Source organism: Trichoplusia ni, assembly GCF_003590095.1.
Source record: "Trichoplusia ni isolate ovarian cell line Hi5 chromosome 1 unlocalized genomic scaffold, tn1 tig00004053_group0, whole genome shotgun sequence".
Lineage (NCBI taxonomy): Eukaryota > Metazoa > Arthropoda > Insecta > Lepidoptera > Noctuidae > Trichoplusia > Trichoplusia ni.
Genome location: NW_020799574.1, coordinates 1 through 52539, shown reverse-complemented (window position 1 = coordinate 52539; position 52539 = coordinate 1). Strand labels below are relative to the sequence as shown.

Here is a 52539-nt window from a genome sequence, read left to right as displayed (position 1 = left end):
TTTAACGTTTTCATTTCAGTACTAATGACACTATAGTATACAAGTAAATATTATTTTGATACAAATTTAACATGCTCCCATATCAAAATAATTGAACACGGATATTGAAAAAATACAAAAAATAAACATAAATGAAACAAATTTACATGGAAGTTATACCTAACTGTCCAAACAAAATTATTATGCTTTTGACAACTCAAACTTTTTGTAAATATATCTGCAGGCATAGAATTGGTATTTAAGTACTCTATTTTAATACAATTATTTTCAACTGCTGTTCTGACAAAATGAAATCTAATATCTATATGTTTGCTTCTTTTATGGAATACAGATTGTTTAGTTAACAATTGCGCACCCTGGTTGTCATTATATAACAATACAGGCAAATCATTTCTACATTTCAACTCAAATAACAAGTTCTTAAGTATATGGCTTCCTTACTTGCTTCACATATGGCCATATACTCAGCTTCTGTGCTTGACAGCGCTATTGTTGACTGCTTTTTGCATTCAAATGAAACTACACTACCAGACATTTTAAACATGAAACCTGTATAGGATTTGCGGTCAACACAATCTGATGCCCAATCTGCATTGCATAACCTATCAGATCTAAATCATCTTTTACATATTTCAAACCAAAATGTTTAGTTTTTTGCAAATACTTTAAAATACGCTTTTACATGCTTCCAATGAGTTTCACTATGATTGTTATTAAACTGGCTAAGGTAACAAACAGCAAAAAATATATCAGGTCGGGTTAACATGGACAAATAGAGCAAACTTCCTATTAACTGCTGGTAGGGGTATTGTTTAGAACAATTATTATCACCCTTTCCAAGCTTCAAATTTACTTCCATCGGTGTACTGGCTGGATTACAATTTCTCATATTAAACTTATTCAACAAATGATCAACAAATTGTTCCTGGTCTACAAAAATTTCATTGTTTTCCCTTCTAACCCTCATACCTAAACATTGTCTTATCTTTCCCAAGTCTTTCAACTTAAATTTACTTTGTAATTGTTTTTTAAGAGATTCAGTTTCCTTTTGACTATCAGAAAAAACAAAGAAGTCATCTACAAACAAAGCCACATATATCCTAGCATTATTATTAAGTTTCATGAATAAACAGGGTTCATATTCTGATTTTTTATAATCTAAATCATGTAGACAATCTTCTACGCGTTTATACCATGCCCTAGCAGACTGTTTTAGCCCATAGATAGCACGTTTCAACTTTAACACTTTGTTTTCTTTATTACTACATTCAAGGTTCTGAGGTAAGCTCATGTATACATTTTCTTTTAAATATCCATTTAAAAATGCTGTGGTTACATCGAAATGAGTAATATCTAAGTTATATTTGACACTTAATGCAAACAACAATCTTAATGTTGAATGACGGACAACTGGGGAAAATGTTTCTGTATAGTCTATTCCTGCCTTTTGGGAGAATCCTTTGGCGACTAAACGAGCACGATATCTCACATTATTATCGCAATCTACTTTTTTCTTAAACACCCACTTACATTCAACCACTGTAGCTTGCTCTGGCCTGTTCACCACATCCCAAGCTTCATTATCTTCGAATGATTTTAGTTCCTCCTGCATAGCTTTACACCATTCCTCTGATTCTGGTCCATTTACAGCCTCTTCATATGTTATCAGCTGGTCTGCACATAAATTTAATCCTGTTTCAACACACATACTACTATAACCATATCTGTCAGGTTTTTTCCTTTTTCTAACAGCTTTATCTGGTTTATCACACTCAATTAAATCCTTTAACTCCTTTGTTGGTATACTGTCAAAAAATTCATCTGAACTACTGTGTGAGTGAGATTCTTCTATGTAAGTACTGTCATTATTGTTACTTTTCACTGTACCAGTTGACACTTCAGAGTCTGAGCCATCAGGATCTTTATTCTGACCAAAACTGTCTGATGAGGACACATTGCTTTCAATTATTGTTGCTTGCACTATTTCTGAATTATCCTGCTCCATGACAGTGACATCCCTGCATGTTATCACCTTTTTGGTACTGGGATTGTACAGCCTGTACCCCTTTATATTATCAGCATACCCAACTAAGTAATGCTTTTCTGCCTTTTTTATCCCATTTCAGCCTTTTTTGTTTAGGGATGTGAGCCATAACTGTGCTTCCAAACAACCTTAGATGACTGACATTTGGCTTGCAGCCAGTCCAAAGTTCATAGGGAGTTTTTTGATTCAACCCAGAAGCAACTGTTCTATTTTTTAAGTACACAGCTGTGTGAACTGCTTCTGCCCAAAACTTCTTCTCAAACTTGGCATCATAAAGTAAGCATCTGGCTCTCTCCACAATAGTGCGGTTAAATCTTTCACACATCCCATTTTGTTCTGGGGTATATGGGTTGGTGCGCTGATGTATTATGCCATGTTGTTTTAAATAGTTCTTCATTTCATTTGAGCAAAATTCTGTGCCATTGTCTGTCCTTAGAACTTTTATACTGCAATTCATCTGATTTTCAACCATAATCTTGAATTCTTTAAAACAGGAGTGGACTCCACTTTTATTCTGCAAAAAATAGACAAATGACATTCTACTATAATCATCCACAAATAGCAAGAAATATCTGGATGAGCCGAGTGATTTGGTTTCCATCGGCCCACACACATCTGCATGAATCAAATCGAGGACATGCATACTTCTATTACTGCTATGTGGAAATGGCAGTCTGGTTTGTTTGGCTTCGCAGCATACTGTGCAATTGAACTTGCTGATCTCAGCTTTTTTGTCAAATTCTAAGCCATCAACAGCACCCTCTCTCATGTCATTCATGTCTTTGCTATTTATATGTCCAAGTCTTCTGGGCCCATAACCTAATAAAACTACAGAGTGCTCGGCACAGATTAAAAATATATTTAACGTTTCATTTCAGTACTAATGACACTATAGTATACAAGTAATATTATTTTGATACAAATTTAACAAAACCAACAGTATTTTGTAAGTCGGCCTCGCTTTTGAATGGTATTTTTATACTTTGAACTTAGAAAACATTATAAGCTTTATAACAAAGTGCTGCGTCTAAAAATGTCGTTTGTTTGTTTCCAGGTAAGACAAGACACGGCGGTGACATACCACGCAATGTTGCCGGGACAGGTACACTCGACGGTATTGGGTACTGCCAGTGCATGTTTATTGTCACTATAAACAATACTTACAAGTCCTAAACTTCATCGTTGGTTTTCGTGGACTGAACGTGAAAGCTAAGAAATATATGAAAACGCGTTTTTTATACAAGTTTAACTGGGTCAGTAGGATGTATAGAGGGTGAAAAACTGCAGCAAAAAGAAATGTTTAACTTGTAGACATGGATTTTATTTACGGATAGTAAATGCATATTCTTTATAGGCATAGCCTTTAACACTTAACTGTCTTACAACAATTAATCTAGAGTCGTTGTCAAAATAATGTATTTTCATGAAAATATGTTGTTCTTTAGCTATTTTCGTTATCAACACATAAAACTAAAACATAATTTTCTTTGTTTGCTATTGACGAATAAAGGCAAGTCAATCATCCCGCCTTTTCCGAAATTAAAGCTGGTGTTAGGTTATCACTTCTTTAGAATTCAAAACATCAATTCAAGATTGAACTTTAAAGTATACTTATAAAACTTTTTTTTTTGTCTATCGCGTAATTATCCGATATCTGATGAATGTGAGGTGAGGCGCAAGCGCTCAGAGCTCACAGCCTCGCCGTGAGAACTCTCCTTGTATTAGCCATAACATGAGCTCGGGACGAATCGTGACCATTACCGACAGTCTTTATGTAATGCTATGTGCTCGGCACTTTGTTGGGCGACCGCGGACACATGTTGCTTTGTTTTTGTCTGCTAGCACCCATTACGGCTGGTAATGGTCACTACAAGAGCCGTCACTCAAACGGCCAAACGAGCAATGCAAAATTTGGGAAAGTTTTCAATTATAATTGCTGACAGCTGTGACGAGACATACTGTAATATTGACGCGCGAACTTACTTGTACAGAGGAACTAAACACAAGTTATCATTAATAAAACAAGTGCAGAGAAAGGCAACGCTGATGTAAGTTTACAACCAAGATTGCATCTTACACGTGCTTGTATTATTTAACTTTCTACTTTTAGTTGTCCATCGCTTGTTCTCTGAATGCTTCAGCAGTTGCATAAGCACTGCCAGCTAGCGATGGATCGTGACAATGACGGCTTTAGAAAGCTCCGTGTAGTAATGATTCGTTGTCAAGTGCGGCAGTGTGCGCGTTATTGATGGTGTTGTCTTCATCATCCCCACACAATACGAGGAGAGAGCGACTCGGGCCTGGCAGCCACTCTGCTATTTGTAATTACTTTTAGTTTTCTGCGTAAGGACCTCATTTTAATACAATTTAGCGATTGGTTTTTGTTATCTCGGAAGTGAGCTTACACTTAGAATAGCTTTAAACATACATAAATCTGTTCGTCGGCCAACACAACTTGGTCTATTACGGCATGTGGCGGTAGGAATATGTGTACACTCTACATGTGCTAGGTGGATTCCGACATATGACATCATCGTCCATTATCAGGGGATCCATTTACAGTAGATTACAATGTTGCCTTATTTTTGTGAAAGTCGTCTACAGTAGCAAATATTAATTATGACAAGCAATGCATGCATACCCTTTAGATTTTTAACATAGATTTTAAATTGCTAATAAAAATTACCGAAAATTGTGGTTGACTGAAGTATTCCTAAAAATGTAATCAACGGTTCTAGTTAGGCCAACAATGAATATTATGCATATTGTGTGGCAGTAGAACAAGCTGTAATCAAAACTCCGATAAGAGATATTGCGTCGATTTACGTAATCGCTGATATTGATATGAATATTTTACGATTCAATCGTACTTTAATTAATGGTTTATTTCAACTTGAAGTTTTTGTGAACAGAGCTTCGCGTGCCGTCGCGTTGTGCCCACTTAGAAAATATTATAGATTGTATAGTTGTATAAACAGTTGTTAAGTTTTAGTAATAATAAAAGAATTATCTGTAGCCTGTGATGAGTTTTTGTAGTACAATAGTTAACGAGAGAGCAGTAATAGTCGACCATTAGTGTTCCCGGTAGTGGTGACCACGGTGATGACGAACCACTGTAATAACGACCAACAGCCGCTTGATTGCATATTGAAGCAATGCCATTTCCTCGCCAGGAAATAACCGAACGCGCCGCAGAGCCATTGAGGCAGTTTGAGCTGCGTGAGAAACGAGCTTGTCTTTTTTATTGCTTTAAGTTGGCTTTAGAACATTACACTATGAGTAATTGGGAGTGCGTGCGGTCCTGGTTACTGAGAATATTGGAAACTTCCGCGTCGGCCAGTAACAATTGTTATGGCGTTTGGGAACGATACTAAATGTTCAGTGCCCTACAAATAGTTGATTGTTTAAACAAGTCGTTGGAGACTTCCGGACTCCCCGCACCCCCCAAGGCAGTGGCTAAACATAGTGCTGCTCACAGTCCCAGTCACGAGCCCTGTGTTTACCTATTATACTCCATACAAAATAGAAGGAACTGAATGGTAGGTTTCCCTTTTACATGGAGACACGTATAATCGTCGCACATGATGATTACGTGTGTGGGAGCGAGGTCACATGTGGACATAAATGAGTGCCATCCTGCGGTGGCGGGGCCGCCCGCCGCGAGCTCCCGCCGCCCGGCGACTCTGACTGAAGTTGCTGCCGGTGGTCAAAGTTCTCAACACACTACAAAATTGTAGACAGCACCTCATATCACCGGCCCTTCAGCTCCCAAAGTGCTCTTACAGAGAGGAAGGAAAACAAACTCCACAGCACGCTACTACTCGTTTATGGAACTAACAGAACATGAGTATATTCGATTCAGCATAGCGAATCTTCTGCCGTTTACATACAATCTTTATGTCAATCATTAATTACTTATTCGAATATCGAACTTGATGGAAGTAATCATTATTATGAGTGGCATCAGTTGCCTTGTGTTATCTTATCAGCGAGCCGCCCTGTCCCGACCCGTCACTGTTGTTCTTGACACCTTTCTCGTAAATCAGCTGTGAGCTGGCACTCTGGCAGGCTGGCGCGTGCCGCTCTTATCTTAGCTGCGTTTGTTTTGTTGTGCACACAAATTCACTTGCGGAACTTCTTTTAACTTTGAGAATTCAGTTTAGGAGTGACCATTGTAATTATTAGGGACCGCTGTCAGTCAGTAACTCGTTTCTCACGATAATTCAATTATTTGGGTATTGATTAGAAGCTAATCATAGTGGGTAACTTATAACTAGGGCGCACATGTGCGGTAACAATGAAACGATAATAGCGTGGGTTCGCCGCCGCCTGCCTCGTTCCCGGAATTAGGAGCGTCGAGCTCCGCCATTACACTCATCAAGGCTCCACCAAAAGGCACCGATTCACTACGGCCTCGCTGTTGTCGTACGCTTTCGTTGAGGAAATTCGTGTACATTTACATAAAACTCTTTTTGTTTATCCTTTGACATACAGTAAACTAGCTTGTTTTGTACCGTCGCGATAGAAATAGTTTCCTGCCTGTTGTCGGCCTCAAGACGATTGCTGTCGCTTTTGTTACACTGTTGCGTCTGAGAGGATCGCTGGAACGCAATTTGATTGCCGCGACGATCAGTGGCTCGCGCTTGCGCGTGACAAATGACGCGCGCCGTCGAGTGTCGACACATCACTTAGGTCCGCCGGGGACCACTGCCTTGACTCACCTGTAGACCCTGGAACCCATTTATTTTCATGGTCTCTAGAGCTAAATATGTATACACTGCTTCTATAATATTTCTTATATTTTATAAAAAAGTAAGCAACAATTGTCCTTTTTCAATTTTCAGAAAACCTCCAATACCATAGATAGATATAGATAATTAGTTGCGTGTTTTTGCGCCGGAGGTCAATCCTATAGAGGTTGTTTAAGACCGGGCTTATCAACACAGCCATAGCGGACGCTGTGAACTAAGTTTAAAATCAATACATCTGTTTTACATTCTTTTTGCAAAAAATAGAATGATGAAATGGTGACGCGCGCTGCTCGCAAGTAAAGCTTCTGGAATACATTATGCAACGTACGTAGGGGGAATACTTTTTTTGTACATCAACTTTCTTCGCCATAAGCGTAAGTACATAGTATTTGCAATTGCATACGTTATTTAGACAATCTCTATTTTGTGGAGCTGAAGTCAAGACTTGATAGGTTCTACTTGCGAACGCTTCATTACGACGTATTCGTAAGATGGTATTAGTGGTGTATTACGAAAAAAACAATCTATCGGATCCTTTTAAACATTTTCATGATAATCACTGTGTAACGCTCTACTGCAAGAGTCGGTGGCAATCCGCCTGCTCGGGGATAAGTGGCGGCAGTCCTCCCGTCACCTACCTTTCGTACTATCTAAGAGGACCTTATAACAAGGAAAACCTCTCCGCAGTAAGTCCATATCGCGAACAGCATCGGCATGTAAGCAAGCGCGCACCTCAGCAAGTGCGGGTTATGTCACCGATGGCGCGGCGCGGTCGCAGGCATGTGCTGACACAGTTCGTCGCCGTGACGAAACCCACTAGCCGATGTATTGCAAGAGATTCGGCAATGTATTGCATCACTCAAATTTTTCGATCGGATTGGACACCCGATTCACTCGGACGCTCTTCTTAATGTAAACCAGGTATTATCATTAGCGAGTAGTGACTTGAAATTATTTACAGAATTTCCACTACTATAGTGAGTTATAGTTCGTGTGTTATAAGATGATATGGGTGGTCTCATATTCCTTGCTACGCAAATTTCTTACAAGTAAACAATAGAGGAAGCAAACGAAATAAATTATTTTCTGCTGTCAAAAAAATGAATTTTACATAATTAATAACGGAACAAATATTATTTATGTAATTAACTGTAATATATTTTAATGAATGTTCATTTTAATAAAGATGAAATTATGTCATAAAAATGTCAGATGCATGGAACAGAACTTTTGTCAATAGAGATGACACTGTTGCAACGACATCAAATCGAATCGGAGCGTCTATCTTATGTTCGTATTGCAAATTGCAATCGTCAAACGTCAGAACGAGTGCATCTGCCTTGTTAGGCCTTGTATGCGGTTTGGGTTTGGTTATAGTTTTTGTTGATTGTGAATTTTGTTAGTGTTTTGTTAAGTTTTTCGTTTTTGTGAAGCCCGTTGTTTGTTGTGATTGTTTTTTTGCGCATCTTACAATGTCCAAAAACCACAAAAAGACTATCATTATGTATTTACACAAATCTTTTCTTGGCAATTGAATTAAACAAATCTAAGATCGATAAATCCGATTTCGTTTTCTTTACGCACTTATTCGGTGTTTTTAAAGAATCGATTCATTTTCGATGGGCAACTTCACTACGATTGTCAACTATTACCTGTCACCCATATCATCTTAGAAGGCACGAACTATAGTGACTCTAAATTGTTGATCAATAACGGGATACAACGAGGTTTTCTGCATATCGTATCATTTGTACGGAAATGTAGCAGCACTAATAGCATCGCGTTGAGCAGATTGCAGGACGTACGACGTCCGCGTATAACTCTTCATAACGTTGACAGCTAGAACCTTCCGCGGCGCCAACTACATGGTCTCTCGGTGTTACTAATTGAATTAACCTATTGATTGCGCCACATGAAACTCACATATTTTAATTAACAACGCTAAAAGGATCCCAATTGAGTCATTCTTTGTACATGAAACTAGTGGTTTTCTGCAACGATTGCTACTCGACTTTCATTGTTATCATCAGTAATGAATACTAGCATTTCTAATAATGCTGTATCTATGCATGGTGGACTAAAAAACTGGTAGCTCATCACAGAGTACATTGAGGTTAATTGAGAATATTATCAGTATGTAACAGCTCGCCCCCTGCCTGCCTGGCCCGCCTGTTGCGTCTCCCACACAGTACCGCGCGATGCAGAGCCGCGCCGGAGCCCGGTGCGCGCAGTGCAGGCGCGAGGCGGCGCGCGGTAACTCGCCGTGCGCCGCATTCCGCGCTACAAATTAGCGCGCGCCGCCACAGATAACCTATCTCAATAGACCGCCCTACGTATGGTATTCCAGGCGCTGGCCCGGCGCCAACGCGCGCCTATATTTAACCACATACAACACTACGAATTCCAGCTAAACGGTTTTGACTATACGCGGCCATTTTTGAGCATCTCTTTCACATGCATACACGACCGTGGCTGCGAGAAGCGGCTGACATGAGACGAACGTAAAATGTAATTTAAGTCGAGTCTTGTGATTTATGACAGAGTTTTAGAATGCGTACGCATTTGTATGGGATCCGTCTCGTGCCCTAAATTAATTGCTCGATTCTAAACAATCGTAACATGTAAAAAATAAAAAATATGGCTGTTAGGAAACCATTGTCAAGTGGTATGGTTTTAAGGAGGCATGAGATTTAAGGCTGTATGTAAAGTCACATCTGCCTCGACAGCACGAAACATGAACAGGTTTGTGATTGTGCTAAGATTTTAATCTTAGACTACTTAAATCGCAACTTTATCGAAATAAATGTAGAAGATGCTTGTTACAATCTGTAAAGACTGTAGACTAGACGGACGAGATAGTGATCGGAGTGGTGACGAGCGCATGTGATACGCGCCGCTCGCAGGCCGGAGCACGTGTGTCTTGTGCCAGCAGCTGCTTGAGTAAGCGAGGTGACCACGACCAGGTGTTGTGAAAACCCTGATAGCTATACAATCTGCTATTGCTTCTAGTATTAACTGAAGTCATGCATAGATTCATATTAGAATCTTCATTTGTAAAATGGATGGATGTTGAGAAACTCACATCCCAGTCGAGCAAAATTGCATTCACACTCCGAGATGGCAGTAGTGTCCTCTAACACTCTTGCCGGAAGGAATTTGTCCTGGGCAAATGGCTCTTAAGATACGCATAACGAATGTCGCTCAAGGCGATGAGTGATGATTGACGGTAAAACTGTTCCTAGTACAGGCGTGCTCCCACGTCCCCCAGAAGAGCCGCCTCGCGCCGCGCCGTTAAATAATGAATCCTTGTGCTACATCTGTCGCGCTACCGTCAGGTAGAGGAACACGTATCTACCGATATGTAAATCTTGACTTTTCTTAAACTGTGTATTTTGTTTACAACAGAACGTAGTTGCAATAAAATGTCACAATGTTACCCCTCAAGGGAGCCGACTGAAATGGTTTGTTTGTAACACTACAAACTAGGCAAACGTTGCAAGAGCGTGTGTAAGCAGTGTGGTCCCCTGGGTGCGGTTCGTGCATTGTGTTGATATCGAGCGCTAGTGCGGTGCCGCATGCCGTGGGGAGGGACGCCGGACGCCTCGCGCCGCGTTACTGCCACCCGCCTACCACAATACTTCATTTCATTACGACTGGCCTAACTAATGCATCCCGTTTCATGTATGAATATTGACTTTTGAAATGTTTTATTTCTGAGAATTCTTATTTGGATTTTATAAAGAAAGCACTAGTGTTGCTGATGGTCACGAGTAGACAAACGATAGAACTGCTAGGTTTATTTATGGTTACGAATTGAGTTATTTGTTAAAGTTCCAAGGTATGGGTACGACCACAGACGTACGGTCGTCGCGACAGACAATAGCGCGCTCGGGACACCCTCCGCGAGCCGCACTCTGCCCGGATTATAACAGATAAGCGTGACATTGCATTACAATACGATCACTTGTTCACACGCTGCTCAAACTTCCTTAACATGAATTGCATTTGAGTGCGTGTAACCGCCGTAACTGGTCATCTTAACGATTCTGAACGTTGAAATTGCTGCACCAACTGCTCTGCCGAAATTCTGATTTCGGTGTAGCCCCCGACCACCGCCTGTTGTTCTATTTGTAATAACTAGAGATTCGCCAAATATTTGTATTGCAGTAGGTACAAATACCGAATTCAAAACAAAATGTATCCAAAGCGTATCCGGCATTTTTTTCACTATTTTAATTTGGTGAAATTATTCGGTTTTGGTATCGAATATATTATTAATCTATAATATATAATTAATATATAGAACCATATGTCACAACTTCTTTTGTTGTTGACAGTTTAACTTAAGGTAACATTGAAGATAAACAAATTCTATTAAAAAGTAATAAATGTTTTATTGACAACCAACCCAGTTTTTACAAAACTGCCATAACACCGAATAAAAATCATCATAACTGGTATTATAAAAATGCAGTTTAAGATGTCCAAAATAATTAAGACCTCATAGACACACTATAAGGATGATGACCTCTGACCCGCCTGTAACAATTTACCTAACTAGTTCAATATTCAGACTACCCTTTGTCCTAGGTGCCTTCTGACACTTTTAAAATAGTATTAATTATTAAATAAACATGAAAATTTTCAAATAATCCACGTTTAAATTTCCGTACACGTACACCGCAGTGTATTATTTCGTTATTACGTCCGCCGAAAGGTGAATGAACTGACTTGTATTGTAGAGTATCCATGCGATCGATATTTTAAATAGGGATACACTTGTTAAAAAGTATTTGTTTTTTTTTCGCATTTTTATTACATATTCTGTTTTAGATCCCACTGCTGGGCAAAAGCTTGCTCCTTTCCCTTCCAGACCTTGGTTTCTTTTGCGATTTGTGACCTCGCCTTGCGTATGTGACCGTCGACGAGGTCATTACACCACCTTCATATCATCTCGACTTGACTGACTTTTTGGTCTAGTGGTTAGTGACCCTGGCTACTATACCGGAGGACATGGGTTTGATTCCCACCCAGTACAAATGTGTTTGTTATGAGCATGATCACTTATTCCGAGTCCGAGAGTATTTTTTCTATGTTATGAATATATTTAGCAATATACAAGTATGTGTATCAGTTGTTTAGAAGTCTGGCGTTGTATAAAAAAAAATTCTCAGGGCGTCCAGGGAGGCCAATTTTTAATATATTTTTTTGTGACATCAGTTTCGGCCCGGCGTTCCTTGTCTTCGCTATTTTAATTTCTGTTATAAAACCTTAAATCCTATCTTTTTATACAGACCATATTATGACATATGAGGTATCATTCGATTACAAATACCAAAATAATTGTGGTAGTAACATGGGCTAAACAAAAGTTCAAATGGCGCCCAAAATAAACATAAGTGACCCCTAATAGGTTTATTTTTTCTCATCCCACCATGAAATGAAATGATTGCTAGTAAAAGAGCTACTTTAAAATAAATCACGTACCGTTTGTGTTTTTCTAATAGAAAACTTAAAGCTCCCAAGTTTGGAACTCTGTATTTTTATCTGTTAAGTAGGTACTTGGCTATGTAAACCGAATATCCTGTTCGGTAAACGTTAAACCTAACTAATATAATACTGTTCAGTATTCGGTTATTCGGTAAAACTATTATTTGGAGCATCTCTACTATATCTAGTTATAACTAAATCTTAAAATACGATATGAAATTGTAAGGAGTTCGGCATTAACAGCACAGTAATCAGTTGCTTGATTTTCTTCACTAGTATTCTATGGCACCTCTGCAACACCAGTCGTCGCCGGCGGAGTCAACCAATTGACCTCACACTATTAAATGTAATTTACTGCGGCGCGGTCAGGACGTGCCGCACCTCATACTCCCTGCAAGACAACTCTACTAAATCTTGCGGCTATCCGCCGCCAATCTGAACACCGATACGTCATAATAATGTAGATGTAAAAAATGTAGCCCTCACAAAAATATCCGTAAAAGTAGTTTTTTGTCGCTTTTCATTTGACAAGTAGATGGTGGCGAAATAGTTGGTCCACGATGCTTATGTTCCTATATTCCTCGGTTTATTTTTATTCTGTATGTTTTAATTGAAATCAGATTATTTTATTTAGTTTTGGAAAGAATATCATATGGTTAGGTGGAATTTCATAGATCTGCCCATATAACTAAAGTCGGATTTTTACTGAATAGTAGGTAACATGCGGATTATGTATTGTCGAGTTTATTAGATGTTGTGGTCCTCCGGTTATGAGTGTCGTTGCAACTAATATGATGGCCCTAATTTGAATGTGCGTGGGTCAAGTGCTTTATGACATGCCACCGCGGCACCGATGTTATTGTAAGCATGGAAGTATGGACATTTCGAGATATTGTTAATCAGAGAGAACAGAAAAGAGGAAGAAGTCACAGAATGTCCACTGCCCTCTAGGTTATTTTATAGAAGAATGATTGTGTACTTACTTATATTCCCTTAGACTGTGAAGGGAATGTGAGTAAGTGTTGTTTACGACATATTGTAATATGTATGCGGTGGTGTTGCAGGCAAAGTGGTGTGCGCGGCGTGCGGCGGCAAGTGCAGCGGCGAGGTGCTGCGCGTGTCGGACAAGTACTTCCACACGGCGTGCTTCACGTGCCGCACGTGTGCCGCCTCGCTCGCCAAGGGCGGCTTCTTCTGCAAGGACGGCCACTACTACTGCCCGCAGGACTACCAGCGCGCGTTCGGCACGCGCTGCGCCGCCTGCGATCAGTACGTGGAGGGCGAGGTCGTGTCCGCGCTCGGGAACACCTACCACCAGAAGTGCTTCACGTGCGCACGATGCAAGTCAGTACTCCACATAGCTCACTTCTAATATGCTCAATACACACCTAATTGGAGCTGTAAAAACGTGCGGCTGCGACCATCTGTACGTATTGCCATGTATGGAGACAAGTCTCGCCGCCGCCGTCACTCACAACTTCCCCTACTAGGATACATAAATCGATTTATTTTAGAAGCACACCTGGTCACGGCGAACTCCACAGTGAGACGCGTCTCTATGTAAACATGATGAGCGATGCAGCTGCGGAGGGCGGCGTATCAACTGTGGTATTAATAGGATCCAACACGTGTTGCAGGCGCGCGTTCCCGTCGGGCGAGAAGGTGACGTACACGGGCGCGGAGGTGGTGTGCTCGGCGTGCGTGGCGGCGCCGCAGCGGCAGACCGCGCGCGCCGCGCCGCAGCCGCGCGCAGAGCCGCCGCGCCGCCCCGACTCCGCGCCGCTCGACCAGAACGGTGCGTCTCCGTACACTGTGGCAGTCAAACCTTCCACAGGCTTCTTGATCTAGTCAAACTTTCAACAAAATTGAATTTCTTGCAAATGGACGTCAACACTTTTTCATTTCATCTTTTAAAATATTCCTCAACTTAGAAGCTTCAAGTGCGCTTATTCAAGGGGTTAAGTAAGTGAGCTCGTTCTCTGTGTTATAATTTCAGAATGTGCGGGCTGCGGACAGGAGTTGTCCGAGGGGCAGGCGCTGGTCGCGCTGGACAGGTGAGCTGCCGTGTCAACAGTCGGCCCGGGTGAGGTCGCAGGCTCGCAGGCTATGTAACTCTGCGCCATGTTCCGTGTGCAGGCAGTGGCACACGTGGTGCTTCGCGTGCGGCGAGTGCGGCGCCGTGCTGCAGGGCGAGTACATGGGGCGCGACGGCGTGCCGTACTGCGAGCGCGACTACCAGCGGCTGTACGGCGTGCGCTGCGCCTACTGCCAGCGGTACATCTCGGGCAAGGTGCTGCAGGCCGGCGACAACCACCACTTCCACCCCACGTGCGCGCGCTGCAGCAAGTGCGGCGACCCCTTCGGCGACGGCGAGGAGATGTTCCTGCAGGGCGCCGCCATCTGGCACCCGCGCTGCGGGCCCGCGCCGCTCGACCCCGCCGACCTGGACGCCGCCGACGCCGCCGCGCACGACCGCGCCTCCGCCGACCTGCAGGTACACTTGGAACCTCAACATATTCCATTAAATTATACTGAGAACGGACACTCATAATCATTGATTTGAGTAAGTACCTTTAGTCACCCTTGTTTATTGTATGTTGCTTTTAGTTATAGAGGCCGATTAGTTCGTTGTTGTTTTATTTACGATGCATCTTTTTATATTTTTTTGCGTTACACCTGAGTGTCCGAGAAGCGAGCGGCGCGCGTCGCTCGCCGCTCGCCGCTCGCACTGACACTCGCTTGATGTCGGCAGTTCTCGCTGCGCTCGCGCACGCCCAGCGTCAACGGCTCCTACTGCAGCCCCTACAGTAGCTTGACCAGGAAGGTCCGTCACAACACTTTATTTATTTTTGATTTTTTTTTTATATTTTTTAAAAATTTCGTTTGCTTTTGAATGCTGGTATGCCAACATTCCTTATTATCTTTTAATTATTCCTTGCCAAAGAAGGTTATTGCAAGTTATTATATCACGAACCACAGCATGCTAGTTTATAGTATTGTTACTATTATGTTGGTGTTGAGCCATGGCCACATATGTCGGGCTGAGCTAGCCGCAGCTGTAGTGTCGTGTGCGCAGTACGGGTACCGCTGCGTGTCGCCGGGGCTGGTGCTGCGCGAGTACCGCGCGGGCGCCGTGTCGCCGCACCGCATCACCACGTACTCGTACCTGACGAGCGAGCCCAACTACCTGCGCCGCCCGCTGCAGCCCTACGACCGCCCGCCCACGTCGCCGCACTTCCACCGGCCGCCGTGTGAGTAGCGCGCCCCGCGCCCCCGCCCCGCGCCCCCGCCCCGCGCCCCCTCGCCCGCTCTGACCCCGCTCTCCGACCCCCGCAGCGGCCGCCAGCACGCGCGCGTCGTCCCGCGCCGGCAGCAAGGCGTCGTCGCGGCCCGGCATGCGCGCGCTCGTGGACTCCATCCGCTCCGACACGCCGCGGCCCAAGTCGCCGCACATGAACAACGAGGAGCCCATCGAGCTGTCGCACTACCCCGCCGCCTACAAGCCGCCGCCCGGCACCAAGCCCAAGATCGAGCGCGACGACTTCCCTGCGCCGCCCTACCCCTACACGGACCCTGGTGAGTGGCTCCCCTCCCGCCGCGCCCTCCCCGCCCGGCGCCCGCCCCGCCTCACCCCGCCTCCCCTCACCTGTTGCAGAGCGGCGGCGGCGCTGGTCCGACACCTACAAAGGCGTGCCCGACAGCGACGACGAGGCCGACGGCAAGCAGAACGGGAACGTCAACGGGAACGGCGACATCGACCCCAAGCTGCGCCGCGAGGAGCGCGAACTCTCCAAGATAGAGACCGGCATCGCACAGGTACTCCCACTTTAATTCGTCTCGGAACTTCGGAATTAATAATAATAATAATAATAATATTTTATCTCGTAAACAAGGGATACAGTGATTTACAATCTAGTGTGACGTCACTTGCTAGTACGCTTTTAACTATCAACTGATGTTACACCTCCACCACCATACATTCACGATTTCACATTTTTGGACATCGTCATTCCAGGTGTTCCTGAAAGAAGTGAAGGAAAGGGAGAAGCTCCAGCAGTGGAAAAAACAGAACTTAGACCCCAGGAACGCGAGCAGGTGAGCTTCGTGCGGGTGGCCGCCAGGCGGGCTGCGGACTGGCCGCTGACCGCGCGTGGCTTGTGTTGCAGGACGCCGTCGGCCTCGCGCGAGCCGCTGCCGCGCCTGCGCTACTCGTCGCCGGTGGGCGCGTCGCCGTCGCGCTCGCTGGAGGCGCGCGCGCCCGACGCGCCCTACGCCGACCACGCCTCGCACTCGCACATCCCCACCTACAACGGTAAGCCCCGCCCCGCCCCCATGTCGCGTGTGCCACTAACACCATACACACACCAGCCCTAACCCGCCGCGGACGCCGGCCTCGCTGCGGACAGGTTTCTATGCTGCTTCGTAGACTATGGACTGGAGTGTTGTGCAGTAGCCGTGTGTCTGTGAAAGACGAGAGCGCGGCGCCGCTAGTCCGCGCTCAAACTTTCTGCCGTCGCTTTGTCTTTCATACCGTAGTTTTGTTTGATGTATACCAATGTTATATTTAATTCAAGAAGGACAAGACTTACTCTGAGGCACATTTGCCACCAGAAACATATCTAAATAAATTCAAGTATGTTATGCTGGTATATTTTGAATGTTGATACTGTTTGTATCATAAGCGCGCAAATGGCTGCCCCGCTCTAGCCCGCATCTCGAGACTCACGCCTTATAGCATTACACCACACTGTGGCCAACCATACAATCATAAAGTAGACTAATACTAAACATGTGTCTTTTTTGTCGATTATACATTACGCAAAAGTTATAATGTAGTCAAAGCGCACCGACTCGTCAGCTCATTTTGAATAGTTATTAAAACACATGATCATTCTTTACATTTACAATGGAAGGTGACTGAAGTCTCGCGGGCTACGGCGGAGTGTCGCTAACTGATTGTGTTCGCAAAGTCTTGTCGTAGTGCATGCAGTTCAAGCTTTATCTGTTAGTCTTCACCTAAACTTAAAATTGTTTCGTTCGCTGCTTCTTATCATTTGTGATTACTTTAATAACCTATAGCCACATACCATTATTCCCTCCCCACCCTACTAACGTTGCGGCTGTCTTCAATGATTATTTGCAATTATTTTGTCCAAGTATTATGTGTTATGTCATTGTATGATTGTGAACATCAGTAACTCATCTAGAAAACTAAAGTCTATCAAAATTTGGGATACTCATAATAACTACGGCATAAGGTGAACATGTAGCAGATGTCACTAACTGTGACCACTCTAGGAGTACACAAGTTCACAATCACACAAACACAGTTGTGGACAGGGACAAACCATGCCTACAACTGTGAAGAATTGTTGTATCCGTGTTTACGTATATGCAAAAAGGGTATTTGACAATCTAATAATATAAATCTGTATAGTCCGTCAAACAGATTTATAAGAAATATTGAATACTTATTTTTATTTTATTACATCAAAGCACTTAAATTCGATAGTGGGGGCTAAAAACATCACTTGCTTATAAAAAACTTACTAGTAAGTGACGTCACACGAGATTTTAAATTACTGTATTAGCCTAGCCGAGATAACAGAAAAAAATACGTATCTGATATTTTTTGTAAATCTTTCTGACTAAACAGTTTTTTTGTCAAGTAGCCCATTATTTTGTGTTGAATGTTTGCATGTGATCCGTGTTAAGCTACGCTTACACTACGACACAGTAGGGGGGATCGATACTACATGTTTAAACACTAATATGCATGAAAGGTGTATAATCAATTCATAGATGCCGCGTAGAAAAAGACGCGATTATTTGCGTTCGCACTAAATAATACGCAACTAGATCGAACATTTAAAATTTTATTCCTCATCTTAAACTTAGTAAAAAATTAAATTCAAATTTGCCTTAAATGTATAAAATTATCCAGTGGAGTCGAGATTCACGCTTTTATTACATTAAGAAAAAAAAACTTTCTCTCCTAAGACGCGCATTACATTACTGTCTCTTTCCCACCATAGTGTAGGTGGTAATAGTGTATGAAAGAAATGTCATGAATAGGATCAATTTTTATTGCATTTTTATTTAAGAACGGAAATAATTAGTAACAACAGCCATAATTTGATTTGATTTGTTAATTTTATCTTATCGATTATGTTGGTATAAATCAATATATAATTCGTTTAATATTAATAAATATCCCTTTAAACATAGAAATATATCAATTTTGCATTTGCACCTGCGTTATCCGTGCTTCTCCCAAAACGAGATAGTTTTCTCGCATGCGGTGACGTCACCATGATATAGGAGTCTGCTTAAACATGTAGTAGTGACCCACTGAGACACCGTGTAGTGTGTTGCACACGTGTACACACAGACACCAGTGTCGAGTGCTGTCGTAGTGTAACGCACGCCGCCCACGCCCGCACGCCGCTGATCGACAACACTACTTTTAAAACACTCGTTTTGTTTTCGTTTATGTTATTTTAAGAACAACGTAACAACCTACTTCAAATAAAATCTGCTCAGCCAATATGGGGACGTTTTATGGGTTCAAATGACAGTTATATCACATTAAAATAAAGGAAGGGTCAATAAGATTGGTTCCTTCAGTCTGAAGTAACAAAAATAATAACAATTTTGGAGTTTCGAACCTAGTTTTTTGAAGTCGGTTGGAAATATTAGGAGTCGAGAATGTTAAACTAGTTTTAGTAGCTGAGTGTAGTTTGGTAGTGTTGGTCGGCGGCGCGCGCGCGTGCAGGTAGTGAGGCTGGTGGTTGCGCAGTGCTGCTGGCGCCGCTCGCGCCCGCGCCGCGCTGCAGCACGCTGCCCGCCGCGCTGCGCCGCCCGCAGGTGCGTACACACACACACCCACACACACACACTCCCCCACACGCGCGCGCACGCGACATGCGCGGCCGGCGGTACATGAGCGCGTGTTGCAGTGGTGTCGTCGCTGCGCGCCGCGCCGCGCCCCGGCTACGGGCTGGCGCCGCGCTCGCACACCTTCTCCTCCTCCACCGCCGTGAGTACCCCGTCCCACGCACACCGTGAGGACGACGACTGACAAACTACATGACACATCCATCCTTTGCCGTAGACCTAAACTTCTTCAAGCTAATTACACACCTACTCTTAGATGTAGCAATGTTTTTACATGTACTAACTCGACACACATCCTATTTTTTTTAGTTTATTGTTCGATCAGGTAAGGTACCATCCTAAATATGATTTGTTTTGTCCCTCTGTATGCATGTGGTAATGTCTCGCCAGACCCCGCTGGGGCCCGACAGTGTGACCTAGCTGCCCCACTGCTATCTGTACACGATACGAAGTTGCTTGTTTATGAATTACCATTTTCACGAAGTGATATCATCAAGTTTCAATGTATCGTATTTACATTAAGTTGCATGACTGACAATGAGTTTTGTGAAGCATGCGCTGTGAAGACATCTGTCAAATCAAAAAATACCTTGATGTACGGTAAAACGGGGTGCATAGAGGTATTTTTGGGGTGAATAGGGACGAAAGTTTTGTTAAAATTTGGACGTTTAACAAAGAAAATATCAAAATTATATGAACATTCTCAAGCTGTTCATGAAATCATTATGTTTAAAGTATTTTTATGTCGCCAAATTTTTTTATTCCCCCTTGAAACTCTATTCACCCGGTCTCTATCTTTTACCTTATTTTTAATTTAATACAATACTAGCTTACAACAATCGAAGAACACTTCCCCTATAATTTAATTAGGCAGTAGTTTGCTATGATGTGATCAATCCTCATTGTACATGATATCTACACAATCATACCTACCTACAAATGATTTTATATGAACTCATCATAAATCGCATGCTGTTTGCTTATTAAAAAAAAAACATGTTTTTTGCATATGAAGGTATTTTTTTTTTTTATTATGTAATATTATATAAATAATTTAAAGACAGTATTGAATAATTTTTCAAGAAAACGTAGAGCTTTATGTTTGTCAATGTATGTTATATTGATTAGTGCACTGTGCATGAATGTGTCCCTGTTAACTGCCACTAATTGACCGAGACGTGTTGCGTGTGCGTTATAGGGCGACTTCACCTTCAGCGGCATGGGAGACAAGACGCATAGCACCGACTTCAGCAGCGGCAAGTCAGACAGTAAGTGCCTTGTCAAACTCACAATACAACTGAACTAATGTCTATTCTACATTAAAAGGGGCAGCTTTCACAATGTTAACCTAACCTAGCCTAACAAGCAGCCCCTTTACGTGTATAAGATGTAATTTCCACAAGTGTGTACATGACCCGTGTTGTGTGTTGTGCGCGCAGTGCGGACGGAGCTGTGCAGTAAGTAGCGCCGCTTGCAGCCCGCGCCCGCTCTCACGCGACCCATCCGTAGCAGTAGGCACGCCCCCACCGACACCCGCGCACTCGTCCCCCGGTCCCTCCATCCGCATGAGCGCTTCGCTTCCATTCAACAAGGCGCTTAGTTTGTTTCGTTGCCCGTTGCCCTACTAAAGCTATGTTTCAATTTGCAGTATCTGCCGGCTCCATAACCGACGTGGACAGGAGTGCTGTGGTGAGTGTGGCGTAGAACACGGCGACGCGGTGCGTGACGTGCGCGAGGTCTGAGTGTGAGCCTTGTTGCAGACGACGGACGGCGGCGTCGTGATCCGCGGCAGCAGCGCGGCCAGCGGCGCCGTGGGCGTGGGCGGGCGCCACACGTCGGCCAGCGGCGTGGGCGTGGGCGTGGGCGCGGGCGTGGGCGTGCGGCGCTCGCTGCCCAACATGGCCACGTCGCACCTGCTGCACGAGCCCGCCAAGCTGTACCCCTACCACCTGCTGCTCATCACCAACTACCGCCTGCCGCCCGACGTGGACCGCCTCAACCTGGAGGTGCGTGCGTGTTGCTGCGGGCTGCTGTGGGCTGCTGTGGGTGAGGCTGTGTGAGGCCGAGTGTAACGCGGCGTGTGTTGTTGCAGCGACACCTGTCGGACGCGGAGTTCGAGGCCATCCTGCAGATCGGGCGGCAGGACTTCTACCGCCTGCCGCAGTGGCGCCGCAACGAGCTCAAGCGTCGCGCGAGGCTCTTCTAGAACACCTTGTTGTTATTATTCTTACGATTTTTTTATTAGACGATCTGCCAGCGATCACTACGTCTTAATTCGTGTATAGTGATGATATTATAACGTTTCACATAATAATAATATATTTAATTAGCATAATGTGTAGAGCGCGGACCGCGGCCGCCGCGCCGCGCTCTTTAATGCCTTGTTTATAAATGAGATATATGCAGATACCTATATGTATTATATATATTGTGATTTCGGGTGGGCGCGTGGAATTCATTTTACTTTAGTGAGAACCAAATATATTACAATATGTAAGATAAATATTTTGATTTAGATTTTAAGTTGGGACATAGATGACTATATCGCTATGTAACGGTAGCTATAAGTGCAGCTTTTGAGGGCAGCGGACGAGTAGGTGATTTTTTTAATCGATTTAAAATCGGGACATAATCAGATTGTCATAATATGTAACGCGCCTGTGTTAGTGTGTTTGTGTGTCGTGTGTGTGTGTGTGTGGGGGAGTGTGAATGAGCGAGTTTGTGCACGGGCGAGGCTAACGCCGGCTGTGTGACGTCACGCCGTCGCTATTCCCGCTGGCAGCACCTTTATAATTATGTCATTGTTTTTAATTTTATTCTAGGCAGATATTATTTTTGGTTGCAATATAGATAAAATTATATTCAAATGATTGTATTGTTTTTCATTCGATATCTCAATGGCCACGGAATAACAATAATCGATAAGGTACACTTAAGAATAGTTAGCTTACATACATTTGATATGCCTAACTTGTTACCAAGCTGGCCGCCGGTCGGCCTACATGCACGCGCCTTCCGCGGCGCTCGCATATAATATCACCTATTATTCAATGCTTCTCGCGAATATTATATCAATCCAATACTATTGCTTGTATAGGGATATACACAATACTGTTCCAGTACACTTAAATTTATATAATTATTACATTATAGTTTTTTTTCAAAATTATTGTTATCATACACGTTTTGTTCTTGTACCATTCGCAAATAAAAGGTCATGATTAATAAATCATCTTTTATCAAATATTTAAAATAAGCTTTTTACTACTATGATTATCAATATACATCTTACGCGCGTGGTTAGTAGTGTGTCCACATGCCGAGCTCTTTGTAAAAGAAGCCCCACGAGCCACGCGTTGCAAGCGCCTGCAGGACCGGTCGCTGTTCCTGGTGCTCTTCGGCGATTCATTACTTGGAACACACATCTTCACAAAACTACTTTTATTGAGTAAAGTAAATCATAAGTAAAGCTAGCTTTCAATGTTATGTATGGAGAGAGAACGAGTTAAATTATTTATATTGAATTGTGTCTAGATGTATATATAGAGTTTATTTTGTAATAATGCTATATGTATGTATGTATGTTGGCGTGCGGTTACGGTTAGCTCGATATAGCAATCAGTACAGTGTTCGCAGCCCGCCGGCAGTCACCTCACGACCACGTCACTGTCACTACATACTTACATTATATACGTCATGAGGAATTTGAGAGCGAGTGAAAGGAATTTATCAGTGATTTTTATCGTGAAGACTATGCTTATAAAGTAATAAACCTGCATTTCCGATTACATTTGCTTTTATTTTGCACATCGTACCTATACTTATATCACACACACGTCCTACCATTTCTGGAATTATTTCAACGTAAAATGGTATTTTGCTTTCCCGATAACTCCTGGCCCAAAGCCTGTACTCTCTGGGTTCCATCAAACATAAAACGGCGACGAGGGCCTCCGAAAAAAAATGGTATGGTTTTCCTCAACAGCCATGTCGTCAATATCGTCTATTGCCGCGTTTTTGCTTCGACCCAGATCGTACTAACCTTACCCAGAACCCAGACCGAGATTGTTGTTGATTGTTATTTCTATTATTATTTTTATAGTCCGATTTCCCAGCCTGGACTATAATTCTAAAATACACTTTCGTGTGTCTCTTTCTCCCATAGCCACTTTAGTTCTGTTTGTACGAAGTTGTCTTGACACGTTACCGCTAAGCGCTCTGACTCTCTCTGAATCACATCAGAGCGCGTACCCTTGGAGTGAAGGCTTAATAGAATTAAATAGATTTCCCCTCTAAACACCGCCAACAGGGTATTGATGTCATACTTAATTCTCGTAACGTCAATAGATGCTTATAATAATACGGAAATACTTAATAATAGGTATTGTAATAAATACCACTCGACTCAATAACACTGGATTACAGTGAGACAGTAAGAATAAATACTTACTTTTGTGTTATTGCAGTCTTCGAAAATACCTACGAAGTAACTGATTTGTCATTGCATTATGATTTTCAGACTTTGTCATAATATATGCATATACAGGGTCGTCCCGATTTTTAAATCAAATTTTAACGTCCCGCGCGGGACAGGCTCTGTCCCGCTTTTCGGAGAGAACTTGACCGTACGTCTTTCGTAGGATTCACACAGACTATTGTAGTGTGGCTCACCGTCGCCCGGGGCGGATATTCACTACAAATACGAATCAAAAAAAGGTCGATAAATTTTTCGCGGAGGTATGTTACACTTGTTTGCTTATGTTGTTCGCGCGCGGAACATCGAACATCAAACATCAATTTTACTATGTCCCGCTTCTGACGGAAACATCCCGCTATTTTCACTCAAAAAGTACCAAGTCCCGACTTATCAAAAAAATCTAGCAATGCTGCTATGTAGTCACTCTAAAACATCTCTAAAATAAAATGCGGTATAATATTTACAGTATTCAGACGCTCAGACAGAGGAGAAAGAAATAATAGCTAAATAGCTAATATTATAATAGCTAAATATAGGTGTTACATCTTCCTATAAAATGACGACCATAAGAAAAATGTAAAATAAATGCTGCATTTATTAAATTAATCATCTATTAATACAGAAATATTACAAAAATAACAAATTAAATATGCTACAAAAGGTGACAAGTCATTTTTATCTGTCCTTAATTTTGAGCTGAAGAATTTTTAGGGGTTAATCATTTAAAATGATGACTAATAAATTATTGAAAAAGTAGTATTACACCTAACAGAGCACAATAAAAAAATTAAATCAGTTACTTTAGTCAACTAATTGGAACTTAGTTTACCATGGCTTACTAAACGCCCACCACTAAATTATAGATTATAAATACCGAACGACTTAAGATAGTGTTTATTACTCTGTGATACCGCAAAAGTCGCGCGTGCTTGAGAGTCGCATTTATGGAATCAATTTTGATTGTTCTAAATTTCGTATGACTTGTGACAAAAATAGTTGTGAAAATGATACTTCTAATTCGATAAAGCAAAATCAAAACCCCAGTTATTTTTCCCATTAAAAGTGTTTATTTTGTGCTGAGTGTCAGTATTCAGTGAGTATTATGAACTTTGAGGACTACGAAAACCTTCCGACCCAAAACTTCGTCACACACATGACTGCCGGAGCAATAGCTGGGGTCATGGAGCATTGTATAATGTATCCGCTGGACTCCGTAAAGGTAAGCATGTGCAGCAGCCGCAGGGCGAGCCCGCAGGCTGTGCCTCAGCTCCTACTCCTATTTGATCTAACCTAATCAGAGTGACAGTTCCGTCGGCTGGCCTGTTACGCCACCAATTTGCTAACTCCGATTATGTAAAAACATGACAATTACCTATTTGCAGATATCTGTGTTTCAAATTTTGTTTTGGACCAACTATTTTGACCTTTACACGTTTTATGATAACCCCAATTTTCTGTCTTGATTATATTGTTATTACTATTTGAGCAATTACATGGCTATTAGACCGTTTTTTACTGAAAACAATTGTTAAGTAATGGATGAATATTCAAAGTTTTACCAAAGTCTATTCTCTGAAAATGTCAAAAAGCTTAATTGTTATTGTGGTGTCCAGTTTCGTTAGTTCCTGAGAAGCTTGTCATGTCCATGTTCGAATTTGTATATATCAAGGTAAAAATAATTTAATAAGATTACAAGAATCAACAATAAATGTGTGTTTACATTGTTTGCACAGTGAACCAAAACATGACCTTGAGGCACATTAGTGGTAGCTTGTTATTTACCATGAGCTTGCAGCTGCTAGCCATGCTCTGTCATTACATCGCATGTAACTAGTGGCTTGCACTCACACCCATCCTCAGTCTGTAATGTCAGAAGGTCAGAAGTATGTCATGACAGTGCTGGGTGACTGTTTCATTCTTGAAGTTTGTGTCTATGTAATAAAGTAAATGACTGAAATTTATAAGAGTGGTATTCAGAAAAGAGCATGATTAATATTGAACTAAAAACAACTAAAGTCATAAAACATTGTATTGTGGAAGTAATCTGTTGAATTATTTTCAACAATTGCCAAGCTGCACGATGCTGCCTACTGAATGCTGTAAATACTCCACTTTTTTATATAACAAGTGTTCTTATTAGGATTTCATAAGAATTTAATATGAAACATACAATTCTCTATAATAGTACTTATATACAATATAATGTTCTGTAAATGAAAGTTTAAATCTCTTGTCACTTGTGTGTATGTTCAGGTGACGGTTTCTCAGTTGAGTGTCATCACATTTAAATTTATTGCCACCAGTATTGGTAGTTAGTTTTGAAATAAAAAAGCATGAAATTTATTATACAATATGTTTAATTACTGACAAAAGTATTTAATTGTGAGTATGAGCGGAACAATGATAATTTTGGAACATTACAAATAATGAGTCATGTTATACCATTAAGTATTTTACATTTGAAAAACAGGTCAAAAGTGCAAGCAAGTATTTGATTAGTGCAATAAAACAAAAGACATGCACATACGGAAACTGCACTAGATTTTATTTCTTCAAATAACAGGGGTTACATATAGATAATTGTATTTGCCTCAACATAGTGAATTTAGATATGTTAGTGTACTAGGGATTACTAAACTAGAGAACATTACAATCTAGAAGAGGCAAATGATATTCTGGAACAAATGGTAGTATTTGAGCCCCAGGAGTGGTGTGGTAGCCTCAGCTGGGGTTAAATGAGAAAGTAGTCGTCCTTGTTGGCGTTCTGCCAGCAGACCTGGGTGAGGTAGGCGGTGTCGCAGTGGTCGGCGCCGCGCTGCGTGCCGCACGCTCGCAGCGAGGGCGCGTTGCGCTCGCTGAGCGCGGGCGGCAGCAGCGCCAGCACGGCGTCCACGTCCACTTCGCCGTCGGCCAGCATGCCGGCCGTCTCCATGGTGCACTTGATGTAGCACTTAAGCTTGGCGTCGGGCGACAGCAGGGCGCCGCCGTTGACGGCCTCGACGAGCGCCACGTCCACGTCGGTCTCGGCTGCGCAGTTGTCCCGCACCATCTTGGCCAGCTCCGCCATGTCCTCGTCCATCTCGACGGCGCCCGCGGCCGGGCCCGCCGCCGCCGCCAGCAGCGCCAGCACCGCTAGTACACACCTCATGTCGCTCACTGATGCCACCTTCGTCTCCCGCATACTTTTTATATCGACCTGCTCAATGTCATCCTGCTCGATGATCACATGTCTCGTTTGATTCCTAAATTATATGCTCCTAGATAATATCCAGTGATTAGGGAAAAAAAAAATGTTTGTTTCTGTATTTGTGTACTGTACGTGAAACGTGTGTTACAAAGGAAACTGTAATTTTTCTCGTTTGTGTAGAATCATTTCAAATAACATGCTTGCTAAAGACAGAATTATAGACTACAACCGTTTAATTTTTTATAGTTTTTTTAAATTGCATAGTTGTCAGAAGGCACGTCAGGATAAGGCACGTCCACCCCCTGCGCAGTGCTCCGCCACGCTGTGGGTGCGTGTGCCCTGGACGCCGCTAACCCGCTCTCCTTGTTCCAGACTCGCATGCAGTCTTTACGGAGTGCACACAACAGCAGCATCACAGAAACGTTCCGGTACATGGTGCAGCGCGAGGGCCTGCTCAGGTAACACTCGACACATTTTCCTCCTCGCATTACCAACGGGATACGTAAGAAATCTTTTAAATAAAATTACTTTCTTTGCATCGTTTTCAAAAATCTGTATCAGTTCGTGCTCTACTCGCTGCCATACGTATCAGTTGTATGTATTTAAGTATTAATTTATTGTAATGTTGACGTCGTTCTTGTTTGAGTACTTGTTATTAGTTATCATTGTACAAAGTAAGTGTGCAGCAATATTGTGCCCGTCGCACTGATAACAGCGACGTTGTTTGAGAGTCGCTTCATTTGCGGGATGCCCGGGGTATTAATCTAACAAAACTCCAAAACATGGCAACTTGCTCTAAGAGGTTTTACTAACAATGGCGGGTTTTATGAAATGAATCGCATGACCGTCGGTGAAGTAAGCGATACGTTTTTTTGGACTAAGTTACAGTAACTTAGTCCTAAAAACCGTATCCTTCAGCTGAACTAGTTGTAGCTGCCGCGGCCTGGCTCGTAGTCTGATTTCGAAATTATTTTTAACAGCTCGTGGACGCTTTAGGCTTTTCGATTTATTGTGAAAATTACAACATTCACGTTTCGCGCTGTTATAAGCAAGAGCACCGAAAGCTCTTTTAAAGAAGTGAGTTCGTGAGATTAGAAACACTTTTGGAGTACAAAAGTAACGAAATATGCCATTACCTATCACATTAACATGTATCGACTGCGGTGAGTCCGTAACCGCAGCCGATAGAGGAATAAAATGAACTTGTAAAATAGCGAAAAGTCTCTTGTTATTTTGCATGTAAAAGCGAAGATTAAGAAGAATAGTAAAAAATAGATTTTCTAACTGTATTAGCGAATATTGATTCAGCGGCTTCAAATGCAATGTCCCTTCACTATGATCAAATATTTTCAGTCCGATCATTTCGAAGTCAAAGATCCCGCACAGTTTGATCCTGCGTGCGGATAAAATCACCATCATTTGTTCATCGTCTATTCTTTTGTGTTGGGATGGGTGTTGTGTTAGGTACATCTTTAAACAGGACTTAATACATACAAGTTACATTAAAATATAGATACTTGAACTAAATAAAAGCGACCTAAAACACTTGAACAACGTATTACATAGTTATATAGCATAGCCTGACCCACGGCCGTCTAACGCCTGGCGCCTACCCCCGGGAGCCAGGGACTCGCCGCGCCAGCCTGCGTCTTGCGTGACTTATTTCTGGCATAGATTTTACTGTAATCTGCTTTGCATAACCATTAATAGCTACCATGATACGATTTCCAAGTGGCACAAAACATAAACTTGTTTTTGAATATAAGTTACAATAGTACCTGAACACGTCAGACAGAACACCGGATAATCACAGGCAACTGATCGATGTGTTCGCCTGTTAAGCTTGACGCGCACGAAGCGGCCCTTTACCTCGGTGATGTATGCCTACCTCCTCCAAGTCTTGCCTTCCGCCTCACTCGCTACCCAGTGAGCGTGTTGCTATTGGTAACATGTTATTGACACTATCTGGCGACGGTTATCGAGGCGCGGGCCGGTCCGCACGCGACTGCACGTCTTATCTGCATCCACCGGCTCGGCGCGCGACTCCTTACATTTGGGTCAATGATGTTGATCTATAATCTATCACAGAGTTACAGGTCAGATTATCTTTCATTATAGTCGGGTTTTTGCTCGGGGGTGACTAACATGCGTTTAATGTGGCGCGGTTATTGCTCACGTAGAGAAGGTAGTACCAGATTCCTTGCCACGACATTTTTATTTGCGAAGAATTGCTGTATCTCGTTTTAGCTGTTGATATGTTTTAAAACGCAATTCAATGGAAGTGATAAGACAGCAGTCCCCGTGTTAAGGTAGCGACTTTCTGGGATCCCGATAAAGGATTTAAAAAATATAAATACATTAAGATAGCAATAATGGATAATATGGAAGTTGCCCTCGTGTGGTCGTCCCTCGGCCCCGCGGCCCGGGTGTAGGCCGTGACGCGGTTGCCGCTATCACCACGTTATCTGTTATCAGCGTACGTGGCCGTCCAAACCACGCTGAAGTTCGCTCGTACTTACGTCTGTACAACTGTAATCTACCGCTAGATAACAGTGCGCCTTGCTGCCAGACGATACATGTGTCAATGCAAAAGGTTTGGCTGTCGAAATCATGTATGTGCGGCATGACTGGTCATTTTGTAGTTAACAATTTAACACCATATATTACGTAACATAATAATATGTAAAAACAGTATGAACAAAAAACACGGATACAGGCAATCTCGAAGACGGACGACGGCCGCGCGCGGTGTTCGCGGAGTGGGGAGAGAGAAATGGCTAAGACTTCGGCCACTCGAAATATTAAAAATAGTGCCCTCTGTAAGGAATTCAATCCTTGTGTCGCGGGGGTTTTTACAAACATACAATTCACATGCACAAAGACACCCAGACTCAGAACAAGCATTCGTGGATCACACAAATGCTTGTACTACGCGGGAATCGAACCCGCGACACGACGCGCACAGTGGGTTAGGTGTGGTGACCTCAACCAATCGGTCTGTCTAATGTGACTATGACTGTTGAACCAGATGGACTTACAAGACAATAAAATGAATCTAGTATCTGACTTCAGAGAGATGTTATTGTTTAATCTTTATGCCTAAATGAAGTTAAGGAAAACCTTGAGAGCGTACCGGAACAAAGCAATGTTATCGTTGGACTTGTGGTGTAGCGAGTACTAATACTGCGTAACCCCGTATGGAGCAGTCTACCGATGAATACCTGAAGTCGTGTTCAGACGGCGAAGGCGCGCGGCGGAGGCTAATGCAAGTGTGTTGTGACGCGGCGGTGACGTCACTGGGGTCGACAGGCGAGGCGTCTCGCACTCACCTACATTCTGGAGATCAGCTGATGGTTTGCAACACCTCTCCTCGCGACGGTACCGCGCTGTAGCCGCGCTCTCCGCGCTCGCCGGGCTTCCTTATCTCGTTGTAAATGTTATCATTGCACTTCGTGACAATTTCTCGTTTCACACTTGTTTACTCTAAAAATATCAATATACATATGTATAGTTACGTTAAGTTTATTTAATAATATTTGGTTTTCTTCAAATTTTTAATAATTATACATCCGAAAGTATCCGCAAAACATTTACGCGCTAAGGTCTGGCCCTCGACGAACCCTGACGAGAAAATGTCCTTTTCATCTTTGAGAAATCGAGAATTATGAAACGCGAATACAAAAAAAGGAGCAAAATTGTACACAGCGAAGGTGTGTATTTGTGATGGCGTGCATAGAACAGATGGATGACGGTCAATGTGTGGTTGATCGACCGGGCACGCGGGTGTTCGCGCTGTTTGATTGACGCACAATCGGCGGCACTCGGGTACAGGATACACCCACTTTACCATCACACGTCCGAAAGACTACAAGTATAGCCACGATGGTGATGATGACCTGAGCAGCTACTATTTATGACGATAGACGCTGCTTGTTTGCTTGGAACAGTACAATATAGTGTATTAACAGTACTTGTTTAAGCGCAGTACGCTATCGATGTAATAATGCATTGCGCTCTGTTTGTAGAGCCGTGCGCATCACAAACACTGAAATGCAGCAACCCACGTGAGCAACCCGCTGTGGGACTAGAGGCAGGCACCGGGCAGAAGTGACGCAACCCAAGCACTGACTACACAATATCTCTAAATAATATACCAATATTTGACTTGTAACGGAAGCCACTAATTGTTGAGTATGAACGGATTCCGCAACATAGCAATTATAAATATAGCTCGAAAGTAGCAGACAGCAAGGCAGGCGATATCACCTCCTAGGCGTGTGTTGAACCGTTACTACTACGTAAAGCTAGGTGTAAGCGGCGACACAGGCTCCTACAGGAGCCGTGCCGAATGCTCGGTGGACTCACCTAGTGACGTCGCGGATCACGTGCTAGCCCGCCTCAAGTCACAGAATAGGTACGGTCAAATCCGATGCTTTTGAAGTCCGCAACAAACTTGATAGCAATAGTAATTATTCATGGTGACAAACAGAAAAGTTGTGTTGTTTTGTTAGGAGTTACGAGAAGTGATGTGTGTATTATTTAATGTGAAACGTGGGCGATGGATGTATTGATTCAGGGACGTATTAGGGCTAGGAAAGGTCGTGATGGCGTAGCGGCGGCCTTGGTGCTCAAGGCCGGCGGTGAGCTCCGCTCTCACTAGTTACGCAACAGTGGCGACGTCATGCGAGTCTACGCTGCACATATCCCAAAAACTAGCTCTATCAGCCGATATGAGCAGCTGGTGTTATAGGAAAAAGCAACATTATTGTTTCGAATGTATTCAAACAATCCTTAAAGGGTGACCCAGCGAGTGGTGCTTGTCACCACGAATTAATAAAAAGATGCGCGTTTTAAGTGACGTAGTTTTCCTGGCTAAGTTGATTGCAACACAATTTCGTGCTTGTGTTAAATGTTTACAACATCGCACTAAACAGTCAACTTACATCGTATAATTAACAGTTAACCCGACTCGGCACGCACTTATCGATAAAACAAAATCAGTTTCTGAAGCTGATATCTAAAATGATTATTATTAAAATATTTTCTGATAAAACACAAAAAGCAAGGCATGCAGAGTTTACGTTCACGTGACATATACCGGTAACAACTAGAAGTCATTCAAATTATTTCAAATGCACGAAATGACTGATATAGACGAGTCCGGTCATGTTTTAAATACCGCTTCAGTTTTCAGCGCATGAAAATAACAACTTTCTTCAGATGTGGGCCACTAAAGTGGGAAAATTGAGGAGATCTAATTAGTTACTAATCAGAAATTATTTATACAGATGAAGGAACACTGAAAACAAAACGGTGGAACAATAATTAAATGTCAGACTAAGAGGTTCAGGTAGTGAACACGGAGGTTCCACAAAGGAGATATCGATGTGAATCTACATTCGAATACATTTGTGAGTGTCCCTAACTGTAAAGTGAAATATCTTTCATTCAAAGATGTTCATAAGTGTGTTAAGAGGAAAATCTACAATTGAGGCTTTATGTACTATGTGACTTTTTTATTATTTAACGTCTAATAATATCTATATTCCTTTACTTAACTGTTGCGGACCGCAGCGAGATGGGCCTCTATCGGTCGGGTCGATGTATCTATCGGTTACTTACATACTACATAAATTATAGAGATACCAAGCAAGACAACAAATAACTGCGACGACTCGACTCATAAGGGCTGTTAAAATGACGGTACACAAAAATGGTAATTTTTTTACGATATCGTACGACACTACCAATTACGATAAACATGAAATATTTACATTAATTATGTAAGTAGACGTCACTGATTACGCTATTTTAGTCAACGTGTCTTTGTAAATAAACAAGCATAAATACGTTTAATGTGAATGTATTTTTTTAAATATGCTTACAAAAACGTGGCGGTCTTTGAGGCCGAGCCGCGGAGGAGGTCCTCAAAAGGACCGACATGAGTTGACTCTTTTACGAATACCGATAACGCCTGGATTTCTTTTCGATTATATGATAATTTTTTTGTTGGGTACAGAATAGTTGCTCTTTGGTCGCCGATCCCACCATACTTGTGAAAAGGCTATGTCGAAAAAATCTCCGCCAAAATTGTAAATCAATTTACGGTGTCCCCTTAAATATTAATTCTATTTAATCAATTTAGTATTTTTTATAGCACGCGAGAGATTCGTTATAAGATAAAGCCCGGTGACAAACGGACGGATAGTGCAGAGGCATAGTTCCGTAGTGCCCTAAAAGTAGTATAATATACATTTAAATATAGTTAAAATGTGTTGAATGCATATGGAGAGTGCGAGTGTTGTGTGTCGCAGGCCGGTGCGCGGCATGTCGGCGGTGGTGCTGGGCGCGGGCCCGGCGCACGCCTGCTACTTCGCCACGTACGAGCACTGCAAGCACACGCTGTCGCACCTCACGCGCCACCGCCACGACAACATCATTCACGGTGAGTCCCCGTCGCCGCGGCCGACCGCTGTCTACTACTACTCGCTACTCACCGTCCCACTCCCTGTTGCAGGCTTGTCAGGCTGCATAGCGTCTCTGGTGCACGACGCCGTCTCCAATCCTGCTGAGGGTGAGTCATCACATGTATACCTATTACTAGTAAGAGGCCTTAACCAAAAATATTCTTACTTGTAATACTTGTTGTTGTTACAAGTAAGAGTCTTGTCTCGCAACAACAAATATTAAAATTTCACTGCGACTTCGACCTCCTAAACAGATTTCGGTGTATGGGCGACATATGTACCTACCTAATAATATTAAAATCATACCTATGTATAATAATATATAATCAAAAACGTCGTAGTTTAGATACCCATCGAAGTTGTTAGTGCAGCCCATTCGAGAGCTGATAACACGCTGAATAACTTTTCCGCGTATTAAACAGATTGCGAAAACAATGAATTTAACAATTACAAGTCATTTGAGTCAATACACGTTTCGAGTGGCGAGCGACAAGTGTTCCAATAAATATCAACAATAATTAATATACCTAGTTAATATGCATAATACACCTGCGGCGATGTGGCATCATTCAAGGGAGCCAGCAGCCACACTAGTGGTTCCGATGTCATCCCACTGATAAGTACACTAGAGATTTCGCCAATATTGGATTACTTATAGATAATGCTCAAATATGGACCGATCCCTCCTGGTATTCCATAGTTAGCTGCCTCTACAGAAGGAGGCTGCGTGCCCGGCTGATGTGAATGTTATCAGACGAGGTTGTTGCAACAGGCCTACCCGGGAGTAGGCCTGGTTCTGAATTCTAATCTTACGCTATATGAAGTTGTCTGCCTTACACATGCATAAGTAATAAAACATGTGGTTTTACAAGATACGAAATTACGCAGATTTAAGTTAGTATACGTGCTCGATGTTTCGGTATTGATCTGAACGCAGTCAAAATCATATTTATAATAGAAACGCGTAGCATCCTATTTTGTGCATTATTTTGCGGCTGTCTGTATTTCGCGAAAGACATCCTACTCTCGACCTGATATAAAGACTAGCAGGTTCGTATTTCGAGATGCATAAGTACAAGTGTCGATTGCAACGTTACCTGTACGAGCGACAGGTACTCGCTCGTAACAAGGTGTGCGAGCGCCGCCGCAGACACTGGCCGCGCCACGTGGAGTGCCGCCGAGTGCCGTCACACTTGTACACACACGTCATACGAATGCTAATCTACATTACAAGTGTGCTTTCAATTTATTGTAATTGTTATATACATATGTAATTAATCGAGACTCTTTTAATTGACTTGACGGTATTCCACTGGCATCGGGGTTGTTTACTGATCATTAAACCAGTCGATTTCAATTGTTGAAACACCCACCTATCAACGCGAGATCGAATCTTACGTTTAGTGTTAAATTTGCGTTATTTGCCCGCATTTTGTTTCAAAACATAGCATGGGAAAATGTTAGGATAACGGTGATGATCATAATATTGACAGTAAACATTGACGTATACCCAAGTGGTGAGCTGTCGGAGCGTCCGCGGTGCGGAAGCGGCGCGCCGCTCCACAATGGCCGGGGCTTCCTGCACAACACCCCGCAGCACTTCCCCGTCGCACGCACGTTAAGCTAACACCACAGCGTGGATCACTGGAGAGGAGGCGGCGCGAGCTCGCCAGCGGCGACCTTCGCTGCGATATGCAGCGAAAAGAAACTACACATCCTCAAACAAATTATGTAGAATTCATTATAGTCAAGTATTTAAACAGACTTGGCTAGCCAAGGACGATATAAATTATTAAATTGAAACTTTTATCTACTGCGACTCGTGCGCACGGACTTCTCGTGGTATATAATTGTCCCCCTTTGATCCTTCTTCTAATTCAAGTAATCTCCTTACCAAGTCATATTGGTAAAAACATCAATGGTGATGTCATTCATTATCACAAATTATTTATGAACGTCACCCACACTATTGCAATCCTCAGGTCGAGCGGAACAGAAACCATTCGGATCACTTATACAACATTGCCACACTCAAAAAAAATATCTAGGGGAGACCTATGTAAAATAATGTATTTTTTTTTCAATAACAATTCCGCAACAAGGAATTTAGTTCTCGTGTCGAGGGTCGTTTCACAATCATTCATTAAGGATGATTATTACTTAAACTACATGACGAAGTCAGTAGAATGAGAAAAAAACATTATCATTATACACCTAATATAAAGGACTAAATAATAGAAAAAGAAATCGATTCGTTATCCTTTCATACTATCATTTGCGTGAATAGTTTTCCGGACGAAGGTCAAGGTCAAGTATGAGTAGCGCTGCGCGCCGGTAACATAGATAAATATAACGCAAGTCACGGTCGTTAGGCGAGTCCTAGCAAGTGCCGAGTTTCGCTGCCAGTTGCTTGAGTTAGCTGTGTACTACCGAGTAATACACTATTATAAGACGTGAGCAGCCGGGACGAGATGTAATCACGTGAGTTTAATTGCGTCGCCGCCGGTGAGGAAAACGCGAGCGCGCGGGGAATACCAAGCGTCACCATGTGTCATCTGTGGACTGCACAGAATGCAGCTATTTACAACGGGGCGGTTACATTATCATTAAATCCTTGTACATTTTACCTCAAACTAATACACATATTTCACCAATTACACACACCGCCCCCTAGTCTCAAACTAGAAGGTAGACAACTGTTTAACATGCTTATAATGTGTATTTTTAAGTAAATACCTAGACACAGTACAAATTATTGTGCTTTGCACACAAACATTAGACCTGGAGGAGACTCGAACTCACGACCTCAGGCATAGTAAACGTATCTATACTAGTGACGGAACTAACGTTGGACTTTTCACGTAGGTGAATGCGAATGTTCAGAAAAATCTGTATCATTAAAATGTGACTCAAGTGAACGGAAAGACGAACAAGAAATTATATTGTAAATGCATTTAGAAGTAAAATAATTGATAAAAAATATTAATGAATATGTTATTATAAAAAAGACCCACTTATTCGCTGGAAAGTAAATAGCAACAAATATAGTAGAGTTTCTCCAGTAGCCAGAGAATATTTGGTACCTCCACCAACAAGTATCCCCAGTGAGAGAGTTTTCGGTGGAGCTGGACTACTTTATACAAGGCACCGATGACAGCACGGAGAAAGAAGGTCAAAATATTATATTTGTAATATACAAATAGTTAAATTTCAATATATGCATGTTTATTTTTTTAAATTTTCTATTACACTGCTTACCGCCTCTGATACGAGAGAGCGCTACTTCACCCCATCCCACCATCCCCACTATGGCTACTCGTTCTTCCCGAAAGTCCGCCTTGACTGTATCCCTTCGGCGATACCTGTCGGTCGTCCCAGATACGCTCTCTAAACAGCGCGATCCCCCATCCTTTCGATGTGGCCGAGGCAACGGAGTCTGTGAGCTTTGATTTCTCCAATGATATGTCATTAATATCTTATATTTAATTCCTTAAAGGTTTGGATCAGAACAATGGATATTACAAGGGTTTAGTAATAATAAAAACATAAATTCGATTTAAAATGGTATTTTTTCCCCCTATGCTACTCGTATGTATTATCAGACGCGACTCAAGTTTAAGAGCCATTATCGATTATTCGTTATATCATCATAGAAGGCATGCCACAAGTCGGCAGTGCCTTCACCTTCGGGCGCAGTGATTTTTCTTCGATGTTTGCATATATTTTCCGCTCGCTTTTAAGTCATAAATGAATGTCGGGCGTGCTCGTTGCAGTGGTGAAGCAGCGGCTGCAGATGCTGAACTCGCCGTACCGCGGCGTGTGGGAGTGCGCGCGCCACGTGTTCCGCACGGAGGGCGCGCGCGCCTTCTACCGCTCGTACGGCACGCAGGTGGCCATGAACGTGCCCTTCACGGCGCTGTACTTCATGACGTACGAGCGCTGCCAGGCCGCGCTCAACCCCGCGCGCACCTACTCGCCGCTGGCGCACGCGCTGGCGGGCGCGGCGGCGGGCGCGCTGGCCGCCGCCGCCACCACGCCGCTGGACGTGTGCAAGACCGTGCTCAACACGCAGGAGGCCGCGCACCGCGCCGACTCGCTGCTGGACGCGGCGGCGCACGTGCTGCGCGCGTCGGGCCCGCGCGGCTTCCTGCGCGGCGTGCAGGCGCGCGTGCTGTACCAGATGCCGGCCGCCGCCATCTGCTGGCTCACGTACGAGACGCTGAAGCACGCGCTGGGCGCGGCCGAGGAGGAGCGCGCGGCGGCGGGCGCGGCGGGCGCGGCGGGCGGCGCGCCGCCGCTGGCCTGCGCCGCGCTGCGCCTGGCCGCCGCCTCCACGGACGTGACGCGCACGTAGCGCGTAGCGCGGAGCCCGCTCGCTGGCCACACAGTGAGGTGCTGTTGATTCTAGTGAGATTAGCTTAGTGTGTACATGTCCTGTATATTGTTTGGCCGCGAGCCGCGCCCGCCGCCCTAGTCACGCGCGTGGGCGAGGCGACGCGACTGCGACTTTGTTTTCCATTGTTTTTGTAAATGATTTGTTATCGCAGTCCACGATTGCAGCTAGTAATTGTTATATCAAACAGTTTGGCTTCGATGAACTGCTCTGAACATCCCGACGGATGTAAAATATGATGGAGGTGCTATGTATATTGTGATGGAAGGGAACGGATTGTCGCTCGGATCGTTCGGATGCGGCAAATTATTTTGTGTTGTTGTTTGTGTAAATTACTATTATTATTATTATTAATTGTATTTGTTGTATTTATGAGTTGTATATGTGAGTGATAAACTCGAGTAATATTGAGAGTTATAAATACTATTTGTATAGAACTAAGGCACAAGCGCGGCCCCGCCCGCCGCTCGCCGAGCTGTAAAATTGCAAATTGAAAAAATATTATAAAATAAACAGTAAGTGAATAAAAAGTTGGACAATACGCAGCAGTTTTATTTGTGGATGCTGCGGACCGTAAGCGCGGATGACGACGGCTTCGCAGGCGAGCGACGAGTGTCGCGCGCTCGCGCCCACGTGACCGTAGCCCCGCAGAGGTGGCACTGTACACATTACACCAAACGCAGCGCAGCCGATTCTGAGTTGACACTACAAATTATACATTTAAAATGTATTTTATTTCAGGTGTATTTGTGTAAGTGACCTGAATGAATTACACGAGTTAAAAATAAATAAAGAAACAGCCTCGCATGAATCATATACAGATAAATTTATTATATATTTATGATTTTGATATAGTACCTGCAGTGCTCGCCATGTTTGCGCCAGCCTGACCAAGCAGAGCAGTGACGAATAACAGCTTGGCAATACGAGACATTAAATAAAACAAAATATTATAAATAAAATACAGCTTTATTAGGACATAAATAAATTAACGTTTGTGCCATAACATAAAACAATCGATTTTTATATATGGCAACACGAGTAAAAAAAGAGAAGTCGAAAAAAGAAAAAGACTGTAGATGGTTATAAAAAGTTTTAGAAATTGGCTAGTGCAGCAGAACAATTACTTGTCAGGCTTGTTAGTTGCTGGCATGTGGAAGACAAGTGTACACACTTAAAAATCTATAAATGCTATAAGGCTGTCTTCTGATCTGACAATGTGTTATGCAGTCGTTTTGTATAGTAAAATATTATGGTCTGATGTACTTGTTGTATTGCGAGGTGTAGCGCTCGCGGCGGGGCTAGCGCTTGGCCAGCAGGCCGTAGTGCGCGGCCAGCGCCAGCAGCGGCGCGGCCGTGGGCTGGTGCGGCGGCTCGCCCGCGCTGGCCGCCACGTCCAGGTGCGTGTAGGCCACGCGGCCCGCGTCCAGCCCCGCCGCCATCATGAGGAAGGCGGCGGGCGCCTGGTGGCCGCGCGGCATGGCGCTGCTGGGCTTGTTGTGCGCCTGCAGCAGCGCGTCGCCCGCGCCCAGCCCGCGGTGCGCCGCCAGGTCCTCGCGCCGCACGCGCGACACCTCCAGCATGTCGCCCAGGCGCTCGCCCGCCGCCGCCAGCGCGCGCGCGTGGCCGCCGCCCCACGCCGCCGCGTGGTTGTCCATGGCGGCCGTGTAGCCGGGCCCGTAGGCGCGGCCCGCGTGCCCCGTCAGCGTGGCCACGGTGTACAGGTGCGGCGCGCGCTCGCGCTCGGCCCGCCCCGCCATCTCGGCCAGCAGGTCCGCCATGACCATGCGGCCCTCGGCGTCCGTGTTGCCCACGCGCACGGGCAGCCCCAGCCGCGAGCGGATCAGCTCGTCCGCAACGTACGCGTCCTCGCCCACCGAGTTGCGCACCATGCCCAACACCGCGCCCACCTTCAGCGCCGGCTTCAACTCGTCGCATGCCTGGCAGAAGAGCGGTGTGACAGTACTGCTCTACGTGCATCTCATGACGTTTCATTAATCCTTTCGCTATAATCATCTCACCTTAAGGAATCCAGCGATAGCGGCAGCGCCACACTTGTCTCGCGACATGCCAGCCATGACGCCGCCTACTTTCAGGTCGCAGCCGCCGGTGTCGTAAGTCACGCCCTGCAACACACTGGGTTAAATCTGGCCCGCGCGACATCGCGCACGAGTTGGTCGCGCTTACCTTGCCCACCAGCAGCACGGTGCGCTCGTAGCTCGCAGGTTCGTACTCAAGAAACACGATGCAGCCTGCGACACAACATGCACGCATTAGCTAGGCACGAGAGGCTCGGGACGAGGCCGGCGGGAGCGGGTCGTGTTCGCACCTCGGTGTCGCTCCACGGTGGCGGCGGCGCGGTTGACGGCGCCCAGCAGCGGGTACTCGCGCTCGATGGTGGCTCGGTCGTCCAGCACGCGCACTCGCACGGAGCCGCCGGCGAAGGTCTCGCGAATAAACTGCGCGGCGCGCAGCGGCGTCATGCGCTCGGGGTCTGCTCCTCCCAAGTCGCGTGCAAAGGCCCTGCAACAAGCACGCGGTGAGTAACCGCCTCGCTAAGCCGTGAGCCCGTGAGATTTGCTCCCCGCACCTGGCGCGCTCCAGCGCGGCGGCGTCACGCAGCAGGTCCTCCAGCGAGCCGGTCAGCCCCTCGCCATACACGCCCAGCGCCTGTACCTTATGCCCACGGTCAGGGAATGACTCGCGGATCTCGAGCGGCTGCAATCAATTCACTATGACAGTTCATCCATATACAGTTAAGAGTATTGGCGGAGGAGTGTGAGCTCGGGCCTCACCACGTAGAGCGCCTCGAGCGCGCCCAGCAAGGCCACCAGGTCGGCGTCGGGCCACAGCGGGTGCGGCTGCAGCACGAGCGCGGGGCGCTGCGCGCCGGCCGCCATGGCGCGCTGCAGGCCGGCGCGCGCCGCCTCGCCCACGCTGCGCACGTCGTGGTAGGGCGTGAGCGGGCCCGTGGGCGCCAGCACCAGGCGCGCGCCCGCCACGCTGGCGCAGCGCAGCAGCGCGGGCGCGGCGTCCAGGCCGGCGTCCAGCGCGCGCGCCGCCCGCACCTCCTCGCGCAGCGCGCCGGGCGGCGCCACGTCCTGCGTCGTCACCAGCACGAGCGCGTCGTACTCCGCGCTGTTCACCTCGCTCACCGCCGCCAGCGACACCCCGTTCACGATGTGCTCGACGCCCATCTTTCACCTGTCACAAACATTGCAAACTTACAAGAATGCTAACACAAGTTTACTCGCATCCATAGACCAGATCACTGTATCAACTTACTAAGTAAGTAACTATGCCCATGCTACCATATGCATGAAACATCAGGTAATATTTTTTATTAATCTGATATGTTCTATAAGGTAGAGTTAAAACCATTGTTATTGTGCTGGTAGCACATTTCTAGTTTGACAACTTTAGTTTGTTGGTTTTATAACATTTGTCGTTTTTTCACAATTATTAGTGTTTGCATAGTATTTTATTTGTTAATGATCATGTTTTAAACATTCATGATTTTTATTTTATATATGATCATTAGTTATTTTCAAATTGTGTTCTAATAAAATATCTTTGTTTGAAAACACAATTACCAGCTTTATTTATATTGACCTTGTTTTAAACATCAACATCCATACTCTTATCTGAAACATTTTATAATACACAGTTTTTTGCTCCCGGCACATATTATCAGAGCTTTACAACAATACAAACCCGCCCCCAATCGCTGGGCTAGATGTTGACAAGATGGTTTATTACATTATGTTTAAAAAACTTTTTTATATATTGAGAATCCACCATTTCTTCAATTTCATTTTCTAAGATATGATAAAGCATCATACATACTATAACAGAAATGTCTTATAGTCAGGGATAAAATTGGGAAGCAATATTATAGAAGAAAGTATAATATGTGCAAAACTGAGGGAGAACTACAGCAGATTACTGCTCTTTAACCATAAACTTTTTATTAAATTCTACTATGCTTTGGGATAAACATCAAATTTGTATAATGTAATTAAAATTAAAAACATAACTTGCGAGTTACATGGTTGCAGCAAGGCCTGATGAAAAGATAAAGACATTCAACTAAAAGCCTAAAAGGTTATACTATACAAATGCAGACATGTTCATCATTGTAAGTTGACCAAAGTAGATGATACAAACATTATGATATCAAATAGACAATATCTAAACAGTATACTTACAGATTTCAATATGATGCCAAGTTGGTCAGTGATACGTACACGGCAACCAGTAGTGCCGGCTACGGCGACTTAGCAATGTGCCGGCGGAATGCGGCTTAGAGCGCAAGCCGCTGCCGCCACCCGCTCTAGCACTACTCGCCTGGTAGGAATCGTCCAATCACGCGACTAGGTGACCAAATGCGCATTAAGTTGGTAATTGGATGAGAAAGAAAACAATAACAATTACCGTGACCACACTAATACCATCTCAATACGCTCTTACGACCATAAATATTTTTTAATTGCAAAATGATTTTTGATGATGAGTTAGGATGGTATTTAATTACGTAGTTTACATTATTAAGTCAACTAGAAGACTCGATAAATATTTTCCTCTCCGCTCACAGAGAAAACAAGAATCGGATGACATGACATTACACTTTTTGCATGTAAACAAAATCCACCAACCAAAGAGACAGTGACGGATTTCATCCAAAAGAAGAATCGCAATCTCTTTGTCTTCTTGCATTTTTTAAATTGTGGATGACAACTTCATGCAGTCATTATACCTATTAGTGTTCAATGTGATCATCCCGTTAAAACGATAAACAGTGTTTTTGTAATTCTGTGGAGACCACAGAACATATATACCCCTAGAGGGAAGAATAACGACTCCATACAAATTTTTGATGAAAATTTTTCCTTACCGGCCAGCGCCATCTAAGTTTAGCCCGCGAGAACTAGAGAGTAAAAGCTAGGGCGGGAATTTCAAACTACAATGTATTTCAATTCTTTGTTATGGATTTTATATGCACAAGTACACTGCGTTTCTCGATAGTTTCCTACAAAATGGAAAACTTTTGCTCAGCAATAGTTGACATTTAAACAGAATCACTATCGAGAAACACAGTGTACGTGTGCATAATTCTAAAACTTATCTTAATAGAGCTCTCCAATGAAACAAAAATGTTCACTTAACTTTTTATTTAGCATGATAACAATTATAATTACTCAGCAATTCATTTAGGAAACATACATTAGCAATGCATAGTGATGGTGGGATCTTTTGAAGGTGAAGATCCACACATGCAACAGATTCTAGTGTTTTCTTTCTCCGAACTCAACGCAATATAAAACACAAATTCAAACAAGAGTCACTGTCTTAACACCGAGTCCATATCTCACAAACACACAATTAATTTCCCCAAAACACAGCCACGGTGGAGCAGCCTCGACTCAACGTAATCAAAGTAGATAGAATTAAATGTAACTAGTTTATTTATCACAAATAAACACACCAACCAGATAAAATGGTGCGCAAACGCTGGCAGACATTTTGTTTTCTTGTTCCGAGTTCAGACATAATTGTTGCCACACACTATCCCAGTTTTTTTGGTTTTCATTATTTAATAATCAATAAAATATGTCATATTTTTTAATAAAATATGTTTGGTCGGTATCAGAATAATAGCAATAATTATTTTCAAGGGCAGTTTACTATTAAAATCATTTAATAAGCATAATGATATGGAGAATACGAAATTGTTTTCCGGTGGCAACATTACATTAACGCATATATTCATCTCTTTTACTCCGTTGTTGTGGTCTCTCTTCCTCCGTATCGCCTGCCTACTTACTGTTCGTAGAACAAAGTTGACAGACCCTGGTGGAGACTATTTCGTGTCCGAAACTATAGCTTGAATTAGGTATCATGAATAAAGTTTGCAGTTGCCAGCAACAAATTACTCAAAAAGATTGGAAGATAATGGCAACTAATTTCTAAAAGAAAACTAAAATATTATCTATAATTTAATTGAAACAGCCCGTGAAAAACTTGAATTCCTCGTTGCTTTAAGCAAACTGTACTACATTTGTAAGAAATGTTAACATCCGCACCTGCGGATGGTGCGGATGTTAGCATTCAAAAGTCGTAATCCGCAACATCCCTGGTAAGAAGAGCATGGGACTAAGGAGTAGAATCAGGTATTTGGCGACCCAAGGAGATTATAACAGATTAGGACAGGTCAACAAGAGAATACAAAAAAAAACGTAATTAGAAATAATTCTTTATTATTAATAGTTTTTAAAATCGTTTTAACACAACAACTTTGAACAAAGTACTTTTAAGATGGCAACTAATTAATTAGTTGATTGAAAAATCGTCATTACTCAAGTAGTATAGTAACTCCACATTCAATGTGGTCATAATTAAAATCGAAGAATAGGAAGAACTTGAGTTACTCAAAGTGTGCCCAATGCAATATAATACCTAGTTGTTCCATTACTACCTACCTGCTTGTAGCCTAGTCTAGATTTATAATTAGTGACACAACCACGTATCAACATATCATGTTGTCGCCTGAGCATGACCCAAGTCATTCTCTCTAGTGCCTTTATGTGCCGCACAGTAAACCTATTGGTAATTGGTATATACTCAAGGCTGTAATTATAAGGCCTCTGGTTAGGATTGCTTACATCTTAACAAAAACATTGGCAGTTCCTTTTTATAGCTAGCAGTGATCTGTATCTAGTGATGCGTTACTTCTTACGAGCGCGTCTCTATTCACCAACCAGACGCTTCGTACTCGCTCCATCTCTATAATTAAATAAATGTATATTACAATATTATACCTTTTATAAATTGAAACAAAAGACAACAAAGTTTACCATATGAATATTGTGAGACTGTGTTCAATTTTATTACCTATAGTAAGATCACTCCATCATGCATGAGGGATTCGTTGTTGAATTACCTAAATACTAGATGAGCAGAGCATCAATTAGTGAAAATGTCGTGTACCAGCTCCGAGCCTGCCGCTAGAGGGCGGGCGGGTCGCCGGGCTCGGGCCGGCCCCGGCTCTCCAGCGGCGGGTCGTCCTCCGCCAGCTCCCGCTCAGGCGAGGCGCCCTCCGCAGGGTCCCGGTCCGCCAGCAGCGCCGGCGCCAGCGCGGCCAGCAGCGCGGCCTGCGCCGGCGCCACGAACACGCCCGGCAGCCGGCACATGCCCCGCGCCGCGCACGACATGGCCCAGCCTGCCGACAGCGTGCGTCAGTACCCCGCCAGCACTACAGGCCGCTCCGGCCGACCGGCTGATGCCTGACACTCACGCGTGTCCAGCGAGCGCGGCAGCGCGCACAGCGCCACGACGCGCGCGTCCGCCGGCGACAGCAGCCCGGCCCGCGCGTACAGCACGCACCACGCCGCCGACGACGCCACGCAGCACACCTCTGTGGAGGACACGCGCGTCACTCGTGGCCCGCGCCCAGCCGCTAGCCGGGCCTGGCCGGGCCTTACCCAGCGCCAGCGCCACCAGCACGTCGCTTAAGTAGAGGATGGCTTCCGCGTCGCACAGCCGCTCGCAGCACTCGGCGTACAGCAGCAGCAGCGCCGCCAGCTGCTCGGCGGGGGGCGGGCTGCGCGCGGCCCCGCCCCGCGCCGCGCCCAGCGCGAACGGCGCCGCCGTGGTGGCCAGCGTGCACAGCACGCCCGGCGCCGGCGGCAGCGCGGCCTGCCCGCACTGGACACACAGCGTCAGTTCTAGTAGCTAGATGCTTTGCAGTTGGTAACTAAGTGGGAGTGCAAGCTTAAGACTGCTTAAAATATTCTGGTACCATGCGGGTCCGTCAGTCAGTCTACAACAACTAATGTAATTTATTTACTTACACGCCTATATATGCGTACTAAAAAGGTAAGAGACTCACGAGCAGCGCGGTGTGCAGTGGCGTGGCCAGCAGCGAGCCGACGTATACGAGTGCCACCGCCGCCGGCGCCACGCCACGCGCACTCAGCGACAGCGACAGGCCGGCGCTGCCGCCGCCGCACGACCACAGCATCACCCTGCGCACGGGAGCATTAGGCCACTGGTCGACGGGGAGGGGTCGCGGGCCGCTCCCACTCACCCCTTGACGATCCTGTAGTCCACGCCGTCGGTGAGCGCGGCCAGCAGCGCGGCGGCCAGCGCGGGCGCCACGAGCAACGCGTGCGCGAGGCAGAGCGCCAGCAGGCGGGGGCGCGCCCGCAGCGCGGCGGCCGCGCGCGCGCCCAGCCGCCGCCCCGCGCTGTAGCACACGTAGCCCAGCGGCACGCACGCCGTCAGCTCCGCGCGCAGCCCGCCTGCAGCGGCCCCACACCCAGCTTCACATTACAAGCCCGATCACAAAGAACGAGCACTAAACAATATTATGTTCTTAACAATAAAATGAAACTAAAACTTTACATTCCATTAAAGGTGAGTTTTAGAATGTTTATTTTTTTAATATTTGTATGAAGCCTTACTTTATAAAGAAAAAAATACTAAGTCAGGCTGCAGTGTGCGGCACTGGCAGATCACCAGCTGTGTGCTCACAAGCCATGGATGACAATAAATTTTAAAAATTAATTGTTTTGCTTTAAACCAAGTGTTTCGAGTTCCTACACAATTAACAATAAGGGCTTAATATATCCAGCAACCCCAAAACATTTCCTAATTGCATGTGGAGCCTAAGCTACTGCCAGTGTACAGGTCTCGCTGCATGCATTGCCTCACTCACCAGGGGTATAACTGTGGGTTCTGGGACTCTGATTATACAACGTGCGTTTTAATTATTTACTCAGAAGATAATCTCTGATATGGTGGCTAAGACAGATTATGATATAATATTGCTTGGAGATAAATTATACTACTGCAACAAAGGAAAGTAAATCTCTTTAAAATAAACTCACCATGTGGATGACTGCCATTCCTGTAGTTTTTTTACTTTAAAATACTTAGTACTTAACATGATACATAAATAAGTATTTTGAATATTTTACTTTATGTCTCACCAGTCTGATTAAATTTCTCAAAAACAATGTTCAAAACAACAACAATAACAACAATTTGTAAATTGAAAGAATAATAAAAAATAATTACATGGTCTGATGGAGTGCAATGCATTCTACGATGATCTACATAGTGAGCATGCAGTAGTTGCCTCCGGGAGCGCCGAGGCGCGGCGCCAGCACGGCCAGCGTGACGGCCGCCAGCACGCCGCCTAGCATCCAGCGCGCCCGCACCGCGCGCCACAGCTGCGCCTTCAGCACGCGGTAGCGAGCGGCCCGGGAGCCCGTGCTCCCGTCTCTTACCGACATTGATATCTTTCAAATCCGACAGAGGTAAATCACCTCAAGTCTCTAAAACAACTATAACAAGTAAAATACATCTTTGAATAATACAACTAGGCGAAATTCTTTTTACTAAACCAAAATAAAAATAATACAGAACACATAATTTTAAAATCCGCGCATCTGCATTGCCGTATTCTTTCATTGATCAAATGTCTTTCTGACATTGACGTGAGACTGAAAATACAAGCTAGTGATGGACGAGTGCAAGACTTCGTAGTCGATTTCTTTATTCTATAGTATAGCTTTATTTCTAATGATTTTATAAATATACCTAAGTGACACTTGTTCAAACAGTCAAACCGTTCAAGCGGTTTTGTGTATGCGATAATAATAAACACTTTTGATTGATTGATATAACTACCGACAGATGGCGCTAGTGCCACGAAGAACATCAGCTCCGTAAATAAAAAAGTTTAAAAATAGTTTATTTGTATAATAAGTGCTAAAAAGTAGTGTAACAGTAAGATATAACTATGATGCAGATGTGATAGTGTTATCTATGTGATTTAAAAACTAAAACAAAACTTATTAACTAAAATAGTGGAACGCTTGTTTACGCATTCAAATTCACCAAAAAACCTAGAAAACGCGCTTTATACACGATAATTAAGTGTATGTGCTCGAAACTGTATCTAAAACAACGGAATACTACAATTACTACAGCTAAAATAACGAAATAATAACAGTGACTTGAAAAAAGTGAACAAGTAAACAACAAACTGACCCTCAATTCAAACAATTCGAAATATAAAATAACCGCCTTTTTTGAGAAAATAAGATTTATTTTAAATACGTAGTAAAGGTCTATTTCGCAAGCACATGTAATTGCACGGATAGCCGAGTTACAACATTTCAATGTCAGAAATCAAAAGTCGGCAGACACACGATATCGGACTTGCAACAATTTCCAGAATTTACACATCGATATCGTGGGGCCGCTACCAACATCGCGAGAAGGGCACATAATTAATAACTCGTCCTGGCTCGATGAGCTGCCTACAGTGCTGCTAGAGTTACGTGCAGTAGATAGGAGCGATAATGGCGTCAGTCCCGCAAAGTACGTATACGGCCAAACGCTTCCTTTACCGGGAGATTTTTACAGCTCTCATAAACGAGACTATGATGATCAAGAGGTTTTAAGGCAGTTAAGAGATACAATTAATAACTTGAAACCTGTATCACGGGACGCGCGGGACTCCCGAACATTGTTTATACACAGTGACCTTCATAGATGCGACTATGTATTTATCCGTAACGACGCAGTTCGCAAACCTTTAACACCTACCTATGACGGTCCATATAAAGTACTAGAAAGAAAAAGTAAAGTTTTTGTAATTCAACTACCAAATAGAAAAATTAACGTATCCATAGATAGACTTAAGCCAGCATATGTACTAAATGAAGACGGTAATGATAAGCAATCTGATATTATTGTAAGAAACGCTCTTAGTAATAGTAACCCGGTACTACTGTCACCGTCCCCCACCATGCAGAGGTCTCTGGCTAAAACAAGTCGCAGTGGTCGCACCATTAGGCGACCTGTAAGATTTGATGATTGTTACGCCCTTGGAGGGCAATAATCGCAGGTTAGGTTTTCTGGCGTTGCCGTAACAGAAGCTGCCGGCCTTTATGGTGTTTATTAATTATTGCAGAGCGGACGTTACGGCAACTACCCTTAAGAATATGTAAGTCATCGTAAAGCCCTTATGGCATACTTTTAAGACGGCCCCTAAAATGGGTGGCTGCACCCAGTGTAAAACACTAGTACAGTTATTAAGCTGAGTTGTTATTAATAACGAAATAGGTATCGCTTACTAACTTAAAATGATTGTGCAACAATGTATGTGCCACGTATGTTGAATGTAAGACAAATATATTTTCTGCTGATATAGTGTCCACCTACTTACCTTTGAACAATAAGTCTTTCACACATTGTAAAAGGCACTGATTTAAATAGCGTTAGCCTTTGTCAGATAACCACTCACCATACAAGTAGCTATAATCACATACGTCAAATATTTTTCGACTATAATCATGGGCAAAGCATACAGCAAAGAAGAAGTTGTGATCGCCCAAAATAACGCGATAGAATCAAAAGTGACGAGATACGAAATCGGTTTCGCAATCATGGCAACCGCAGTAGTCCTCATCGCAGGGTTAATATCGTGTCGTCATTTCCGAAACCGAGTTAAGACACTTGTGCATAAAGAAATAGTGAACACAGCTGGTGTTGTGACCACGTGGCCTGGGTGCATAGAAGCTCGTACGATGACGCAGCAGCCACCGCAGGCTAGCTACGCGTAGGAGGTCCGCCCAATACAAAATGTTAATGTTCTGTTATGGTCAGTGCTTATCGCAATATGTAATAGAATACCTTCCCTGTAATGTTTATAATGCAATGTAATGTTTATGATTCTTGTATCTTACTTTGTATTGTAATTGTATTTACTGTGTATTGTGTGTAGTAAGTAAGATATATTTTGTTGTGTTTTAAGAAAATTTGTGCCAAAGTTTGGGGGGGGGGAGTACTGTAGGGACACATGTAAGTATGTATGGCAGAGTGCAAGTTAAGCAAAAACGTGTGTGAGCGTGAAGTATGCGAGGCACGGACAGTTACTGCGCACTGGTCCGAGTGAACGGTTCTATCTGGGGTTTTACGCGAAATATATCTGGTATCCGAACACCGTTGTTTCTATCAACCCCCTGCGCCCCACGACCAGAAGAGGCAGTGCTCAATTAGGGATCCTCCTAAATACGATCCCTAAACCAGGGTCGATAATTTTTAAAACCAAAAAAAAAAAATAATAGTTTGATGAAACTAAGAAAAGGAGGGAAATATTATAAAAATGAAAGGGAAAATAATTTACAGGCGATCTGAGGTCGGGAAGGGGGTGTGGGTGACGTTTGAAGGGTAAAATGGTTTTTCTCGATTTTTTTAGACATCGAACTAACTTTTCTTAATATATTTTCAAATTTTTCTACTAGTTAGTTGTGTACTAGTTCTATTGCGCATGCTTCGAATACACCCGGTATAGACTGTTTAGCTACTTCAGATATTTCTTTGAACTCTAGGCCTACTCTTACGAGAATGCATGTTCCGCCTCTTTTCACGTTTATAGAGAAAAAAAGCTGCCGGACACAAATTAGGGATGTGTAAAAGATGTTCATTACCTGCCTCAATAAAATGCTCTGTGTGAGATAACATCAATGCTTGATCCATTGTTTGGAAGCTTATCCAATTTAACTGTTAGTGTATCCGATTTGTTCATTAGTCCTGCTATGTGGAGAATGTTAAGGTATTTAAAGAAAAAACTGAGTTTCTCCTGACAAGACTGACCCTGTGAGTTCGTTTTATTTATTTGCACTTTGAACTGTCTATTCTGCAGGTATTACTTTATCAAATTCAAAGATTTCTGTTTCATGCTCAACGCAATCAAATGCCGTCGAAAGATCACAAAATATTCCGAGAGCATCATACGCTTTCTTACACGAATTGAAAATATGTTTTATTAGACTTACACCAGCGTCAGTCGTGCAAACTATGGATTTAAACAATGAATTACTGTACTGTTTGATTAAATCTGGAAAAGGTTCTTGATCTACACTTCATCCAAAAAACTGCCGTAATCCAGCTAGCTCCTTATTGTGGCATTGTAAATGAGTTTCAAGGTAAACGGATGAGCACCCCACCAAACGTCTACGAGAGCTCGTAACAAATTTAGTTTCACCTCACATTTGTTTGTGACATAGTTAATTTGAGAGACACCTGTTAACTTGGAGTCCAGGATGACACCCAGAAATTTCACGCAATCCCCCATACTAATAGGGTGACACACCAACACCTTCAATCGAGGTGAGCATCCGGGATAACTCTTTTACGAGTGAAGATAAGTACTGAGCTTTTCGGAGCGGATAAAATGAGATCATGGGGGACGAGCCAGTGATTAAGGTAGTCAAGGGACACTTGCATGGCCGTCGAGGCCCGATCCATAGATTCGTTCGGCAGATAAAGGGAGAGATCATCGGCATAATGCAAGATCCGGCCACTGTTAAGTGATCTGTGCAAGACAGATGTATAGGTATTTTAGAGTAAAGGACTGAGGGAACGAACCTGGGGACAGAGTCTACATCGGGGATGTGGAGCTTGACATACCGTCCGGAAAACAATTTACAAATGCGCTGTCGTATCTTAGCCGGAATGCTCAGCTGGCGTAGTTTAGCGGAAAGTAGCGACACTCAATAAGTTTTTTTTTTTTTTTTTTTTTTTTTTTTTTTTTTTTTTTTTTGTTCTATTTGAAAGCCTATCCTGTCACAAGAGCCCCCCCACGCCACTGCCGCGGCCGGCCACCCGCCTTTATACCTACGAGATAACTAATGCCGCACTCGGCGCGCGTGTTACGTTGCCGCTTTGTTCCCTATCTAAGGTCAACTATCTATCTATCAGTTACAAAGGGTGAGGTGAGGCAAGGTGAGATCCCACGATATAAGGTCACGCAAGAAGATAAGGTTACGCAAGGTGAGGTCAGGCAAGGTGAGGTGAGGTCAGGTACGGTGAGGTCAGGCACGGTGAGGTAAGGCATGATGAAGTCAGGCACGGTGAGGTCAGGCATGGTGAGGTCAGGCACGGTGAGGTCAGGCAAAGTGAGGTCTTCCAGGGCAAGCTACAGGCAACGCAAGGTGAGGTCAGGCAAGGTGCGGTTACGCAACGTGAAGTCAGGCATGGTGAGGTCAGGCAAGGAAAAGTCAAAGAAGATGACGTCATGCAAGAAAAAGCCACGCAAGATAAGGTCACAAATGATGAGGTCAGCACAGGTGAGGTCGCGCAAGGAAAGGGTCCGCAAGATGAGGTTACACAAGTTGAGGTCAGGCATGGTACAGGCAACACGAGGTCCGCCAAGGAAAGGTCAGGCAAGGTGAGGTCAGGAAAGGTGAGGTAACACTATAAAAGGTCACGCAAGATGAGATGTGGTTACGCAAGATAACGCAAGTCAAGTCAAGGTGAGGTCTCACGTAATAATGTCACGCAAGATAAGGTTTTGCGAGGTGAGACAAGGAAGGGTGAGGTCAGGGAAAGTGAGGACAGGCATGGTGAGGTCAGGCAAGGTGAGGTGAGGTCAGGAAGGGTGAGGTCAGGCACGGTGAGGTCAGGCAAAGTGAGGGCAGGCATGGCGAGGTCAGGCAAGGTGAGGTGAGGTGAGGTCAGGAACGGTGAGGTCAGGCACGGTGAGGTCAGGCAAGGTGAGATCTTCCAGGGCAAGGTACAGGCAAGGCAAGGTCAGGTCAAGCAAGGTGAGGTTCCGCAACGTGAAGTCAGGCATGGTGAGGTCAGGCAAGGTAAGATTCCGCAGGATAGGGTTACACAAGTTGAGGCAGGTATGGTGGTTCAGGCAACGTGAGATCAGCTAAGGAAAGGTTAGGCAAGGCAAGGTGAGGTCAGTCAGGGTGAGGTCAAACAAAGAAATGTTGTGAACGATTATGTCAATGTAGGTAAAATCACGTTA

The 52539-nt window shown here is 43.9% G+C and overlaps 5 protein-coding genes across 5 annotated transcripts; 2 read left to right on the top strand and 3 right to left on the bottom strand.

Moving 5' to 3' along the window:
- Positions 1 to 13330: 13330 nt before the first annotated feature.
- Positions 13331 to 22970, top strand: LOC113506149 (actin-binding LIM protein 3; the record flags this gene model as incomplete). Its single annotated transcript, XM_026889002.1, has 15 exons — positions 13331 to 13629; positions 13923 to 14080; positions 14282 to 14339; positions 14422 to 14779; positions 15038 to 15109; positions 15362 to 15536; positions 15622 to 15861; positions 15941 to 16101; positions 16301 to 16380; positions 16452 to 16597; positions 19245 to 19324; positions 20381 to 20450; positions 20831 to 20871; positions 20943 to 21188; positions 21275 to 22970. Coding segments are annotated over 15 exons (2298 nt in total), but the record flags the coding sequence as incomplete, so codon positions are not given.
- A 1576-nt stretch (positions 22971 to 24546) lies between these two features.
- LOC113506146 (mitoferrin) lies at positions 24547 to 38247 on the top strand. Its single transcript, XM_026888998.1, has 5 exons — positions 24547 to 24878; positions 27219 to 27304; positions 33161 to 33291; positions 33364 to 33420; positions 37087 to 38247. Exons 1-5 carry the CDS (start codon positions 24762 to 24764, stop codon positions 37665 to 37667), a joined length of 972 nt encoding a protein of 323 aa, XP_026744799.1. The 5' UTR covers positions 24547 to 24761; the 3' UTR covers positions 37668 to 38247.
- LOC113506147 (general odorant-binding protein 69a-like) lies at positions 26178 to 27211 on the bottom strand. Its single transcript, XM_026888999.1, has one exon. It carries the CDS (start codon positions 26838 to 26840, stop codon positions 26391 to 26393), a length of 450 nt encoding a protein of 149 aa, XP_026744800.1. The 5' UTR covers positions 26841 to 27211; the 3' UTR covers positions 26178 to 26390.
- Positions 38248 to 38656: 409 nt separating the features above from the next.
- Positions 38657 to 42541, bottom strand: LOC113506144 (putative aminopeptidase W07G4.4). The gene is made up of 7 exons (XM_026888997.1): positions 41915 to 42541; positions 40502 to 40910; positions 40297 to 40424; positions 40036 to 40229; positions 39894 to 39958; positions 39728 to 39832; positions 38657 to 39646 (listed from the first exon to the last, which is right to left on the bottom strand). Exons 2-7 carry the CDS (start codon positions 40901 to 40903, stop codon positions 39008 to 39010), a joined length of 1533 nt encoding a protein of 510 aa, XP_026744798.1. The 5' UTR covers positions 40904 to 40910; positions 41915 to 42541; the 3' UTR covers positions 38657 to 39007.
- Positions 42542 to 43943: 1402 nt separating this feature from the next.
- LOC113506148 lies at positions 43944 to 45917 on the bottom strand (the record flags this gene model as incomplete). Its single annotated transcript, XM_026889000.1, has 7 exons — positions 43944 to 44489; positions 44694 to 44925; positions 45001 to 45120; positions 45188 to 45410; positions 45510 to 45534; positions 45575 to 45730; positions 45793 to 45917. Coding segments are annotated over 6 exons (864 nt in total), but the record flags the coding sequence as incomplete, so codon positions are not given.
- Positions 45918 to 52539: the final 6622 nt, after the last annotated feature.

Coding starts and splice junctions, on each gene's coding strand:
- LOC113506144 (XM_026888997.1), bottom strand. CDS start 40,903: ATGGGCGTCGAGCACATCGTGAACGGGGTGTCGCTGGCGGCGGTGAGC. Junction 40,230..40,296: donor GCCGCGCTGGAGCGCGCCAG/GTGCGGGGAGCA, acceptor TGCTTGTTGCAG/GGCCTTTGCACGCGACTTGG. Junction 39,833..39,893: donor CCGTGCTGCTGGTGGGCAAG/GTAAGCGCGACC, acceptor AGTGTGTTGCAG/GGCGTGACTTACGACACCGG.
- LOC113506147 (XM_026888999.1), bottom strand. CDS start 26,840: ATGCGGGAGACGAAGGTGGCATCAGTGAGCGACATGAGGTGTGTACTA.
- LOC113506146 (XM_026888998.1), top strand. CDS start 24,762: ATGAACTTTGAGGACTACGAAAACCTTCCGACCCAAAACTTCGTCACA. Junction 24,879..27,218: donor ATCCGCTGGACTCCGTAAAG/GTAAGCATGTGC, acceptor TCCTTGTTCCAG/ACTCGCATGCAGTCTTTACG. Junction 33,421..37,086: donor CGTCTCCAATCCTGCTGAGG/GTGAGTCATCAC, acceptor TGCTCGTTGCAG/TGGTGAAGCAGCGGCTGCAG.